Consider the following 72089-nt stretch of genomic DNA (forward strand, 5'->3'; position numbering starts at 1 on the left):
AAAGACACCGAAAAACTACAACCATCATCTCTTGCTGGTAAAAGTAAAAACTGGCCCAGCCACTTTGAAAAAGTATTGGGAAGTTTCCTACAAAGTTATTAAATATAACCTAGCAAATTCAACTCCAGTTAAATATAAGAGAAACTTGTACAAATTTTTGTATAAATATATGCCCATAACATCATTATTCAAAATAACCTGAAGAGTAGAACCAATTTTAGCATCCACATATTCATTACAGGGTACACAAAACATGGTATTGCTAAATAATGGAATCTTATTCTGACATTAAAAGCAATCACACTACTACGTAATTGGATATTGATAATAGTGTGGTAAGTGGAAGAAACTCGGTACAAGGCCATTTCATCTTCTTTTTTTTTCCAGTCCTTGGTCTTGAACTCAGGGCCTGGGTGTTTGTTGTCACTGAGCTTCTGTGTGCTCAAGGCTGGTGCTCAACCACTTGTGCCACAGTGCCACTTCTGAATTTTTTTTAGTAGTTTATTGGAGATACAAACCTGATGGGGACTTCTTTGCCCAAGCTGGCTTCAAATCATGATCCTTGAGTCTTAGTTTCCTGAGTAGCTAGGATTACAGGGTCAGCCATCGGTACCCAGCTGCCACTTACTCTTTTATGATTTCACTTATATGAAATAAATACGATAAACAAATCCATACAGATTGAGGGGAATTGTGCGCAATTCTTAACAATTATAGGATGCTTTTTTAGTGTGGTGAAAGTATTCTGGAGATGGTTATATAAATTTGTGAATACACCAAACCAATCAATTATATACTACAAAAGGGTAAATTTTATTTCAGGTTTTTGGGAAATATATTTTGTGCCAGTCCTGGGGCTTGAACTCAGGCCCTGATCACTGTCTCTCTGCTTTTTTGCACAAAGCTAGCACTCTACCACTTGTGCCACAACTGTACTTCCAGCTTTTTGGTGGTTAATTGTAGATAAGCATCTCAAGGATTTTCTACACACACTGGCTTTAACTGTGACTCAAATATCAGCCTCCTTAGTAGCTAGAGTATCAGGTATGAGACTGGCTCTATTTCAGTTTTAAGAGCAATAATTTTTCTCTGACTATATAAGAAAATAAATATTTGATCTGAATATTAGAATCATTGAAAAGTAAGCTAAATTATGATATGGTAAAACAAGTAAAGAAGGAAGGAAATAAATTTTTATGTGGATCTATACACATTTACAGAGACATTTAATCATAAATTATATAATTCTACAAATTTCTTTTCTGTGATTTTATTATAAAAAGAAATTCTGTACACTTTAGAAATGAACATATTAAAATAATATTATTTTCAGGGTGCTTGTTTTGATTTCAAGGTCTTTAATCCATTTGGAATTTATTTTGGTGCAGGGTGATATATAAGGATCTAGTTTTAGTTTGTTGCATGTGTTGAGCCAGTTTTGCCAGCACCACTTGTTAAAGAGGCTATCTTTCTTCCATACTATTGTTTTAGCTCCTTTATCAAAGATTAAGTAGGCGTAGTTCTGTGGGTTCAATTCTGGGTCTTCAATTCTGTTCCATTGGTCTTCAGGCCTGTTCCGGTGCCAATACCAAGCTGTTTTTATTACTATAGCTTTATAATACAGCTTGAAGTTGGGTATTGTAATTCCTCCAGCACTGTTCTTTCTGCTTAGGAGTGTTTTTGCTATTCTAGGTCTTTTATTGTTCCATATGAATTTCTGGATTGCTTCCTCTATTTCATTAAAGAATGGTGTTGGGATATTAATGGGTATTGCATTGAATTTGTAGATAGCCTTTGGCAATATTGCCATTTTGATTATATTAATCCTCCCAATCCAGGAGCATGGGAGGTTTTTCCATTTTCTTAGTTCTGACTTAATTTCATTTTTCAAGCTTTTAAAGTTCTCTTCAAAAAGGTCTTTCACTTCTTTGGTTAAGGTTATTCCTAGGTATTTTATGTTTTTGGGGGCTATTGCAAAAGGAGTTGCTTTCCTGATTTCAGCCTCGGTCTTCGGGTTGTTAGCATAGAGAAAGGCCATTGATTTTTGAAGGTTTATTTTATATCCTGCAACTTTGCCAAAGTTTTGGATCAGCTCTAGTAGCTTGGGGGTAGAGTCTGTGGGATTCTTTAGGTATAGGATCATGTCATCTGCGAAGAGAGAAAGTTTAACGTCATCTTTTCCTATTTGGATCCCCTTTATATTCTCTTCTTGCCTAATTGCTCTGGCTAGGAATTCTAGTACTATGTTGAAGAGCAAGGGAGAGAGTGGACATCCCTGCCTTGTTCCTGATTTTAAAGGGAATGGCTTTAGTTTTTCACCATTTAGAGTTATGCTTGCTGTTGGTTTGTCATAAACTGCCTTGACTATATTCAGGAATGTTCCCTGGAATCCCAGTTTTTCCAGGGCTTTTAGCATAAATGGGTGCTGGATTTTATCGAACGCTTTTTCCGCATCCAGCGATAAAACCATGTGGTTCTTTACCTTGCTCCGGTTGATGTGGTGTATTACATTAATTGACTTGCGTATATTAAACCAGCTTTGCATCCCTGGGATGAATCCAGTTTGAGTAGGAGAATCACTTGGGCTCCTTGGCACAGGACAGAACTTCCTTAACAAAGACCCTGAAAGGCTACAAATCAAAGAAAGGTTGGACAAATGGGACTGCATCAAACTGCAGAGCTTCTGCACGGCAAAGGACATAGCTCTCAAGATAAACAGAAAGCCCACAGACTGGGAGAAGATCTTTACCGGACATTCAACAGACAAAGGCCTCATCTCTAAAATATATGCAGAACTAAAAAAATTACCTTCTTCCAAAACAAAACCGCAAAGAACCAATAGCCCCCTCATCAAGTGGGCTAAAGACTTACAAAGAAACTTCTCTGATGAGGAAATGAGAATGGCCAATAGACATATGAAAAAATGCTCTACATCACTGGCCATAAAGGAAATGCAAATCAAAACAACATTGAGATTCCATCTCACCCCAGCAAGAATGTCATATATCAAGAAAACTAATAATAACAATTGTTGGAGGGGATGTGGCCAAAAGGGAACCCTATTTCATTGTTGGTGGGAATGTAAACTGGTTCAGCCACTCTGGCAAGCAGTATGGAGATTCCTCAGAAGGCTCACTATAGAACTCCCCTATGACCCAGCAGCCCCACTGTTGGGTATCTATCCAAAAGCCCACAAACAAAATCACAGTAATGCCACCAGCACAACAATGTTCATCGCAGCACAATTTGTCATAGCAAGAATCTGGAACCAACCCAGATGCCCCTCCATAGATGAATGGATCAGGAAAATGTGGTACATATACACAATGGAATTTTATGCCTCTATCAGAAAGAATGACATTGTTCCATTTGTAAGGAAATGGAAGGACTTGGAAAAAGTTATACTAAGTGAAGTGAGCCAGACCCAAAGAAACATGGACACTATGGCCTCCCTTATTGGGAATAATTAGTACAGGTTTAGGCAAGCCATAGCAGAGCATCACAAGGCCCAATAGCTATACCCTTATGAACACATAAGATGATGCTAAGTGAAATGAACTCCATTTTATGGAAATGATTGTTATATCACAGTTGTAACTACTTTCAACGTCCTATGTGTATGTGTAGTTTCTATTATTGATGATGTTCTTGTATCACCTTCCTATGGTTGTACCTACACTATCTCTGTAATCTTATCTGAGTATATTGGAAACCGTGTTTACTGGTATTGGAAGTAGGAAATTCAAAGGGAATACCAAATTTGAGAGACACAGGGTAAAAAAAGAGAAATAACTACAAAAGCAATACTTGCAAAACTGTTTGGTGTAAGTGAACTGAACACCTGGGGGGGGGGAGGGAAAGGGGGGGAGGGAGGGGGGCATGAGGGACAAGGTAACAAACAGTACAAGAAATGTATCCAATGCCCAGCGTATGAAACTGTAACCTCTCTGTACATCAGTTTGATAATAAAAATTTTTAAAAAAAGAAGATAAAAAAATAAAATAAAATAATATTATTATACTAACAATTTATCAAATTTATACTTTTTCAATAATATTTTCTCTTAAGGACAGATGTATTTTGGAGCGATTGAAGACCACTGTAATAAAGTGAGTCATATAAATAAATTTGTAAAAAATTTGTTTATACTTCTATAATTGTCCAATAAGATTAGAACTAGGGAAGGGAAAGCAAATACCAAAATCAAGAGACAACGGATAAAAAGAAAAACAACTCCAAAAGCAATACCTACAAAACCATTTGGTGTAAACCAACTGTACAATTTATGGGTGGGAGAGGGAAAGGGAGAGAGGGGAGGTGGGGGAAAAATGAGGGAGGAGGAAACAAGTTGAACAAGAAATGTACTCACTGCCTTACATATGAAACTGTAACCCCTCTGTAATTCACCTCAACAATAAAGGGGGGAAAAGATTAAATCTCAAAATGTATATATCCTAATTAAAAATATTTGATTATTAGCTGAGTACCAGTGGCTCACACTTGTAATTCTAGCTACTCCGGTGTCTGAGACATAGAAGATCATAATCCCTAGCCAGGCCGGAAGAAAAGGCAGTGAGATTTATCTCAAATTAAATGCTGGAGTAGAATGGTAGCTCAAATGGTAGAGTGCCATCCACAAGAAAGTAAGCTGAGTGAGAGTTCGGGCATGGAGTTTCAACAAGAAAAAAATGTATGTAAACACTTCGGGTGGTATGCAAGAGTACACAAATGTGTTCACTGCAATATGGAAAATTCAGGGGAAAACTTAAATGATGTAATTCCTTAGAACCGCTAACTCACAGTCCAACAAAATAAACACTAGGAAGTGGGTACATGAAAAGAAGGGTGGGGTCCAGGAGAGGGGAGTAGAATCATGAAGAGAGGAAGAGGGAAGAATGTAGTCACAAAATGCAATGCATATCCTACAAAATTAAGGCAATTGAGAGAAGGGGTGACATTTGGAAGATGGGGGAGAGTGATGAAGGGGTGACATTGATCAAGAGGCATTGTATTCGTAACTGTTTTGTTGAACAACTCCTTTGTACAACTAAAGATCATAAAAATATATTTTTAAAAATCTTGATTCCTTTGAAGGAATAAGGACTGCCATTACCGACTCTCTGATGTTTGGCAAGCTTACGACATGTTCCAAAAACGCCAAGCGTGTCTCGAGTGAAGAAATTGAGACTGATATAAACTGACTTGCCCAAGGTTCTCACAATTTAATAAGTAGCAGAACCAGGAGTAAGTCAACACTCTAATGGGAGATAGAACTTTTCTAATGTACTCAAAGTAGGAAGGCTTTAATATACATTATTTCCTCTTTTTATGTTCTTCTTGTTCTTATATACTTCTCCATCATGCATACTTATTAAAATCATTTGGGTTTTTTTATTTCCAACCAAAGACTTCATTTTAACAACTTGTTAATAAGGCTGATGTTATAAGCTACCTCATTGGTTATATTAATCTTTAGGTAATAGTATCTGCATTTTCTAGTGATTGCATTGAATTTCCACTTGCTGGTTGTATGGATTTTCTGTTATGGAGAATAAAGATAACTTGTAAAGAAAGTGAAGTTATTCAGGTTAATAAAAAGTAGCTTTTTTTTGCTAAGAAGTGTAAACCATCTAAGTGTCTAGCAACTGATGAGTAAAGAAAATGCATGTATATACACCATGGAATACTGTTCAACTTTAAGAAGTGAAATTCTATCATATGTGATAACAGAACTTGGAGATCACTAGAAGAGGTGAAATAAACCAGGCACAGAAAGGCTCTCACTTACAGGTAGAATATAAAAAGTTGAACTCAGAATTTGAGAGAAGGATGGTACTTACCAGAACTTGCAGTAGAGAGACTGGGAAGAGTTTGACAAGTGGTTACTAAATTAGAGTTACGTAAGGGCAAGAAGTTCAGGTGTGATTACACAGTGGAATGATTATAGATAATGATCATGTACGGTATATGTCAAAAATGTAGATGAAGCTGGGCGCTGTTGGCTCACGCCTATAATCCTACCTACTCAGGAAGCTGAGATCTGAGGATCTCAGCTCCAAGCCAGCCCAGGCATGAGACTCTTGCCTACAATTAACTACCAGAAAATTGGAAGTGGTGCTGCCACTCAAGTGGTCCCTGAGCTGAAGAGCTCAGGGACAGCACCCAGGCCCAGAGTTCAAGCCCTATGAGATAAATTAATTAATTAATTAAAATTAAAAAGTGGATTTTTAAAGTTTGAAAAAATAATCTTGATTCCTGAAATATGATAACATTCATCAGAACCTTCAATGAATAAATTCTCTGTGCTGGTGAAAGGATTAGTGGTGACAAATTATTGGTTGCTAAAGGCTGGTATGACTATGACAATTTCTTTTTTTTATTTGAAATTTTTGTCATTATTGAAAAGGTGATGAACAGAGGGGTTGCAGTTACATAAATACGGTAAAATTACATTTGTTTTTAGACAATGCTACCCCATCCTTCATTTTCTTCCACTTACCATTTCCCATTCCCCTCCCATCACAAGTTGTAAGGTTGATATAACCTGTTGTTAGGTGAGTATCATTGAACTAGGAAACTGAAAGGGAATACCAAAATTGAGAGACACAGGGTAAAAAAAGACAAACGACTATAAAAGCAATACTTGCAAAACTGTTTGGTGTAAATGAACTGAACAACTCATGGGGGAGGAAAGGGAAAGGGGGAGAGGGAGGGGGGAATGAGGGAGGAGGTAACAAACAGTACAAGAAATGTATCCAATGCCTAACATATGAAACTGTAACCACTCTGTACATCAGTTTGACAATAAAAAATTTTTTTAAAAAGTCAATGAAGCCAGGCTCACGCCTGTAATCCTAGCTACTTATGAGGCTGAGTTCTGAGGATCTTGATTCAAAGCCATCTTTGGCAGGAAAGTCTATGAGATTCTTACCTCCAATTAACCAGCAACAACCCGGAAGTGAAGATGTGGCTAAAGTGATAGAGTGCTTGCTAAGCTTGAACAAAAAAAAGCTCAGGAATGGTGACACCCAGGCCCGGAGTTCAAGCCCCAGGACTCCCTCTTCCCCTACATACACAAGAAAAGGTTGGGCCCCAGGGCTCATGTCGATGATCCAGGAGGCTGAAATTGAGAGAATTGTGTTTTTAGGCCAGATCAGACAAAAAATGTTTGCAAGGACCAATCTCAACCAGTAAAAAGCTGAATATAGTGGTGTATGCCTGTCATTCCAACTACTATAGGAAGAGAAAATAAGAGTTTTCTCATCTAGGCTGGCCTTAGTAAAAAGCAAAACCCTGTCTCAACACTTATCAGAGAAACAAACCATAAATTACATTTTTCTAAAATAGAATTTCACTATGCAACCAACCTGACCCCAGATAGTGACCCCTTATCTCCACTTCCTGAGCATCAGGATTCTAGGCAACAATGTGCTTAATCACATCTAGAATGGGTGAGCTCTTTCCAGAGACTTTGAATTTACTTTTCTTCTCCATCAGATGTTAAAGGCTGAAGCAGTCTCAGTGACAGTGAGCCAAAGACTGCCACCAAGGTCTTCCAGGTTCTTAGCACTATGAGAGAAAGAATTCAGAGACAAACTAAGGAACTAGGAGCAAGTTTTACTTCAGAGACCAAGTATACACTTAAGAGGCAGCAGAGACTTTACAAGAGAGTCTTAAATCCTGGATAAGTTCCCAAGACCCTGTCTCAAAAACAGAATAAAAGCAAAAAGAGCTGGTCTTAGGGTGTCACTCAAGTAGTAGAGCACTTTTCTATCAAGCACAGGGTTTGAGATGCAGTCCCCAGAAATACGCACACACACACACACACACACACACACACACACACACACACACACACACACAGAGTCACATCACCTGTAATTTCTGGATAGCTTATCATGGGTAAATCCTAATGAAAGGGAAGATTATTAGCAAGCTAAGGTGGGACTTGAACTGGTGAGGAGTGCTATTGGATAAGGCTTTCGTCCCCTTTTCTGTGCCTTTTTTTCCTGTGATTTTTGAATATTTGATGGCACCAGATACATGGTGGGAACAGTCAAATCTGTAATACTAATGATACGAGGATGCTATAGAACTATCAAATAGCTCCACAGAATGAAGCCAAGGGTAATTGGATGTTATCTCTGTTGGCCATGTTGGTCCCACCTGGCTTTGCACAGTCCTGGGATTTTACTGTACAAATATACCTTACTGTCATACAGCTGTGCACTGGCATTAGCATCCAGCGATCATGTAGTTGGTCTCTAATTTTTACCCTGTGGTTATCTAGCCAGACTCAGAATTACTATATCAGATATAACTTTGTAAAATGGACTTTTTAAAATATTCAGACTTGAAAGTTGAAAATTAATCCTAGATCCATGGTCAAAAGAATAGTTGTTATGTTAGCTGGTATTACCACACCATTGATCTTGTTGCTGTACACCTACAGCAGAGCTTGTGGGTAGTTAGGTGCATTGCCAGTGACAGTAGTATTTTGAAAAGAGTCTGTTTCAGAGCAGTAGTCCTCAACAAGACTTAAACAACCAGGAACTCACATTGTAAACAGATGTGATGGCATCCAGGCCTTGCTAATCCATTTATAGAACATCAGAAGAGACAGTAGATCTATTACAATTCTTAAGATTTGGGAATGGTAAATAAACACTGGTTTCGACTTGAAGTCACTAGCAGTATTAGCTAGGGCTATCTTTGAAGCTTCCAAGCCAGGCATTGACTTTTCCTCATTAGTTAGAAAGTCCTGGGTTGCATACTCCTCCAATAGAAGGCTGTCTGGTCTGCACTGGAAAGCTGCCATTTGGTTCAGCCTGCTCCATTATTAAGCTAGATATTCTGCAGGGCTTCCTGCAGCCCTACACCAACACATGCTGCCTCGTACCTTACACTTCTCTGTTATAGAATAGTGCCTTTCCTCAAACCCCACCAATCAACCTATGCTAGCTTCAACATTTTTCTCAGCCTTTACACAGCTGGAGAAAGTTAGGCCCCAGTGCTGGGTTAGGCTCTGTTTAATTTAAGAGACCACTATAGCTGGTTTGATCTTTTAGACATGCCCTTCTCATCACCTGTCATCAAGTGTACTCACTATCAATATGGCTGGTGATGGGATGAAACCTTTGATCACCGAGCTGCCCAGTGTTGCTCAGATTTCTTCACTGGAAGGATTCGTTCATCACTCATCATTCTTGGGGAGGAAGCCAGTGAGTGGGGGAAAAACTTCAGCACAGTGGAACTTCAGCACAGGGCTGGAGGCTCAGATATGCTGATGTATACAACTGAGGCATGAGTTCCTCTGCTTGCATAGTTAAGTTATTTGAAATGTTTCTAAGCTGGGGAAGCTGTTTCTCTGTACCTGTTTTCTCATTTGTTTAGTCACTTATTTTGTTTTTTGGCCATAACCTGAAGCATAAGCTCCATACCTCTACTAACCATTGGTATTGTAATTCTATTTCAGAGCAGCTTTAACAAGTATGTTGTGGCTTCTGTTTTCAAAGTATTTAATGTCAAATGGCATAGAGGAGCTATTTTTTTATGAGGTTCCTTAGCATCTATATGCCTTCTCTGGAGGTGTCTTTTTACATGATTCATCTACATTTATTGATTTTTCTGCTTTCTTGTTAAATTTTAAGAGGTCTTTGCATATTCTTGACATATAAATTGTTTACTAGATATGTGTTTTACAAATATTTTTCTTTCAATCTATGTTTTTCTTTAATTCTTAAGCATATTTTGCAGAACAAAGCTTTTATTTCAATAATACTCCTTTATTATAAAATTTTTGGTGAAGTCTACTTATGGGCTTTGAAAGTGTTAGTATGAAAGTGTTAGTATGAAAGAGTCAGTATGGAATAATTGATCATTTCAAGCTGTAAAATAATAGAACTGAACTAAAAGTATCTTTATAGTCCCTTCCAGTTATAACATTCTTTATTTGTGTGTGTGACTGTACTGGGGCTTGAACTCATTGTCTGGGTACTGTCCCTTAGGAGTTTGGATCAAGCCTGGTGCTCTACCACTTGTGTCACAACTCAACTTCTGTTTTTCATTTATTTATTTATTTGGGTGGTTAATTGGAAATAAGAATTTCCCACCAGGACTGGCTTTAGACAGGGATGCTCAGATGTTAGCTCTCTGAGTAGCCAGGATAACAGGTGTGAGCCACTAGCACCCAATTTAGCTCCAAAAGTCTTACCAAAGCTAATATATTCAGCTTTAAACAGTGAATGTTTTTCACAATTCTTTCTACACTATATTTATATGAATGTGTACTTCATTTTCTTTTCTTTAGATCTTTATTCAAATTTATTTTTATTTTTTGAACATTCAAATGTTTTCTCATCTTTTTCAGTTTTTATAATGATGTAACTTTCTTAGGAATATTTAGGTTTAAGTAAACCAAATACATACATACATACATACATACATACATACATACATACGTAAGTAAGTAAATAAATGCAAAGCTTTTACTATAATTTCTGCAGAGCCAGAAGACTTTTCAACATCTCTGCCATGGCCCCAAGAGGCAGTGCCCTGTCCTGTCTTAGAGCCAGTTGTGGCTAAGAATAATCTTTCTCAGCCGTTGTTACTTGTCAAGAAATGCTTGCTACTGTTTGCTACCTCCTCCCTCATTCCCCCTTCCTCCCTCCCCCTTTTCCTCTCCCCCCATGAGTTGTTCAGTTGGTTTACAACAAACAGTTTTACAAGTATTGCTTTTGTAGTTGTTTGTCTTTTTATCCTTTGTCTCTCAATTTTGATATTCCCTTTCATTTCCCTAGTTCTAATACCACTATGTACCCAAGGCCTAACGTATGAAACTGTAACCTCTCTGTACATCACTTTGACAATAAATAAGAAAATAAATAAATAAAAAGAAATGCTTGCTTTTCTAGTATATCCTCCAGGCGCAATTTAAAGTGGTAAAGAATTCAATTCAAGTGTTAATATAGGTCTGAAAATATGTTACATATTTAGATTTGGACAAATATTTTAACATTAAAGAAATTGCAGAAAGGAGTCTTTAGTTTCCATTTCCTGCCATGGTAGCAGGAAATGTTTCTCTTTTACTGTTACCTCCATACATGAACTCTGTATAGTAAAATAATATAGTTCCTAAAACTTTAAAATAAGTTACATACGTATGTTTACATTCAAATAATTTTATGTGAATTGTTTTTTCACAATATGTATTTTTTCTAATATTTTAGTCTTTAGAAAAGCAGTATCTTTTCACTGGAAATGGAACTTTAAAACTCTTGGCCTTTCCAAAGTTAGATTATGTTTGAAGATTCCAAGGAAAATGGCATAAAAGTTTACTCACAAAATATTAGGCTATTTAATCATAACAAAAACATCCTGGTACTGTTATAAAAACAGTCCCGAAGATCAATGGAATAGGATAGAAGACCTGGAAATAAATCTACATACTTACAGTCAGCTGATATTTGACAAAGGAGCCAAAGAGATACCATGGAAAAAACAGAGCCTCTTCAACTACTGGTGCTGGGAAAACTGGGCAGCCACATGCAGAAAACTCAAAGTGGCCCCTAGCCTATCACCATGCACCAAGATCAACTCAGAATGGATTAAGAACCTCAACATCAGACCTGAAACCCTGAAACGACTGAAAGACAGAGTAGGAGGGACACTAGAACTTATAGGTACAGGTAAGAACTTCCTGAACAGAGTCCCAGATAGAGGAGAGACTCGACAAATGGGACTAATACAAAATAAAAAGTTTCTGCACAGCTAAAGACATAGCCACTAAACTAGAAAGGCAGCCAACCATATGGGAAAAGATTTTCACCACCAAAGCAACAGACAAAGGCCTAATATCAGTCATCTATAGAGAACTAAAGACATAAACCCCCTCCAAACCCAAGGAACCAATTATTAAATGGGCAAAGGAGCTAAAGAGAGACTTCACAGGAGAAGAGTGAAAATGGCAAAGAAACATAGAGGAAATGTTCAACACCCATGACAGTAAAGGAAATGCAAATAAAAACAATCCTGAGATACCACCTCACCCAAGTTAGAATGGCTTATGCTCTGAACTCAGGCAACAACAAATGCTGGAGGGGATGCTGAGAAAGAGGAACCCTTCTCCACTGCTGGTGGGAGGGTAAACTAGTATAACCACTCTGGAGAAGAGTATGGGGGTTCCTAAAAAACTCAGCATAGACATACCCTATGACCCAGCCATACCACTCCTAGGCATCTATCATGAACAACAGGATCCAGGATACCACAAAGACACCTGCACATCCATGTTTGTTGCTGCACAATTCCCAATAGCCCAAATATGGAAACAACCCAGATGCCCCACTACAGATGAATGTATCCAAAAAACGTGGTACGTGTACACAATGGAATTTTACACTGCGATTAGAAATGATAAAAATAATGGCATTCACAGGGAAATGGTCAGAACTTGAACAAATAATGTCAAGCGATACAAGCCTAGAACACAGAGAACAAAGGCACATTGTCTCCCTGATATGTGAATGTTAGTGGGGGGAGAATAGTATAGATCGTTTCCATAAAATAACAAGCTTCTTTTTCAAGTGGTATTTCCATATGTTTTGGTCAGCGACTTTACATCATGTCTCTAAAACCAAACAATTACTAAATAAACATAAAAATGTCTAGGATAGACCTATCAGAGGATCATAATAGCTCAACAGCTATGTACACATGTTTATATAAGATGAGGCCAAGCAAAATAAACTCCAAGAGATGGAAATGGGAGGATTTTATTGTTGTCATTATGTTTAATGTACTAGGTGAATTTCCCATGGCATACCCCCTGTGATCACTGTTAATGATTTTGGTATACTGGATATTGTATATATGTTTGTCTGAGCTACAGAAGTGAAAGAAAAAACAGAGAGGGCATAAGAAATATGACAAGAATTGTACTCACTACCTTATTATGTAACTGCAACCCCTCTGTACATCACCTTGACAATAAAATTAAAAAATATTAGGCTATTTAAAAATTATTTACAATGAGTCATTTGTATTTCATTCCCTGGACCATTGCTTTCTAACCATTCACTGCTATTTGCATGGTTTTTGCATGATTTCTAGCTATATGTGTGTGTTTTCTATATATTTCTTTGTTTCATATTTTGTTACCTTTTCTTGTGTATGTATGGAGTGTGTGTGATTTTGCATGCCTAATATACCAGCACTTTGGAGGCAGAGGGAGGAAGACCAGAAGTTCAAGGCTAGCTTGAGCTAGATAACAAGATTCATCTCAGAAGAACCCCCAAAATATATGTATTTAAAATAACTTACCCTGTCATGCATTTAAACATACCTCACTTGTCATAAGTAAAAAGTAATTGTAAATGTAAATATAATTAAAACCAAATTTTTATGTTAACGAATATGTATGTCAAGCTAAATCTAATCAATTTGCAAAATTGGATACCTAAAATTACATTACTCAATGGTAATGTTTTTGATTAGTCAATGATACATACACATTGGCTTTGCAAAATTGTGAAGATATAGTTTCTGAATAAGACAAGTTATGCTTTAGAAAGTTTTTATGTTGACTAAAAAACAAAATAAGACTTTGTGTGTAGAAATGGAAAAGGAAGTAAGCAATTACTGAAATCCCAGATACAAGAAAACAATAAAATTATTTATCCTGAAAATATAGCAACTTTGTCTAACAAGCAATAAGGATTTCTTATTCACTCGCCAATGCCTTTTGGCTGGAAAAATGTCTTTGAATAACTTAGACTCCAACTCTGATCGAGCATAAATGCACATGCCTATGTATGTAGTGTCTACACTACCTTTCACTCTGAAGGTAACTGTGAAATCATCCCTGTACTGGCTCTCAGTGTTCCTCCACCTGGCTGCTTCCACTTCTTTTGAAATTATATCATGTGATTTGCTTTGGTGAATGGAATGATGATGGTCACTTCCTTATGCATCCTTTTAAGAGCAATACCTTGTATGTCTTCTCTCCCTGTGTCAATTGTGATGTCTCAGTTATGGCCATCTGTCATGTAAGGGAGAGATTGTGGAATGAAGATCACTGCTGTGAAGGAGACAGGGCTCATATACTTTGCAAATCGAAGTTAAGACAGATTATTTATTGCCAAAGTGGAAGATGGCCCAACCTTACCATTACATACACATTTAAATTTCTCAGATGAGTAGAAATATATGCAAAAGTCAGTCATTTGCAAATTTTTGCATATAAATGTTACTGATTAAATGAGTTTTTCCGGTGAAATTTGAATTTTGATTACCTGATAAGACATTGAAGACTTCCTGAGTAAGAATCAACATCAGTTTTAAATAGAAGTTATTTGTATATATTCTCCATGTCATTACACAGCTGAGAACAGTCAAGTTATGTAGGGTCTGTCCTTGATACAAATAATGACTTTAACAGATTTTAAAATATCCTTGCCTAAAATAATTATAAATAACCAAACAGTACTAACATTTGTTACATACTCCACCCCATGTTCCCCTTTGTTGTAACATCTTAAAAGTGCCTGGAATAGTTTTCCTTAGAATTAGTGGTATATGTTGTGACAGTGTTGAACACAATACTTACTTTCATTCTATACTGCTATTTGTAATGGCACTGACAGTTCATTAGAAATCTCTTTGATAGGTCAAGTGGCTGAGTTTGAGAATATTGAAGTTTGAGGCCAGTCTAGACAGAAATTCACAAGACTGTTCTCAACAGAATGCTGAACAGTGTCTTGTGCCTGTTATCCTAGCTAGATGGAAATTTTACCATGTGAAGATTGTGCTCAGGCAGAGAGCAAGACTATTTCAAAAATGGCTAGCAGAAAACAAAGTTGAAGGCATGACTCAACAGTAAGAATACCTTCCTAAGCATGAGTTTGGAGTTCAAAGCCCACACTATCCAAAAGAAGGAAGGAAGAAAGGGAGAGAAGACGAGAGGGAAGAAGGAGGGAGAGAGAAAGAAATAGGAAGACAGACAAAAAGAAAGCAAGAAAGCAAGCAAGAAAGCAAGCAAGCAAGCAAGCAAAGCAAGAAAGAAAGAAAGAGAGAGAAAGAAAGAAAGGAAGAAAGAAAGAAAGAAAGAGAAGGAAAGGAAAGAAAGGAAGAAAGAAAGAAAGAAAGAAAGAAAGAAAGAAAGAAAGAAAGAAAGAAAGAAAGAAAGAGAAGGAAAGGAAAGGAAAGAAAGAAGGAAATAAATTAATCTCTAAGTCACAGAATATTTTTATTTTTTATTTTTTATTTACTTTTTATTGTTATTGCAAAGGTGATACACAGAAGAGTTACAGTTACATAAATCAAGGAATGAGTACATTTCTTTGTGAACATGTCACCTCTTTCCTCCTTTCTTCCTAGATCTCCCCCCAAATGGTACAGTTCATTTTCAGCATTGTGTAATGATTATTACTGCTGCATTTGTCCACCTTTTGTCCACCTTCTGTGTCTCCCTTTATCCTCCCAAAGACAGATAAACTTACATACAAGACAAAAGGTACAGAAACCAAAAACAGCAACAAAGGGGAGAAACAAAAACAAAAAGCAAATTAACAAATAATCCTATTGTTTGCATTTCTTGGAGTTCATTTTGATAAACATCATTTTATATGTTCATCTGCACCTAGGTATTGAGCTTTGTGATCCTCTCCTAAGAATATCCTCCTTTAGTTAAAAACTGTCTTCATGTCATTCTTTATTTACCCATATTTGAAAATAATTGTTAATGACTCACATTTAGGATTGCAATCATTTCTTTGGTTTCTACTCATATCTGCAATATTAAAATTGGCATAAATTTTTGATAAATATACTTTATTAATCATATTATTTGTTTTGAGTCCAAATATTATTTTCTCCATTTCAAAGCATGTACATTAAAGCATTTCTAGCTCTTACATTTAGATGTGATGCTATAATCCAGTATTCTAAAGTTTTTGCATTTGTTCCCTGTCACAATACACATTCATTTTGGGGACATTTGTACGTCCTCATACAAAACTTTAAATGTTTGATAAATTCTCTTTAGAATTTCTTGGGTACAGTTCTTCAGAATTATCCTTGAGATTGTATGGGTTTTGTCACTAAATATATAATTCATAATAGAATAGTATAAATGCATTGCAAATTTATAAATATAGGAAATATTAACTATTGCTATATTTTATGGTATGTTAGTCTTTTCTGCAGACTTGCTTTATTTTTTAAGTAGTTATACAAAGGAAGTGCCATTTAACAAGGCAGTTTACGGATATAATGCATCCTGTAGCTATTTTTTTTCCAAATTTTTATTATCAAACTGATGTACAGAGAGGTTACAGTTTCATACCTTAGGCTTTGGATACATTTCCTGTACTGTTTGTTACCTTGTCCCTCATACCCCCCTCCCCCCCTTTCCCTTTTCCTCCATGAGGTATTCAGTTCACTTACACCAAACAGTTTTGCAAGCATTGCTTTTGTAGTTGTTTGTCTTTTTTTACCCTGTGTCTCTCAATTTTGGTATTCCCTTTCAATTTTCTAATTTTAATACCAGTATAGACGGTTTCCAATATACTCAGATAAGATTACAGAGATAGTGTATATACAATCACAGGAAGGTGATACAAGAATATCATCAATAATAGAAGTCCTGTAGCTATTTTTAAAATACTAATTTCTTTTCTCATTCCTATTTGAAGAGCTATGACTGATTTAATCATTATTAAGTTTCATATTTTTATGACTCTCTTTGTCTTCATATTTTAAACTTTCTCTTTTACATCATTCATTCATTATGGGATTAATGGACAACAGAAATACCAATGATAGTTTGGATTCCAATTCAGAATTAAGTATAATTATGTATTTTAAACTAATCAATGACTGCTAATCTCTACTACTGAAAAAATGTGGCCATATGCCTATAAATTCAATCCTAAGTTTAAAAAAAGCAAGCCAACAAGTAAGCAAATATTACTTTTTATTTTTCTCTTTTCTAAGAATCCCAATTATGGGTGGGTCAATTATGAGATATTAGGCTCTGGGAGATTAAAAGTGTCATGGAATGATTGTTTGTTTCTAAAATAGATTTTGTTGTTACTTCATTATCAACTACTCCAAAACCTAAGATGTTAAACAGTGCCCATTCAATTACTTTTAGAGGCTTAGGACTTGACCCAGATGAATGAGTATAGTCTTCCTTCTTTAAGAATTTCATGGGCCAGCAATGGGAGTTGGTTGAGTCTGGAATGTTCAAGATGGCGTCACTGGCCGGGCTGTGAAGTGTCCTTTCGTGGGTGGTTTGGGAAGGCAAAGCTTACGTTTGGTATTGGGTGCTGAGCCTTCCAGCAAGTCCAACGAAGACTTGAGGCCTCTCATTCCCTGTGAGACTTCTCAATATATAGTTAGTTGTACATCGTATCTGATCATTTAAAGTGGTTTCAGGCTCACAATGTGCAAAAAGACAAAACATGCCAGAACTTTTTAAAGCAGAGAACTTAAGTGGCAAAATATGTCAGAAGTAAAGGAAGACAAGAATAAGAACAGTGCCATAGACAGTTTCATTTTTAAAAGGGATTTGGGAAGACATAATAGGCACTGATCCATAATAATTCTGAAATCCAGACAGAGTCCCTCAGACATTCTGGAACCACAATTCATCAGTCGCATACTACAGAGCTGGGGATGATAGGCACACACACCATCATGCCTCCATTAGCTTGAGAAGATGTCTTATGTATGAACTTTTGTCTCTCATCTCAAACCATGAACTCCAAATCTCAGCCTACCAAGTACCTGGATTATAGGCATTATCCATTCTTGCCAAGTTTTTCAAAACTATTCTTACCTTTTTGAAGATTTTTTTTCTAAACTACTGTTTTCTAGATGAATTGAATTGTGGCTCAATGTAGTTAAATGTAACAACCAATGTTGGGAATTTAACCTATCAGTGCCATTTGACCCTTGAGACACATTCTTTATGTGGCCTCTAGAATAAATATATTACATGTTCTTCTTCTTTTCCTGTGACTTTATTGTTGATGTTTAGTCTACTTCATTGCATTCTTTCCTTCCTTGACAATATCTATACTAAGGGTCCCTAGGCTTAGTTCTGGATCTTTCATTCTTTCCATAAACTCATTCTCTTACCTAAATTAGCCCCTTCACTCCAGTGGCTGTAACATCTCTGTGTTCATTATTTCCAAATATTTCCTGAAATCAGACTCACGTCCATTTCTCACTTGATCTCTGTGTCTGAATGTCAATGAAGCATACTGATAACAAAAACACTGAAAATATTCTTCTCCTGTTAGTCTTTCTCGTTTCAGGGTAGCAGACGTTGACCAAAGTGTCTAGTTCTAATGTTCTGGAGTCTTCCTGGATCTCTCTATGTCTATTGTTTGATGCCTACATTCCTTGGCAGAACTTGTTGCCTTTCCTTAAACTATATCTGGAGTATGACTGCATTCCTCTTCCAACCCATGTTTCTGGCTTAAGCTGCGTGCCTGAGGAGGACTCCTGAGGCCTAGAAGAGAGCCTTGATTAGAGCACATGTTCCATAATGCATATGAGTTCTTAATGAAGGCAGTTTTATTTAATACTAGCCTTCTAGTGTAAAAAGAAACCTCAGTAACAACATTAGCACCATTTTGTTTATAAACTACAACCACAGTATCTTAGAGGTTTGAATATTGTCCAAAAACTACTTTCCTATGATACTAACTCTCCTAATTATTAATTTTACAAGAGTGAATTTGGTGTTTAGATATAGAAACCTGTTTTTCTTCAGATATATTACCTTTGCCAATAATACCTTAAAATTTTAAGATTGGGTTATTTATTTTTTATGAACAGCTTATCAACAGTCAGGTGAGAGCATAGCTCAATTGGTAAAGTTCTTGCCCAGCAAGAAGAAGGCGCTGTGGTCAAAACTCAGTGCTGCCCAAAGAATCAACATTTAATATAATGAACTTAATTCATTTCAACACGTTTTCTTTGTCTGTCTTGTATAGCAATAGTGCAATTACTATGATAGATCAAAAATAAACAAATAATATCTATAGCAGTTCACAATCTAGTGATAGTCAAGCATATTACATTTTAAAATTTTATTTTATTAGTGCCTTTAGTAGGTCTTGAATTCCTGGCCTTATGTGCTGGTTTGGCTTTTGGAATCAAGGCTGGCCCTCTACCATTTGATCCACACCTCCACTTTCCACATTTTTTTTCAAAAACAGAGACATGGTACACAAAATGATGAGTGAAGAATCTAGATAGAATTAATATAAAGGCATGACAATCAGAACTATGTCATCTAAGTGAAATGTGGAATGTCTCAACTCTGAACTGCGAATGAAATCTTAATTAGAACTAAGGTCTCAGAACATATAATTAAGTTAAGATAATGACTTGATTAAGAAGCTCCCTTAATCTAATATGACTGGTGTCTTTATCAGAAGGGAGCAGGGAGGCACAGTGTAGGTATGGAAAAGAATATGTAAGCATTTAGGCAAAAACTGGAGGGATGTATCTTCAAACCAGAGAAAACTCAAGTTCCCAAGCCACCAGAGAATGAGAGAGAAACATGGAACAGATCTCTCTCTTCAAACCTTTCAGAAGAAAGAATCCTGGTGATACCTTTATTTAGAACATTGATCCCCAGATTTATAAGAAAATAAAATATTGTTGTGGCTCTTTGTTATGTCAGGCCCAGGGAAATAATGTGAATTTTAGAACCAGGTAGAGTACTGCTATAATAATATTTTTAAATGTGGAAGTAACTTTGAATGGGGTAATGGATAAATGAGACATTGTAAATGATAGAAAAATAGCCTTAAAGAAATTCTTGGTAGAGATATAAACATGACAAGGACTTCTTGTGAAGACATCTCTATGGGAAATAAAGGATGTTTCTGTAAACATTTTATTTTCATAATAAAGTGGTGGCGATTTAACTAAAATTTCTGCTGCTGATCAGTGGGAAATAGACTACTCCTAACACCTTTATTTTAGAGTTACTGCTTCCTGAACTGTAAGAGAATGTTTGGGTTGTTTCAAGTCATTCAGTTTATGGAAATTTCCTATGAAAGCTATAAGAAGTAAGTAAATAGAGGGTGTCTTCTGAATATGAAGAGTGCTAACTTTGATGTATCAGCATTAGAAACAAAATGGTTAAATATATCAAATACAGTTGACAGCCAGACTATATTCTTACAGGACAAAATTAAAAGGCCTAAAGTCTAGAGAAAATTGGATATTATTTCCTTCATGTGGATGGTTTGATAACAATGGTAAGAAATGTATTTTAAGTTTTGTTTTTTAAATTTTCACAAAGTAACTCTTAAAAAACATAATTTACTCTGATTTACCTATTATAGTCTTTCTCTATTCCATTCCATTCCATTTGAAGTCTGACCATAAAGAACCAACTAGATTTTATGAATCAATTGTGGAAAGTGTTGTATATGGAACATATATCCCTGGTAGAGTTTCTCATATTATTGTCAATGCCAAAAGTGGCATTTTATTAAATTGTGCTTTATTCTTCTTTGCTGCTCTTAATATTGTAGTCTTCTAATTAGAAATATTGAGCACTGCTCATCAGAATGGTACATATGGCACACTGACTTCTGTGAATATTTTGGCATATGTTAATCATGTACCATTTTCTTGAACATTATGTAAAGAGAACAGGGAGATTTTTCCCATTTGTCCAAGTTTTTATGCATAAATGTTATCATCTTGATAAAAATTTCCATTGTCACAATACAGACATGGCAGCAAATAATCATGTACTAATGTCATACATTCATGGCAGACGATTCTGAGTCTTGCTTATGGGTGTGTATGAGAGAAAGCACTGAAATGGGGCAGGAGTGGCATTGGCTTCCAGAGAGCAATGGCTGCGACCACAGGACTTGGGGATGAAGAACCTCAAATCATGGTGGGAGATAAAGAAAATGATGAGAACCAAGAACAGTTTCTCTACATAGAGTATGTATTTTGGGAATACTTTCCTTTGTTTCTTTTTGCAATTTTTATACTACAACTTTCCTTTGTTTCAGACTCTGTTGAAATGAAGCTCAAAGATGCACCTAGAAGAAATAGAAAGGTGCGGATTTAAATGTTATCAACAACCAGTTCTTTTCTACCCTCTCTTGGTCATGTCTTTATATCACATTGTGAAAATACTCAATGTTTATTAAAAGAATTAGAAGACACATAGCCTTTCTTCCACAGTAATTAATCACACAAGTGGTTTGTTCTTCAGTATGATAGGTGATATGCATTATGGAAAGAAATTTAAATACTGTGATCTTGCCCTTAATGTAATGATTTAAATTGGCCAAATGGCTGGCTCTCCTGGCTCTTGTTTCAAATGTTTCAATCACTCACATACACTTTCATTTATATCATAGATTGGCACAGGAAATGACGATGAAGTTCTGAAACACATGCACATGACAATACAATATCATTGTAATAACAAATTTGTTGTATTGGATAAATTGTTAGGAGGAAATTTTATATTTATTTTTGTGAGCAAGATATGTGTAAGCAGTAGAAGATATAGGAGTATTTATTAAAGAAAAATGGCAACAATATTAACAACGACCATTTTATTTGCTTGTTTCTTTGTTTTTCCAGTCCTGAGGCTTGGACTCAAGGCCCTAGGCACTGTCCCTGGCTTCTTTTTGCTCAAGGCTAGCACTCTGCCACTGGGGCCACAGCGCCACTTCTGGCTTTTTCTGTTTATGTGGTGCTGAGGAATTGAACGCAGGGTTTTGTGCATGCTAGGCAAGCACTACCACTAAGGCACATTCCCAGCCCCCGCACAGACCATTTTATAGTCAGGAATCTGTCAGGGAAGAAGCAGTGAGTGAATGAGCCAGAGAGAGAGAGAGAGAGAGAGAGAGAGAGAGAGAGAGACAGACAGACAGACAGACAGATAGACAGACAGACAGAGACAGAGATGGAGTGACGGAGAGACAGAGAGACAGAGAGAGGAGAGAGAGACAGAGAGAGGCAGAGAGAGACAGAGAGAGAGGAGAGAGAGAGAACATAGAAGATAATGTTATTAAATTGGAGTCAACTGGGTTTCTGGCAGTAACTTTAAGTAAATAATGTCATGCACTACATAACAGCATTTTGGCTCATGGTGAACTGCAGAGGCGGCCCTATCACATTATATTTCCTAATAATGTAGCAGCTGTCATAGTTTTTGTAAATCCATTCTGTAATTTCTTTTAGCACCTCATGATGCATTTCCTTGACTGCCTCCATCACTAGAGTGATACATAATCACTTAACAGGCTTTTTCATTGCCTGAAATTATACACCGGTTAATATAGCACAACAGTCAACTCCCATGATCATGCTCATGAACTGTCAGCATCACTGTGTTTATCCTGCCGGGCCCACAGCTTACCACAGGACTGGGAGAAGTGGTTGTATGGCGTCAGCCATCACAGAGGTGATGGCAAGGTCATTCCTTCCTGTACATGAAACACAAGACAATAGAAAATACATAGCTTGAGGGGGACAACAGGATGGACAAATGAATGGAAAGTAATTAGAAAATGGATTGAGTAAGACAATATTCAAAATGTTGAGTAAGGAAAGCAAAATAGCAAATCAAAACAATGGGACTCATAGAAAGAGAGAAACTGTTCTAGATATGATTTTACTAACCACCCCCTGAGAGTGCTCTGAGCCAATTCCTGGAACTGATATCATTAGGTTAATTTAAAATTAGAGCACTTATTAGCCAGAGAACATTATTGAAAATAGAAATCATTATAAAAATAGTTCTATAGGAAAGCAGGTTTTTATTACTGATTCTTGACTTCCACCTTGGAATCTCACATTTATGTGAGATTGGAAAGGATGTTTGTGCTTTCTATAAATTGGTCTCTGCTAACTTCTAGGCATATTGCAAGGAATAAAGCAAGGCCAGTAGACAGTGGAAGACAGTTTAATTTGCTTTTACTTTTAGTGACTGAAAGAGAAATTTAAAAAAGTGAATGCTGACTATAGGTACTAGTGTCTCACTTCTGTAATCCTAGTTATTCAAGGAGACTAAGGCCTGAGGATCTCTGCTTGAGACCAGCCCAGGCAGGAAAATCTGTGAGACTCTTACTCCAATTAACTACCAAGAAGCCAAGAGTGAAACTGGCTCAAATAGAGTGCTAGCCTTGAGTGAAACAGCCCAAGGACAGGGCTCAGGCTCTGAGTTCAGAGAACTAGAACCTAGAACCTGTACACGCACGTGTGCACGTGCACGCGTGCGCGCGCACACACACACACACTGCAATTATTTAGGAAGTTTAGCAGTAAGAGGGAGAAGAAATGAAGGAATTTATTGGTTCTGGCAAGGCTATTTTTTATTATTAAAGACACTTAGATATGTTTAATTGCTGGTATAAAGGAGTTCATAGCCAAAAATTCCTGTGGAGCAAATACAAAAGGTCAGGCTTTGATTCATAGTATTTACTGTGCAACAGTAGCAAGGTAATGTTTTCGGCTTCCTACCAAATCAAGTCATTAGGGAGATGTAATATGTACATGCTGATAACTGACATTTTGGGTATACATGTATATTTTGAATCTCCTTTTCTCCTGGGTAGCATTGTTGCTAATGCTAAAAGACTCAGCTATAATCTATGTTAAATATGGAGACTATAAATAGAGCTCCCTGTTGATCTAAGCTCAGGGGTGAACTATGAGGCTTTCACAATGATTATAAAAGGATATGTCTGACCAGGGAAAATTGTCACCCATCCTCACAAGGATATGGTAATAAGTGGGCAAGATTGTGGTAAATATATTGAGCTGGGTATTTTTCTTCCTTTTTCTGCTGATATCCATTGGTACTTCATGGAATCATGAAGTGAGGACTCATTTAAACTCACACACCTCTAATACTGAGTCATCTTCAGGCAGCAAAAACATAACATTCTTCTACCTGTTGGTAGGCTGTCTATAGCAGATTTTTGCTTCCAAGATTTCACAAATACTAAATATTTTGAATTATTTACAATCCTCTTTAATTCTTTCAATAGCTCATAAACTAGAAGTAGACTTTCAATTTACTTTTAGTTAATATTTATTTTTCTCTTTCTAGCTTTAAATGAAGAATATGCTCATGATAGAACGTGTGGGTAATTGAATATTCAAATTGAAAATTAAAATATTGTTAATTGTTCAAGCTACAGATAAATGCTATTTTATTATAATATCATTTTGCTCTATCTTCATTTTATGTTTAAAATTTCTTTTTTTTTTTTAAATTTTTTTATTTTTTTTATTAATTGGACATAAATTTTTTTACAAGGTGTTGTGCAAAGAGGGTGCAGTTACATAGTAGGGCAGTGTGTACATTTCTTATGATATCTTACAACCTGTTTTTCTATCCCTTGTCTAGGTCAGGTTGACATATATGCTATATACAATGTATCAAGAACATATACAGTATTCACAGACTTGGTCTCTACTGTCTCTCCGTCTCCCTTTGTTAACAGTCATATATCAGGGAGATCATGCCCCTTTGTTTTCTGTGTTCTAGGCTTGTCTCACTCAACATTATTTGTTCGAGTTCCGACCATTTCCCTGCAAATAACAATATTTCAGCATTCCTAATCGCTATGTAGTATTCCATTGTGTATAAGTACCATATTTTTTGGATCCATTCGTCTGTGGAGGGGCATCTGGGTTGTTTCCATATTTTAGCTATTGTGAATTGTGCCGCGATAAACATGGTAGTACAAATGCCTTTTTGATATCTTGGATTTTGCTGTTTAGGATAGATGCCTAGGAGTGGTATGGCTGGGTCATAGGGTAGGTCTATATTGAGCTTTTTGGGAAACCTCCATACTGTTCTCCAAAGTGGTTGTACTAATTTGCACTCCCACCAACAATGGAGAAGGGTTCCTCTTTCCCCACAGCCCCTCCAGCATTTGTTGTTTCCTGAGTTCAGAGTATAGGCCATTCTAACTGGGGTGAGGTGGTATCTCAGGGTTGTTTTTATTTGCATTTCCTTTACTAGCAGGGATGTTGAGCATTTCCTCATATGTTTCTTTGCCATTTTTATATCTTCTCTTGTGAAGTCTCTCTTTAGCTCTTTTGCCCATTTCCTAATAGGTTTATTGGGCTTGGAGGGGCTTAGTTTTTTGAGTTCTCTGTAGATGACCGATATCAGGCCTTTGTCTGTTGCTGTGCTGGTAAATATCCTTTCCCATATCGTTGGCTGTCTTTCTATTTTGGTGGCTATGTCCTTAGCTGTGCAGAAACTTTTTAATTTGTAGTAGTCCCATTTGTCGAGTCTTTCTCCTATTTGTTGTGCCCCTGGGACTCTATTCAGGAAGTTCCTTCCTGTGCCTATAAGTTCTAGTGTCTTTCCTACTCTGTCCTTCAGTAGTTTCAAGGATTCAGGTCTGATGTTGAGGTCCTTGATCCATTTTGAGTTGATCTTGGTGCATGGTGATAGGCTTGGGTCTACTTTGAGTTTTCTGCATATGGCTGCCCAGTTCTCCCAGCACCAGTAGTTGAAGAGGCTATGTTTATTCCATTGTATATCTTTAGCTCCTTTGTCGAATATCAGTTGGCTGTAAGAGTGCGGTTTTATTTCTGGGTCTTCAGTTCTAATCCATTGGTCTTCCGATCTGTTTTTATACCAATACCATGCTGTTTTTGTTATGATGGCCTTGTAGTAGATCTTGAAGTCAGGTATTGTGATACCTCCTGCATTGCTTTTTTTGCCTAGAATTGCTTTGGCTATTCTAGGTTTTTTGCTGTTCCATATGAATTTATGGATTGGTTTCTCTATTTCAGTGAAGAATGTGGCTGGGATTTTGATAGGTATTGCATTGAATTTGTATAACAATTTGGGCAATATGGCCATTTTCACTATATTGATTCTGCCTACCCATGAGCATGGGAGGTCTTTCCATCTCCTTGTGTCTTCTTTGATTTCCCTTATTAGATTTTTGTAGTTTTCATTGAATAGGTCTGTCACGTCCTTGGTTAAGTTGATCCCTAGGTACTTTATTCTTTTTTTGGCTACTGTAAATGGAATTGTTTCCATAATTTCCTTTTCTGTTTGTCTATTGCTGGTGTACAGAAAAGCTGCTGACTTTTGTGGGTTGATTTTATATCCTGCTACTTTGCCAAATTGGTTTATTAGGTGTAGGAGTTTGGGTACTGAGGTTTTTGGGTCCTTCAGATACAAGATCATGTCGTCTGCGAATAGGGATAACTTGATTTCTTCCTTGCCGATGTGGATCCCTTTGATGTCCTCCTCTTGCCTTATTGCTATGGCTAGGGATTCCAGCACTATGTTGAACAGAAGTGGGGAGATTGGGCATCCTTGTCTTGTTCCTGATTTTAGGGGGAATGACTTAAGTTTCTCTCCATTTAATATGATATTAGCAGTTGGTCTGTTGTATATGGCTTTTATTGTTTTGAGGAATGTTCCATCTATTCCTGTTCTCTCCAAAGCTTTTAATAGGTATGGATGTTGTATTTTGTCAAAGGCTTTTTGGGCATCGACTGAGATAACAATGTGATTCTTGATTTTAGCTCTGTTTATGTGGTGAATTATGTTGATTGATTTACGGATGTTGAACCATCCTTGTGACTGAGGGATGAAGCCTACTTGGTCATGATGTATGATATTCTTGATCACTTTCTGGATCCTATTAGCTAATATTTTATTGAGGAGCTTTGCATCTGTGTTCATTAGTGATATTGGTCTGTAGTTCTCTTTTTTTGTTGGGTCTTTGCCTGGTTTGGGAATTAGTATGATATTAGCTTCGTAGAATGAGTTTGGAATTTCTCCCTCCATTTCTATTTCGCGGAAGAGTTTGAGGAGTATTGGAATTAGCTCCTCACTAAAGGTTTTGTAGAATTCGTTGGTGAATCCATCTGGGCCTGGGCTTTTCTTAGTAGGGAGGTTCTTGATTACCTCCTGTATCTCACCGTAAGTTATTGGTTTATTTAGCTGATTTATTTCTTCTTGGTTCAGTTTGGGCAGTTTGTACTTCTCTAAGAATTGATCCATTTCTGTAGAATTATTGTTTTTTGCTGAGTAGAGGTTTTGGAAATAGCTCCTTATGATTGTTTGAATATCGTGTGTACTTGTTGTAATTTTTCCTGTGGAGTCCCTGATTTTACGAATATGAGTCTCTTCTCTTCTTTTTTTTGTAAGTCTTGCAAGGGGTCTGTCAATTTTGTTTATTTTCTCAAAGAACCAGCTTTTAGTCTTATTTATTTGTTGAATGGTCTTTCTATTTTCAATCAGATTTATCTCTTCTTTAATCTTTGTGATCTCTCCTCTCCTAGTCGTTTTAGATTCTGTCATTTCTTGTTTCTCCAGTTGTTTTAGTTTCATCGTGAGGGTATTCACCTGCTCTGCTTCCATTCTTTTAATGTGGGTGCTGAGTGCAATGATCTTGCCCCTCAGAACTGCCTTAGCTGTGTCCCATAGGTTTCTTTGTGATGTGTTTTCTTTGTCATTGTGGCTTATGAATTCGTTGATTTCATCTTTAATTTGATCTGTGGCCCAAGTGTTGGATAGCAGCGTGGGGTTTAGCCTCCAAGAGTGTGTATAGGCTCTGTGGTATCCTTTGTTGTTGAGGGTTACCTTTAATCCACTGTGGTCAGATATAATACATGGGATGACGTCAATACTTTTGTATTTGCTGAGGTTCTTTGTGTGGGCTATGACGTGGTCTATTTTGGAATATGATCCATGGGCTGCTGAAAAGAAGGTGTATTGGGTCTCTGTGGGGTGAAAGGTTCTATATAGGTCTGTTAGATCCATTTGGGAAATGGTGTTATTTAGGTCCTCAGCTCCCTTACTAATCCTCTGAGTGTTGGATCTGTCTCTTGGAGAGAGAGGAGTATTAAAGTCACCCACTATGATTGTGTTTGCGTCTATCTTGCTCTGTAATTCTTTGAGAATTTGCTTGACATATGTCGGGCCTCTTTTGTTTGGTGAGTATACATTTATCACCGTGATTTCTTGATTCTGGATTTTTCCTTGTATTAATATGTAGTGTCCTTCTTTGTCTTTTTGAGTGGACTTTAAAGAGAAGTCAAGCTTGTCTGAGATCAGGATGGCTACACCTGCCGTTTTGGTGGATGCATTTGCTTGGTAGATCTTGCTCCATCCTTTCACTCGAAGCCTGTTTTTGTCCCTTGCTGTAAGGTGGGTCTCTTGTAGACAGCAGATGTCAACTTTTTGTTTGCGAATCCATTCTGCCAGTCTGCTCCTCTTTATTGGGGAGTTTAAACCATTTATATTTAAAGAGATCAAGGATAAGGGTGTTTTTTCTCCTTCCATTTTCTTGGTGGGCTGTTTTTTCTTCTTTTTTTTTTCTTCTTGTCTTTAGTGAGCTTGTGTTTCTGCTGGGCTTTGGCTATTGAAGTTTCTTTCTGATTCTGTCTGTGTGTCTTTTACGATCTCTGTTGGGTGGGGTTCCCCTCTTAATATTCGCTGTAGGGCTGGTTTTTTATTCACATACTCCTTTAGCTCCTCTTTGGTGTAGAAAGATCTGGTTCTCCCTTCGAATGTGAACTCCAATTTCGCTGGATATTTGATCCGAGGTTGTAAATTGTTATTCTGGAGTACTTGGATGGTGTTCTTCCACTCGCTTCGAGCTTGGTAAGTTTGTGTGGATAAGTCGGATGTTATTCGAATCCTCTTCCCATTGAAAAAAGTTTCCTTCTTCGCTTTGGCTGAATTCAGAATTTGCTCTTTAATCTTGAGGTCTGAAGTCTTGAATATTATGTGCCTTGGGGTGGCTTTCCTGGGGTCTGGCCTGCCAGGTGTCCTATAGGCTTCGGTTACCTGGATGGGGTCCCCTGTGAGATTGGGGAAGTTTTCTGCAATAACTTTATTGAGAACATGATTAAGCCCTCTGCTCTGGTATTCGGCTCCTTCTTCTATTCCAATTATGCGCAGATTATATCTCTTGTCTTTGTCCATTAGTTCCTGGATTAGTCTTCCCTGAAGCTTCACCTTTTCTTGGAGTGTGGTCATTTTCTGGTTGTTGTCAGCTACTTCATCGTCCAGGCGAGAGATTCTGGATTCTATATGGTCTACTCTTTGTGTCATGGTTTCAATTGCGGAGTTTATGGATGTCAGAGAGCTATTTATGGTTGTCATATCAGCTCTGATCGTGGAGATTTCTTCCTTTAAAGAGTTGTATTTTAAATCTATTTTTTCATGCATTTCAATTCTTAGGGTGTGGAGATTTTCTTTAAAGGCAGCTTGCATTGTATCCATTTTTGCTTCCATTTCTTTAAAGCAGGCTTGCATTGTATCCAGTTTTGCTTCCATTTCTTTCTTGGCTTCCTGGGTGTCCTTCCAGATTTCCGCTCTAAATTCCTGGAATTGTTTTCTGATTTCATTTCTGACGCTTTCGATCATTCCTGTTAACATGGCCTCATTTGCTTTTTTAGTCTCCATCTCCTCTTCAGTCGTGCTGCTTTTTGGAGCTGGCGAGTTGGCTTGCCCTTTGATGAACTGAGTTATGTTTCTTTGTGATTTGCGCATCTGGAGATCTGGATGGCTTCTCAGGTTTGGTTTGTAGCTCCTCCCTCCCTCCTGTGTAGACGTGTCTACGGGCAGCAGGTGCTGTCGCTGTGTCCCCGCCCACCAGTGCAGGGTACGCCTACCAGAGCGGGCGCTGTCGCCGGGGGCCCCGCCCTCCTGTGCGCTGTGCGTTCAGTGCAACAGGCACTTCGGCGGGATATGCCTCCCAGAGCAAGTCCTGGGTTGTTGGGTTGTGCTTGCGCCCTCCCACGAGTCCGTTGGGGGGGGGGTACGTGTGGGGCCCAGTGGGATCGACTGTCCGGGTGTGGCTTGGCACCTTCAGACCTCTCCTCCGCTGTTAGGAGGGGGGACGTGATCAGGCTCAAGTGACCCTGCTGGGCTGGTATTGCCCACCAGCGCCTGTGGTTTTAGTTGTAAGAGTCTGCGAGGTCCAGGCGCCTCAGGTGGGGTTTGCACAACCGGCCGTCTCCCGGCCCCTGTTGGGAAGGGGGCGGGGCCGGTTCTGCCAGTTCAGGAACCTGTGGGGTGTTGGTGCTGCTGAGCCCTTCCCCTGCTAAACTGACTTCCCAGCGCCTGATGGGGGTTTCCCCGCCTGATTTGTGGGTTCTTTGTTCCCTCAGGGGTGGGGGAGGGGGGAGGAGAGGGCACTCACTTTTGCTGCTTTGTGTGTGTGTCCCGCGCCGCCGTTGGCCCTCCACGGGTTGGCTAAGTGTCGTGGTGGCTTCCCTGGTTCCCGATTTCTGCCGCGCTGGGTTCCCTTGTCCAAACCCGGTGTGGACCCGAACTTCTCGTCGCTGCCGGTGTGTCTTGGTCCGCACCCTGCCTTGTGGCCGTGGGGTCTCCCGCTATATGAATTCTGCGCTCCTGGCAGCCTGTCTGCCGATCGCTGGGTTCCCCTTTCCCAGCCTGACCCTGTTTGGGCCAGGGTCGGCTGGAGGGGGGAGGGTGCCCCGGTGAATCTCCGGCTCCGTGTAGGTTTTCGGTTCTTCTTTTTTGCTCCTTTTTGTTTTCCTGCGTTTCTCCACTGCTTCTGGCTGCTGGTTTTGCTGGGTTCTTGATGGGGTGTTGGGTGTTGGGGTTCCCAGCTCACTATGCCGTTGGAGCGAGTCGGGGTGCCTCCCTATTCCATCGGCGCCATCTTTCTTCCTCTAAAATTTCTTCTTTAGGTAAACTTCTATAAAATTGATCCAAACACCCAATTTTATCTTGTTTTTCATGTACCATTATTTTGCCCGTCTTTGTTTATGGAAGCATTATATAATATTGATGTTATATAAATAAATATAATACTGATAGCAGTGCAATTCAGTAACATATCTATATAAAAACAGTACTGAACAATACTAACAGTTCAATGTATTTAAGCTTCTTTCTATTCTTGGACAATCAAGGGTATTATAAATAATACAGTGAGTCAAGATCTCAATACTGTTTCCCCACTTATGGTGGATGAATGAAAAGGAAATCATGAAATAGTAGGTTAAATAGTGTAGAGTCAACCAAGGTAAAGCATTTATATTCTACCACTGCTTCAGGAGCTCATCTCAATGCTTTTACTGTTTTTTTATTAGTTTAATTTTATTGTCAAGGTGATGTACAGAGTGGTTACAGTTACCTATGTAAGGTAATAAGTACATTTCTTGTCAAAATTGTTACCTTCTCCCTCACTTTTCTTCCACTTGTGCTCCCCCACCCCCTAAGTTGTACAGTTAATTTCAAACATATTGTCTTTTGAATTTCTCTGTTGTGTTGCTTCACACCTTGGCCGTTGTATTACCATTTTGATGTTTCCCTTCCTTTTCCTAACTCAAACAAACATATATACAATACCCAGGGTACCAAAATCAAATACAATGACAACAGGGGATAACCCATAGGGAAGATATAAACAAAAGAAAAATAATAATTTCACATAGTATGTTAAAAATAATAACAATGATAAACCACTTATTTCCATAACTTGGGGTTCATTTCGCTTGCCATCATCTTACATGGTAAGATGTACACAGTTATTGAGCTACTGTGATCCTCTAGGTCTATCCTGGATATATACTATCACCAATGAGGGAAACCATGGAGCCTATGTTTCTTTGGGTCTGGCTCACTTCACTTAATGTGATTTTTTTTCTAAGTCTTTCCATTTCCTTACAAATGGGGCAATGCCATTCTTTCTGATGGAATCATAGAATTCCATCATGTGTATATGCCACATTTTCTTGAGTCATTCATATACTGAGAGGCATCTGGGTTAGTTCCATATCTTAGCTATAGTAAATAATGTTGCAATGAACATGGTTGTGCTGGTAGCTTTAGTATGGCTTTGTTTGTGATCATTTCGGTAAAAGCCCAGAAGTGGGGTTGCTGGGTCATAAGGGAGCTCTGTGTTTAGTCTTTTGAGGAGCCTCCATCCTGCTTTCCAGAGTGTTGAACAAGTTTGTACTCCCAGCCAGATAAATACAAAGCCCACCGACTGGGAGAAGATCTTCACTAGCCATACAACAGACGAGGGCATCATATCTAAAATGCATTTAGAACTCAAAAAAGTAAATCCCCCAAAAACAAATCCTCAAAGAAACAACAACCCCATTAGTAAGTGGGCTAAAGTCTTAAGGAGAGACTTCTCTGAAGAAGAAATAAGTATGGCCAAGAGGTACATGAAGAAGTGCTCAACATCCCTGACCATAAAAGCAAATCAAGCCAACATTGAGATTTCTCTTCACCCCAGTTAGTATGGCCATTATCCAGAAATCTAATAATGAGATGCTGGCAGGGATGTGGCCAAAAGGGAACAGTACTTCAATGCTTCTACCTTTATATGGCTACTATGAGTTTCAATTCTACATTTTGCTTTACTATTTGTTAAATGAAAAAAGAACCATCATCATTTAAATTTACATTTCTTTGTCTAAAATAGACTTTTATTTTTGGTGTTGCTGAGGATTGAATGCAAGGCATCATAGTTGCAAATCAGATACTCTACCACTTGAGCTTTTACTCTAGCCCCATTTTTCATTTTCATTTTGGAAGCCTCATCTTACTTCATGCCTGGAGGCAAGCCTGAGCTGCAGTCTTCCCATTGCTTCCTCATGACACCAAGGATAACAGGCATGTAACATTGCACCTAGCCATTATGCTTCACTCATAGCTAGAATAGGAGGCACATACCACTGAGCCCAGACATTGAATGAGATAGAAACTCACAAATCCTTATGCCTGGCTTTGAACTACAACCTTCTGATCTCTGCCACCCAAATAGGTAGTACTGAAGGCTTGAGTCTAGCTGGAATAAACATTAAAATATTGCTCTCATACAATCATGTATAGTGGTTAAGTTCAATAGATATAAGATAGGTTGGGTTTAAACCAAAAAAGATGCATGTTTTAGTGATTTTTCCTTTAGTCAACAACATAAGCACAGTTTCTTCTAGAATAAAAGTCCTAGCTAGCACTTACAGAGCCTTCAGTAAATGTTAGCACTCTTCTAGGAGCACTTTAAGCATTAATTTTGGGAAACTCCACTACTATGTTACAAAGAGGCTTCATAAATAGCCACAGATCTACATTGTTGAGTGCTTTATCAGTCCTATAGGACTATTGGAAATTTTAAATGAGATAGTGTGGGCAAAGTATTTTAGAGTTTTACTGTAAACAAAGAAAATGCACAAAATCTAACAGCCAAAGAATTATAATTCTTTTTTTCCTATTGAGTAACTAAGTACTTTTATCATTATTCATTAATGTTTTTGGGGTTTTCTAATCAAAATGTAGACATTTTCCCCCTTCATCGTGTTATATAACCATTTTTGGCTCACATGTACAAACTTTTTCCTTCTACCCATAAGCTGAAACAATCATGTTTTTTATCTCAAAAACATAAATGATGGAAGACAGGAAGTTTAGAGACAATGAGGAAACATAGCTTGTTTTTGTTTGTTTGTTTGCTTGTCGTTGCTATTGTGGGGCTTGAACTCAGAGCCTAGATGCTTTCCCTAAGCCTCATTGTGCTCAAGGCTACTGCTCTACCACTTGAGCCACAGCATCAAATCTGGTGTTTGAGTGGTTAATTGGAGATAAGAGTTTCACTGGGCCTTTCCTGGTTGGCTGGCTTTGAACTGAGATCCTCAGATCTCAGCCTCCTGCGTACCTAGGATTAAAGGTGTGAGCCACAGGGCACCAGGCTCTCAGCTTGTTTATATTTGGTGTCTTGCATTTGTATATAGCCTGAAGAAGAGAATTGAAGGCAGTTCTAAGCAACAGAGTATGCTAAGAAGGCAACTCCACTACTCTCTGCAGTTACCTTAAATTTTGTCTTTGTCATGTACTTTTAGACTGTCCCGTATACATGTTCAAATTCATGAGAAATGGTAAAAATTTAGGTTCACCTTGAATTAGGAATTAGGTCTACATAAAAGGAAGGAAAGGAAAAAGATACTCTAGGGAGGGCTCTGTGAGGAGTAAAAATAGAGCAGTAGTATTATGTATGATGGGAATTAAAAAGGGATGCTTGGATACCTTTAGTACCACAATAGAAACTGTGGGTATAGAGGTAAATGCAGATTATGACCTCTGTCTTTAAGTTTAGTCAATGGAAAATGACCATTGTGTTAGTCTGCCTTCTGTCACTGTAACGATTTACCTGAGGCTGATAACATATATAAAGAGGAGGTTGGTTGAGCTCACAGTGTTAGAGGCTGAGAGCTCAAGATTAGATGCCTTTATCAATTTGACCTCTGACAAGGTCACATCAAAGCAAATGACACCACAGTAGCAATACCTGTAAAAGAGATTATGTGGTAGTACTGAAAATTAGATAGAAAAGGAGCAGTGTAATCTTTTTTTATTTTCTATAACAATTCTCTCTTCATTTTTTGGTCATGCTGGGGTTGAACTCAGGAACTTGTCCTTACTAGGTAGGTACTCTACTGCTTGAGCCACACCCCCAGTCCATTTTTTTTCTCTATTTATTTTTAAGATAGGCAGAAATCTTCCTATTTATACTTCTAGCCATACTAGAATAACAGGCATTTGCCACCAGGCCTAGGTTTTCACATTGAGATAGATAGAGTCTTGTGAACAATTTTTTCCAGGCTGGTCTTGAACTTCGATTTTCCTGACTGTGCTTCCTGAATTGCTAGGATTACAGGCATGGACTACCAGTAACTGTCTATAAACACTATTTTATAAGAATTAACTCAAGGTCTCACAAAAACTACCTTGATCCTTTCCCTCTGGTGTAAAGACACCCTCTGGTGTAAAGACCCACCCACTGCTTAAACTCCCACCCTGCCAGCATTCAACACTGTAGACTGAGTTTCTCTCACATAAAACTTTGGGCAACACACTCAACCCACCTTTGAGTGACACAAGCCTCAGTACTAATATAAAATACTCCCCTTACAATGTAAAATGTAAAATATCCCCTTTAGAACAGTGTAAATGTTTAAAGATGGTAAAAATTGCAGCATGTGCATTAAAACAATGATCCACTCCAAGGGACTGGCAAGCAAGAATAAATATTTGACTTGAATGGAGAGTGATTGGATAGAGCAAATTTAATTAAGTAGTTATCAAAGCAATACACATTTTAACTCATCTAGTTTTGTGGTGTAAAGGGACACATGATGAATTTGGTTTGAAAGTGAAGTATAGTCAGGCACCAGTGGCTCACATCTGTAATCCTAGCTAATCAAGAGGCTGAGATTTGAGGATCATGTTTCAAAGCCAGCCTATGCAGAAAAGGCCTTGTGAGACTTTTTATCTCCAATTAACCACTCAAAAACCTGAAGTGCTATGGCTCAAGAGGTAGAGAGCTAGGCTGAGAACAAAGAGGCTCAAGGACAGTGCCCTGGGCCTGAGTTCAGTCCCACAGTGGACCACACCTCTCAAACCCCCACAAAGTGAGGTATGTTGCCAGGTGCCTGTGGCTCATGAGGCTAATGTCAAAGGATCAAGGTTCAGAGCTAGCCTGAGACTTTCATGTCCAATTACCTACCAAAAAGCCAGACGTGGAATTGTTGCTCAAATTGTGTGGTGGAACTCCAGCCTTCAGTGAAAAACTCAAATGAAGAGAGAGGCTCTGAGTTCAAGATCCAGTACTGGAGGCAGGGGTGGGGGGAGAGAGAGAGAGGAGAAAGGAGAGGAGAGAGGAAAGAGAGAGAGAGAGAGAGAGACAGACAGACAGACAGAGAGAGAAAGAGAGAAGAGATGAAAAGAAAAGAAAAGGCATGCTGAAGGGAGTATATAAGGAAGAATAGCTTGTGAGAAAAATTACCAGATTAATGAGGAGAAAACCTGCATTGTGCTATGTAAGTTACTCAAAAATTTTATACCTGAGTTGATAAAGGGAAATAAAGACTCCAGAGAGTAAAATTTAAATGCTCTGGAATAAAGAATAACAAAATAGAATGACTCCATAGACAAAGAGGGTTTAATAAAAGAAAAGCTGAAGTTAAGTTCAACTTTTGTTATTTTGAGTCCAGGAATCTATATCATTAGACTAGAGTCTATAAAACAAAGTGCAGGGCTGGGGATATAGCCTAGTGGCAAGAGTGCCTGCCTCGGATACACGAGGCCCTAGGTTCGATTCCCCAGCACCACATATACAGAAATCGGCCAGAAGTGGCGCTGTGGCTCAAGTGGCAGAGTGCTAGCCTTGAGCGGGAAGAAGCCAGGGACAGTGCTCAGGCCCTGAGTCCAAGGCCCAGGACTGGCCAAAAAAAAAAAAAACAAAGTGCAGGAAACATCAAAATGGAGTCAAAACCCAAGCAATAGCGAGATCAAGAGTCTTTTTTTTGCTTTCTTTTTCTTTCTACCTAAGAACCTTCTTCATTAACTTGGCCAAACAATTTGCTCTTTTAAGAAAAAAAGGTGAAAGGAACCTCTTGACTCCTAATTGATATAAAAAATGTCTTCCTGTATTTTCTTAAATTAAGAAGTATGGTCATTAAAATATAATTAGAATGTTTGCATTTCTAATAAAGGAAGACTCAGCTTCCTGCCGGCCAGTCCTCCCACAGAGATCACTAAAAATTCTGTAAATGAAACAAATGTGAACATCAAAAACCCAAACAGGCAGCAAAGGTCTGATGCTAACTAAGATCCTGGATGAAAAGGAAGAACATGTATTTGACACAGCCCTTAACCAAGCCATTTGTCAACGCACTGGGAGAGGCCAAACAGCTGAGCCCCATGTCTCAGCTCTTAATATCTGACATGAAAGGTGGAAATTTGGAGAGGGGTGTTTTGTGCAAACTTCTGAAGAGTAGGCTGAGTAGGCTATATAATTTGCAGAAAAGGGGGCGAATCAAAACTGAATCAGTATTAGTTTAGGTCATAAAAGAAAAATAACACTTTAAGCACACGGGGAGTAATTTTTATGTGGATGGATTTTAGAACCATTCACATATTGATTGTGTTCCTTTGCAAAGTCTCATTTAGCAGCACCATTTCCACAGCATGATGAGTGAAATACAACATGCCTATTTCACAAACAGAGGAACTGTAATACATGATTTGCTAACTCAGTACAGCACTGGCTGTTTGCCTTCAGAAACCGAGTTCTTCTCCACTGTCTATAACTGTGTCTTCCCCAAAGAGCTCAATAAGTATGTATGTATGTATGTATGTATGTATGTATGTATGTATGTGTATATATATACATATATATGTAAAGAAAATTATGTATGTGATTGTCAAGTGATGAAGATTTTCAAGTTTTCCATTCACATCTGAAGCTATGGATATAGAAAGCACGTTTTGAATTTGGAAGTAGTAGAAGATAGAATCTTAAAAAGATATAATGGATATGTTATCATTAATGAAAGCAACATCATACTCCTGTTTCCTTAGGTATCTAACAGCATGGCAGAATACAAGGTAGGAGACTAAACAAAGTACAGGTAAGTGTTTCATTCAGTAAAAGAAACAAATACAAAACCTCTGAGCCATAAGCTCTTCCTTAAGATCCATCTTTTCCAGCACCTGGAGAGTGTACAGCTAAAGAATTCCAATGATAAGTTGATTAGAAAAGATTGGGAACTTCTGTCATCGGATTTCTGTTTCACAGAAATTGCAATGACCTATCGCAGTGGCTAAAGTTTGAAGTTCAAACTCATTGAAATGAGCTGTGGAGCCCTATTCAACTTGCTGTCGACCTGTATCTCTGGCTGCAAGCTCATTGTTCTCAGGGCCAGGGCTCTGACCTGGCCACACCTGTAACACTGCGCTGTGCCACGTTCCCATCCACCCCACGTCTTTCATTCATGCTACATCTTCTCCCTGTTAGGCTGCCCTTGGCTCTCTCTCCTTTCTCATTAGTTATCTCTCAACTTTCTAAATAGTTCTGATCCTCAAGCATGTGACCTCCTCTCCTCTTCATTCCCCATGTTTATCTCATCATTGCTCTTATCACAATTGCAGTAGCTTGTTTATGAGATAATTTAATATGTTTATCCTATTGGCTTATAAACTCCATGAGAATAGAAATCAGAACTCTGTTCTATTGGCCACTTAGTTCCTGATAGGTAGCAAAGGGTAGATGCGGAATAGCCATCTACTTGATACACATTGGATGAGGGAGTGAATGGTCAGTTATGGCCAATGACATGATTATTGAACTGCTTACCTATCTGGAGTGTAGTACACTTTAAAATTTTTCTATTTATCTATTCAGAATAGCAGACTAGCTGGGCGTTGGTGGCTCACGCCTGTAGTCCTAACTACACAAGGAGCTGAGATCTGAGGACTGCAGTTCAAAGCCAGCTTAGGCAGGAAACTGTGAGACTCTTATCTCCAATTAGCTACTAAAAAAATCCATTGGTGGATCTGTGGTTCACGTGATAGAGTGCCAGCCTTGAGCAACTGAGAGCAAGGGGTCTTGAGTTCAAGCCCTAGTATAAGAATAGCAGACTATAAACACTAAGCAGACCAGCAAAATGAGCAACCAGCACTTGAATGTTAAGAAGAAAAGAATCACTTTGCAAAATTTACTGTCTAGACTTCATATGTCAACTAAAAATCTACCTGCTGCTTGCAAGGGAAGTGCAATGCAAGGCACACAGAGTACTCTATGCTAAAAAAAAACAAAAAACTTCAATACTTTAAAAAGAGGCAGGTGACAATCATTAGATATCATTCACAGGGGACCAAGTTTTGGCAAAATAATTAATGAAATAACATAATTTTTATTACTTACATGTAATAAAAGATACGATTTTACAAATAGCATTTTTCTATAATAAAGCATTATAAGAAGAGATAACATCCTTTAGATATTACAATGCATTCCAAAAGTACTTGTTACAGTTTAGGAACTTAATCTTGTTTTCTGAATAATGTTTCATATTATAAAAAGGAATATGAAGACAAGAAAAAATTCAGCACACATTTGTACTCTGGTGCTTACTGTAATGACTCATTAGGACATCTGTTGAAATGAGCTAATTAATTATTTTAGCAACTTTATCTCCATATGTCTTTAAGTTTTCTTACCCTTGCATTCAATATTTATGTGGGCATTAGAAATGACCTGTTTTGGCTATCATAAGGTAAAGAAACACGGGCAATTACATTTATTCTGTAGAATGGTAAATATTTGGTCAAGTTTTATAGCACACTATTTTACAAAGCAAGCACAATACATAGAGTTTATTCTCCAATCATCCTCTCTGCTCAAACATAAAGGAGACACCAATAATGCTTTCCAAGTTCAAGCCAAAGGGACTTGGATATTGACCTCAAGAAGGACTAACATGTGAATAGGATTGAAATGGAAATATCAAAGAATGAATGTGGCTAGCTTTCATCTTGGGTTTTCTAGAAGTGGACACTGGATTTGGGAGTTGGCATAGATTTTAGGTTTGACACAGTGTAAAGGGGGATGGTCAATTAGAAAACAGTCCTGAAAGAGTGACCATGAATGTGCCACACAGAAACCATGGTAAAATGAAAGGAAGAAGGACAGAAAGAGAGGAAGGAAGGGAGGGTAAGGGAAGAGAGAAGGGTAGATGGTGAGGAGAGAGGGAGGTAAGAAGGAAGTGAAGTCAGAAGAGAGGGAAGGGGAAGAAGGAAGGAAGAAGATGAGATGGAAGGCAGGAGTGACGAACCAAGGGAAGAAGGGAATGTGGGAGATAAGAATAAGGAAAGATGGAAGAAAAGAAGGGAAGAAAGGAGGAAGGAAGGAAGGAAGGAAGGAAGGAAGGAAGGAAGGAAGGAAGGAAGGAAGGAAGGAAGGAAGGAAGGACCATTTAAGAAGCCTTTGAATAAAAAGCCAGGCTCCTATGCATCTACAATAATTAAAGTGCAGAATGAACCATGTCAGAACATAGGTTTGGAGAAGTAATGCTAAAATTTTTCCAGATCAAAATTATACTCCAAATACTAAACCGAATGAATTAAAATAAATATGCCTAGACCCAGTCTGGTGAAGTTGTAGAACATTAGGATAAAGAGAAAATTCTTAAATAGTACCCAGGAGAAACCAACCATGGACCAATTAAACTAGTAAGGGACATCAGCAATAATAGATACTAAAAAAAAAAAACAATGGAATAATACATTCAGAATACAGAAGGCAAATAACTATAGCCCTTATATATAAATAAGCTATTACTTATAACTGAAGAAAATAATGTTCATGCTTACAGTTTCCAGAAGAATTTCCCACGCACACATGCTCATTAAAAGAACTATTAAATGTCTACCTTTCAAGAAGAAAATTGAATGAAAAAGGGAGTTGTGTGGTTCAAATAATGTATGTTAGCTCCATAACTGGTTAAATGCCAGGAAATTTCATTAACTATTGACAATAAACCTTAAGTAAAAATTTATATTTAAAAATAAGTATGGGAAGTGAAGGTGTGTTTCATGTGGTAGAGTACTAGTATTGGGTAAAAAAGCCAAGCAAAGAGCATTAGAGTTTGAGTTTAAGCCTCAGTACTGGCACAACAAAAATAAGTAAGTAAAAATATTAACTTCTACAGTTATGGGAAGATTGAAGAGGAACCTTAAGAATTCCAAAAACCTGATTTCCAACTTTGAAACAGAGAAAATACAGTGAATAAATTCGGGACATAAGGGCATAGCTGCCCAGTAGTATTTATTATATTGAAATCAGACGAGGATAACGAGGGGAGAATTGTTTAAAGGAAAATTAAGAATACAATAGTTGCCAGGGAAGTGTGATGAAATTTAGAATAAAATGAGATGACTGAGGTAAGTTTTAAAAACTCAGAAATTACATGTATAAAATATGCAGAGATGTTAAATGACACATTATATTTTTAAAATCCCTGTAAGGCAAGGGGAAAGGGGTGGACAAATGAAGAGAAGGTGGGGGGGGGAGGGGAGAATGAAGTCAAGGATCCAAAGTATGAAAAAGAGTAAGAGAAAGGGTATGGAGGGGAGGGATAGATATTGAAAGCTGTGACATTGATCAAGACGTATTGTATTCGCAAACTGCTTTTTAAAATAGCAACTCCTTTGTACAACCATATAAATATAATTTTTTAAAACTCTGTATGATGGTTAAAAGAGAAATATATAGAACAAAAATGGGAAATGTTTTAAAAATGGGAATCAGAAAAGGCAAGCATGAGAGTTTTTGTAATTATCTCAGAAGAATGTTTTAAAATTTTATTTAATTAATTTATCTCTTAGTATACTAATCCTAGAACTTGAACTCAGGACCTTGAACTCTCACTTGGCTTTTTCACTCAAGGCTGGCACTCTTACCACTTGAGTCACATCTTCACTTCCAGAGTTTTGCTGGTTAATTAGAGATAAGAGTATCATGAACTTTTCTGCCTTACTTGATTTGCACTGCTACCCACAGATCTCAGCCTCCTTTCTATGTAGGATTATAGATGTGAGATCCCAGCATCTGGATATTTTATAATTTTAATTCAAAGCCCATAAATAATAAATTAAATGGACCAAGTCAACTAGATACAAATTAAATATCTCCATATCAAACAGCAACAGAAAGTCCAACACTAATTGAAAATCTGAAGCTGGTTAATTGGAGATGATGTCTCTCAGACTTTTGTTTCTGGACTGCTATTGAACCAAGGTCCTCCAGATCTCAGGCTACTGAATAATGAATATTACTGCACCAATTGCCAGCAGCCATTCCATTTACTTGCTTCCATGTTTTTAAATACTTTAGAATTTAGTAACAATCAATCCTCATTTTCCTAGACTTTGGCCACAATAACATAAAATAAACTACACATTTAGAGTAAGCATTTAGGATTTAAAAAATAATTATGTTTTAAATGAAAATGAATCCATCTTTCATTATCCTTGTGGACCTCCAGAAATTTCCCTAGCAGTATTAATCAGATATATTTCCCAAAATATGAATGGGATTACTCTTAGTAGGCAATTATTTCATTCCTTGGGCAGTGTTCCAATGTGCATTGTGAACTCTGGAATGAAAATTCCTTCAGTTATGATGGCCTTCCTCTCAGCTTCTTCACTCCTGACTCACAAATGTGTTGCACAACCAAGTTACACTACTTCTGTTGCACCACATCAATTCAAAGGCACAGCTAGTTCAGGATACTTTAAGGAGGGACTATCAGAGGTGAGAAGGAAAGCCTTCTGTAACTGCACTTCTTAAACCTTAAGGCAAAGTTACAGTAGATAATTCTTTTTTCTCTTGATCTTTTACTTGTTTTGTATTAATTTTTGTTGATTTCTGTGTATGGTAACTGTAGTCTTCCCCATTTCCTTTCTTTTTTGCTAATTTAATTGTATTGTCAAGGTGACGTACAGAGGGGTTACAGTTACATATGTAAAGCAGTGAGTAAATTTCTTGTCAAACTAACAAGTTGGATAATTCTTTTGAGATCTAATCCTTCAATTTCATATTTTATCCCTAAGTAGTGTTTAATAGCAATCTGTGCCATTTGATGAAGTTTTAATTTGCTAATATTACTGACTTTCCTGTTCCATAAAATGAGCTACTTGACCAAAAATAGTCATCTAGTGTGGGGCACTGGCTTGCAGCTTTAAGAGGCAGTCGCCTCTTCTCCTGCCCTGGGGCCCTGTGGCTGCTAGCCCCGCTTGGGAGAAGTCTGGGTCCAGAACCGGAAAGGCGGCTCTAACCAGCCCGCCTCAGACCGCGAGTATGCGCCAAGATGGCCGCGGGTGAGGAACCCAGAGGCGGTCCTGTGGGCCATGACATGACATCCGCCCTTAGGGGAAGTCCCATGACGGCACCCTTGGTGAACAGCCCAACCAGCCTGTCAGAACGCCTAGCTAGCCACTCTACATCCCTCCTCTTCCTGGCATCATTCAGCCTATAAATGTGATTGAACCTTCTTAATAAACCGGAAGACTGCGTGACATTGTCCCCGGAATCGTCTGCGTGTCCTGCCTTAAACGTAAGCGGGGGCTCGGGGTGGGTGGTTTGGCAGCTCTGCCTCTTCTGGACTCGACCCTGTGGGATATGCTCAGTGCTTCTCCTGCCGGCGGGAGAAGCGCTTGAGGCCAAGAATCCTGACAATCTAGCAATATGACTTCAGAGAAATCTTTTGAAAAGCATATTTTAAAGTAAGACATACGGGGCTGGGGATATGGCCTAGTGGCAAGAGCACTTGCCTTGTATACTTGAAGCCCTGGGTTCGATTCCCCAGCACCACATATACAGAAAATGGCCAGAAGCGGCAGTGTGACACAAGTGGCAGAGTGCTAGCCTTGAGCAAAAAGAAGCCAGGGACAGTGCTCAGGCCCTGAGTCCCCAAGCCCCAGGACTGGCAAAAAATAAAATAAAATTAATAAAAAATAAAGTAAGACATACTTCATGACCTAAAAAGAGATCTGGCATTCTCCTTTATATTGGAATAGAAATTGTCATAGAATTTTAAAGAGAAGATAGATTTTCTTATGGTGAAGGTTATTATATACTGTCTCTTCTTGCTTATTTTCTTGAACTTTTTGTATGCCAGAATAGGATAAACCTAATGAAATCAAAGCAGTATAACTACTAAGCCTTCTCAGGGAAGTTTATTTACACTCATTGTTCCCAGCATACCAAGAAAGAGATTTAAACATAAAGTCAGCAATGTTGGTTCATCTATGCTTAATAAATGGAGCTGGGGACATGACTCATATTTTATAGTGCTTACCCAGAAACCCTGAGTTGAAGCCCCAGTTCCATAAGCAAGCAACAAAACCAACATACCAGATGAACTGACATGAAACTGTCATCCTCGCTAGGTAGGAGGCATAGGTAGAGGGATAATAAATGAACTGAAGCTAACCTGGGCAAAAGCAAAAAACAAGAACAAAAACAAAACACAAGACCCTGAAAAATAACTAAAGCAAGAAGAGCTCTGGCATAACTCAAGTAGTATAGCATCTGCCTAGCAAGCACAAAGCCTGAGCTCAAGTTATTGTCAAGGAAAAAGTGGAAAAGTTATGCATAGGAATATATGCCTGGAATTTCATCATTTGAGGGGTGGGGGCATAAAACTGGAGTTAAAGACAAGTCCTGACTGCAGAGCAAGACCCTGCCCCTGCCCCAATACCAAATATGCTATTTGAAATTCATGATATATTACCTTGTAATGTGACAATAGGTGATTGGGATATTTTAGAATTGGACTTTTGCAGGAAAGATGCACTTGTTTGAATTCATTTCTTCCGTTAAGCTGTGTCATGTAAAACTTACAGCTATTTTGCCAATACACTGCACTCAAAAATATATTTCCTGAATAATTATTAGTATTTTTAGAAAACAATTCTGTTTAAAAAATCTATAATTTTCCATATTTTTAGTTCAAATTGAAATAAATCTGCACTTCTATGTGCAATAAGATCAGTGAAGGAAGGTAATGTAAAATGGGAGTCACCTTATGTCAGTTTACTTAACTGTGCTTACTTTACACAGAAGAAAATTTCACCTGTTCATAATCCTTGTGTGTGACATCCCCTCTATGACCAGTATGAGATTCTATCAATTTTAGAAACTTGGAAATGTAGTAAGTGACATGTGAGCCTAAGATTTTTAAAAATTGCTTTTCTTTGGGACAATGATTATATATGCATTTTGTAGAAATTTTCCCCAAGCCCATATTTTGGCTTTATTCTCTTTTGATGTATAGGGATAAGGTATCCTTACAAATCAGAATATTAATTAACACATTGCTATATTTATTTCATCCATTAGAGGTTTATAATTCTCTATGTATGACATTCATCTTACATTTGATCTTATGTATTTCATTTACTTTTGAAAGTTTACATATGGCATTGTGCTTTTAGTTGGAGTTTCTACATTTTTATTGCTACTATATAAAAATGTATTGTATGTTAATCATCTACCCTGAATATTGCTTTTTAAATTTAATTTTAGATGGCTATTTTCATTTTTAGAGTGCTTGGGTTTTTTTTTAATATTAAATGCATCAATGAATCCATAAATAAGAAAGTATCTTGAAAATCTATATGTCTATCATTATTTCCTCTTATTGACTTATGGATTGAACAAACATTTGTTACAGTGTTGATTTAAATATGTGAGAGGAACTTTTTGCTTTGTTTATAGTATTTTAGGGGAAATTTCAATCCAACAACATTATGTTTAATTCCTTTTGTGGATAGACTTTTAAAAACTTCCTCTGTTTCTAGTTTGGTGAAAGTTACTGCAATAAATATATAGCATGTTTCCAAATACACTTCTTTTATATATTAGTGGACATTATTTCATAATAATTTATTATATATGATAATATAAAAAGTATAGTATCAGGGATTTTTACAACTCAGTTCATGAAGTTACTGATTTCTAGGTTTCTTTTCTACTTTGTGTTGTCTTTTTGAGATTTTAAAAGTTTTAACTTTATTGTCAAGGTTAGGTACAGAGGGGTTACAGTTACATACATAATGTAGTGAGTACTTTTCTTGTCAAACTTGTTACCTCCTCATTCATTTTTCTCCCACCTTTCCTCCTCCCCAATCCTCCCTCCACCCCCAGTTGGACAGTTAATTTCCAACATATTGTCTCGTGAGTGCATTGGTTCACTTTTTATCTTTTGTCTCACCATTTTGATGTTCCCCTTTCCTTCCTTAATTCGGATAAATGTATATACAATACCCAGGGTAACAAAATCAAATGCAGTGACAACAGGGGCTAAACCTCATGGAAGAAAAACAAAAGAAAAAAGAAATAATTTCACATAGTACAATTCTGGTTTCTGTGCTAAGAATTATCTCTTCTTATCATGTACTTTATATAATATAAAATAAGATAAAATTGGCATTAATTCTTTAAACACTTGGTAAAAGTCCTTCAGCACAACTGTGTCCAGCTGGTATTTCCTTGACATCTTTTAATTATACATTCCCTGAATACTTATAGGACACATCAAGGTATCTATTTAATTTTTATGGAATTTTGAGACTTTGTACTTTCAAAAAATAGGACAGTTCTTATAAGTTGTTAAATTTTGAAACAACAATTTTGATGCATTTAGTACATAGCTTTCTATTTGTATGTGTGTATCATTTTATTTATGTAAAAGTTTCTTACATAAATTTGTATGAATTTTATTTCTCTTTCATCATATTAACACTACATGTTAAATATATGCATTTATATTTATGTCCATATGTACTGGTATAAATATACTTTCATATATTCCCATGCATGTAGGAATGTATACATATATACACATACATATTATGTACACACATACATGTACATGCATGTATCCCTGTGTCTCTTCCTTTCTGCATAAATGGAACACTGTCCACCTACCTTGTTTAAACTATTTGTTCTTTATATCTCTTCATATTTCTATGAAAGTGACAGCTTCATGTGATGACTTTTGAAGTTGTTCATTCTATCTTTCTAATGGTCATAGTCATTAATTTAAAGCTCTCCATATTCCCCTGTAATTTTGATAGTGAGTAGTTTAATCTGGGCTTATATATACCACATTTAAAAGAAAACATGTTTACCAAGGATTAACATGAACTGATGGTTAGCAGATATGATCATACCTCATTTTAATATGAGTAAAATAGAACATCTAATAGACATACATATAGTCCTTCAATAGTCCCAGTAAGTTCATAATTCCTATGCAATAAGTTTACATTATAAAGCTAGAAGGAAAGTAAAATTTAATTTTTGGCATCTAGAAAAGAAGTAATTATTCACAATCTTTCCATTCAGGTCTGTTTAAGAGCACTCCACAAAGGGTCTTTACATGGTCACTCAGCCAATTCTCTTATGCCACATTCTGTTCAGTGTTTCCATAGTACTTATCACACTGATTTTTTTCTCTAGTTACTTATTTTTGTGATTGGGTATGAGCACTTGATTGAAAGCACAATTCTCATGAGTCAGCAAGAAGAAAATAATTGGTTTTTAATACATGTTGTTTGAACCTATCTATCTGTCTTTAAGTAGACTTTCTTTGAAATAAATTTATACTCCTATCATAAGAAAACATTTGTTATATGGTTATTTGAGATTATGATAACTGAATTGTCTTAATGAAAACTGTGTCTGAGGGTTTTTTTTTTAATCCTTCACTGTTTCAGACATCAAAAAATATTAACTGTGTGTAGTATTTAAATGGGGCACTACTCTTACTGATTTGGAATACTTTTCTAGGAACGTTTGTTTTCAGAACCAATACAAAGACAGTTTGAGAAGGCAGCCTTCTGGTCCTATCCTGGCCTCTCTAAAAGCTCCAGTTGGGGGACCGCTCTGCATTCAATGACATAGCATTCTTTTTTTCCTCCATTGCAAGCATCATCACTCGATTTGAAAGCAATTGCTTTTACCCAGTCTTCTCCTGAGAAAGAGACAATACCTCAGTAAATAGACATTTCTTGTAATTCTCAGAAAGTAAATGTCAGATGGTAAGAACAAAGTAATTGTGACTTTTGTCCATTTTGAGAAGTAAAACATCCCTTTTCCCTAAGGCTGACCACACAGATAGAACCACGAAATAATTCTGACAAAAATTGATTAAGAAATTTCCATTTTCTCTTAGTAGTCTGGAGATTGTTATAGGTGACAATATTCAGCAAGTTGGGAAAGTAAGATTTCTTCAATGTAGTGGATGAGCATTTTATATCAACTTTTCTGGAAATTTAGCAATAAGATCACATATTTTTGAAAAACATATGCGTCATATGCTTATATACATAGTTATGAAGAACCTGAGCAGCCAGTTGCACCTCTATATTGTAGCTCGGGCCTGACCAGGCCCTGAAGCTTCTTAGAATAACTGCAGAACATGTCAATATGAAGAGGCTGAACAAAATGCAATCTAAAATAATCAAGGTAGCCAGAGAGACTACATTTGCCCAGAGGTCAGTTAAAGTTAGAATGCTTTAGCCGTTGGGACACAAAGGAAAAGTATTGAAGTGTGGCCAGTGTGTTTTGTGTTCCTGAAACATGGTTAATGTGTCCCTCATAAGTGAGAGTAGCCACTTCTGAGGAAATAAGGTCCACTCCCAACAGGTGTGCGACTTAAGGCTGTAAACCTGCCCCTGTGACAGAATACCGAAGTGCAGAGATTCCAGAAGAGTCAATAACTCCTTTGGGCAGTGAAAGTCTCATAATGACCAAGTAACCAAGAAAGTGTCAATGACTTCTTTGGGCAGTGAAACTCTCATAATAACCAGTAATAAAGAAATAACAAGAAATACCTGAAGTTCCAGATGTCCCCTCAAGTTAAGGATAATTCAGGTGACACCCTTGCGACCCAGATCATTTGTCTAAGCCAATCATTTTGAACCCCATAAGCTAGCCAATCACCTTCACCAAGCCCATTCCCACCATTGATTAGGTCAATCATTCTTAAGAATTATTTTATAACTTTCCCGCGATACGAAATGATTTGCTGTGAGTTGCTATGCTGTTTTATGATATTCCCGCAGTGTGACATGATTTGCTGTGTGATGATGTGGCTCATGGAATGTTCACCCAAACTCTATAATAACCCTGATGAATGGAGGGTGGGGGCTCTCGACTCATACCCGCTGTGTTGGTGATGATCGTGAGCCCAGGCTCAAGCTTGCAATAAAGACTCTCTGATTACATCGGCTTTTGGCTCCTTGGTGGTCTTTGGGGACCCTGAAATCTGGGCATAATAGTTACATATTTAGAAAAATATCTTGGAATATTTTACTAAATGTTAATAGTCATTTCCATGTAGGAAGATTATGAATTAGTTTGATTGTTTTTGCTATAGTGAATGTATGTTATATTATAATGAAAATGGTAGTTAAAATTTAATTTTGAATCACAAATATTTTTAACTTTGTAAAGATGCTTCTTATCTTGAATCTAATGCTGTATTGTTGATATTCTGTTGCATTTCAAAAAGTGAAATGCAGTAAAAGGAAATGAAATCTCAGTGCTACATACACTAAATTGCTGCAGAGAGAGTGAACAATGGCTACTAATTGTTGCTTGTCTGCTATGTGTACTTAAAGAGCAGATGCAAAAGAGCAAGCCCTAAGATTCCCACAGCCTGCAGGACTTTCATACAATAGTAGACAGTGGTGTATTGATTGAATTAATAGCTCCCATAAGAGCTGCCCCTTGGGCATGCCCTTAGTTCTCTAATTTGTAGTTCTTTCTGTTTCACACTCAACTCAGCAAGTGACTTATTTTCATCAGTGGAAGGAACCTTAGTCATGGAGGCTACGCTAACAATCTATTCCAAACTATAGTCAGCTCAGAGAAACTCCCAATTTACCACAGATAGGGCACTTAAATGCAAGCAGTTGTGTCTTACAAGTTTGGAGACTGGGATAGGTAGTAGCAAGGTATTGTCAGATGTGGATTTTGTTGTTTGTTTGGGGGGTTTTGTATTTCTTTTTTTCATTTCTTTATTGTTAAAGTGATGTACAGAGGTTCTTGGTGGAAATTTTTCTCCTGGCTTGCAGGTAGCTGCCTCATCCCATGATAACCAGCAAAAATGCTGGCATCTTTTTCTTTTCTTTACTTTTTGTATTCTTGTTTTTGTTGTCCTATCATGATATTGAGATCACCACTTTTATCATCACCTCTAAAACCCAATAGCTCCCCCCCATAACTTGCCACCTATTACTGTCACATTGGACATTAAGATTTCAATATATGGAGATAGACAGGAGACAGAATTACTCAGTTTAGGGCTATGACCTAATGGCAAGAGTGCCTGCCTCATATACATGAGGCCCTGGGTTCGATTCCCCAGCACCACATATACAGAAAAGGGCCAGAAGTGGCGCTGTGGCTTAAGTGGCAGAGTGCTAGCTTTGAGCAAAAGGAAGCCAGGGACAGTGCTCAGGCCCTGAGTCCAAGCCCCAGGACTGCCCCCCCCCCAAAAAAAAAAGAATTACTCAGTTTACAACAGAAGGCTATATAGAGTAAATGTCATTGAAAATGAGGTTTGGAAAACAGACACACATGTCTGATGTCTGCCTTGTACAATCTTACTTTTTACATCTCTGTTGCAGTATCAGAACATTCTGGACTACTCTGCTGGAGCTTTGTGAGAGTTATAAAAGGAAATGATTCATCACAATTGCAAGTATTTCAGCCTTGGCCAGCTCAGGTCAGTTATTGCCTAGTGAAATGCTGCCTAACTACAGAGCACTCAAGATTTGCCATTAAATCAAGAGAAGTCCCAACAGGAAAGTCCTCAGTCATGCCGAAGGCTCATGAAAATGGATATAAACTTAATAATAATGTGGGGTGGGTGTTACACAATAGCTAGCTGAAAACACAATAGGCAGATGAGGATCTTCTATGTCTCAGAGGATGCTAAAAATGTACATTGGTCACAATCTGGATGGTGACCTCAACAAGTTAGGTGGGGGTGCTAAGATAGAATCCACGTTTAAAGATCAAAGTTCTATCCTTGATCCAAAACAAGGAAGTGCTGATACTATTTGAGGATTAGAAATTATATCTGAACTATGCACTCAAGTGTCACCCAAGCATCCTGATTGGTAAACATGGAAAGTAAACATCAGAGAGAAAGATGTCCTTTCCAACATAATGAAGGAAGTAAATTGGAGCACCAATCATTCCATGACTCTTGTCAATTTTGAAATAGCCTCTAGTTGGTATATGATGCAAAACCACTAGTGACAATTATTATAAGATGAAGCTGGGGGAGGAGAGAAAGTGTGTGGCTTTCTAGAACTGTCACTAAGTAGGAAAAGGACATAATTTTGCTGGTAATTGTCATAAATATCCCTTATTTACTGGGTTTTTTTTTGTTTATTTTTGCTACCAGAAGGGTGAACCTAAACTCTTCCCATAAACATCTGTTCAGCAGGTCCTCCCGTCAAGTTCTGCTATGTTCACCCTCACCTCCTAGAGGTTTTCTGTGTCATAAATCCCAGTTCTGTCACCAAAGGTCTTCAATTCAAAGTTTTGTAATTACTTTGGTTAGATGTTATTTGCTCATTGGTCTATGACAATAGCAATTTGATAAGACAGTACAAGTATATATTGAGCTCTTGGGACTTTCTTCCTTGAAGCTGCATCTAGGGAGAAAAATGCCAGAACACTTAAGTAAATGCAATAGACAAGGCACATAGGTGGACAAGTAGCACTCACAATCAGAGTAGGAGCAGGTAACTAGTAAAGAAGATGTTGGAGCTGATATTGTGCTCAGTTCACAGGTGTTTTAAGATGGCAGAAATGCCTATTTCCCCTCCATAACATAAGGTCTCTAAAATGAAGATGAAGCGACAGTGGCTCAGTTGTGCATCCTTTTATTGGAGTCATTTCATGATAGTCCACCTCAACCTTCAGTCTCATTCATCAGGCTCATCATGGATCTAGTGGACAGAGTCCTTGGACTCAATGTATACTGCTTTGAGTCATTTGCAATGAGCAGTCCTGGTATACAATATGCTGTTTGTAGCATGTAACAGATGAAAATTTTCATTAACAACTTTCACTTACCTAAATAGGCTAAAAGGACACATACTTTCATCATTGGTTCCAAATAGTCTGATGAAAATGTGAAGAAGAAAAAAAGAATCTGGTTAGGTCAAATTCCTAGCTTAAAATAGATGGATCTAGGCAGACAACATCTCTCAACAACATGAATCAAATCCAGATTGCATCTTGGCTACTGCCTATTGGCTGAGAGTGCAATTCTAATCTTCTAGCTCTTCGGTTGAAGACAAAGACATCCCTTCATTTGGCAAGACTACTTCTTGCTTTCTGTTTTTAGATAGGAGCAATTACAATTGTAACAGTTAAGTAATATAACAAGTTAGGTTTGGGCCAAGTGGTTACACTTGCATTCCTAGCTACTCAGGAGGCTGAGACCTGAATATTACAGTTTGAAACCAGACTAGAGAAGGAATATCTGTGAGATTCTTATCTCCAATTTATACCAAACGCCAGAAGTGGAATTGTAGCTCCAAGTGGTAGAGTGTCATCCTTGAGTGAAAAGGTTAAAGGACAATGCCCAGGCACTCAGTCCCAGTACTAACATATACACAAAGAAAGTTAGGTCAGAAACTATAGTGATAACTTAGGCATGGTAGGCATTCATTGAATTTCTCTTTTGTTTTTCTTTAGCCAAATCTAGGAGACCATTAGCAGTCTTGGTTGCTCTATACGTTTCTGGATTGCAAGTTCATTGTATTTGATTTCAGTACCCTGGTTATTGTATATACATTTATATGAATTAGAGAAGGAAAGGGGAACATCAAAATGGTGAGACAAAGGATAAAGGGTGAACCAACCCAACAGCAATATTTATGACATGTTGGAAATTAACTGTACAACTAGAGGAGGGAAGGGAGAAGGTAGGAGGAAGATGAGGGAGGGGGTAACAAGTTTGAGAAGAAATGTACTCACTACCTGACATATGCAACTGTAACCCCTCTCTGCTTCACGTTGACAGCAAAAACCAAATTTAAAAAAATTTTGTCTCCAAATTTTTGCTTGCTTTTGCTTGAGCCTGCTAACATGCATGTAATAAAGCAATGAGTGGAAATACATGGGTAAAATGTGTTATGTGCTTGTACTTGAAGGAGAAGAAAGGTTAACTTAAAATTTCATAAAGTATGCTACTATAATAAATTAAACCTGTTTGTTTTGTTTTTATGCTTAAAGTAAGGTCCATAGGAGGGAAATATTCATGTGCTGATTAAATGTCTCTAAGGTAGTGGTTATCATCAATTTAATTTTTACTTAAGCAAATTGGGGTTATATTTAAAAAAAACTATTGTTAATTCAAATTCTAAAATATTTTATTTGTAAATATAGATGATCTTAAGATCTTACTAGTGATTATAAAGCTAGGCTATGTAATACACATACTTTTATTACCCTGATGATAATTATCATTAGGTACTGATGATACTCACAAAATATTTACAATATAAGATAACTTAAATGACACAATTTTAGTATAGAATGTCAGAATTATAAAATTGTTGATTAATCAGAATTCCAACTTGAGAGGAACTCAGCAAGGCAAAGCTTACTTCTGCACCATGAGCTAAAAATCTGGCAAGCAAGTACACAAAGCAGCTATGATTGTCTCTTTTTATGCCTAACCTAGCAGCCCTGCCCTACCTGCAAAGATTGGTTGAGCCCTGGTTCACAATGGGCAAAAGGATGTGGCCTACTAAATAGGATGTAATTAAAATTCAAGGAGCTTCTAATATAATATGTTAATTAAAGTGCAACAGGAAGGAAGGATGTAACTATAATTAACAAGGGTCAAGCCTTTTGAACAAAACAGGAACCCTTCAGAAAAATTGTTCTCTCAAGATTAACATCAAGAAAGCAACCTATTTTGACAGAAACGATACTTTTCTCACAAAAGGGAAAGACTGAAGCCTGGAACTCACAGAGTAGCAATTAGACAGAAGCAAAAATAGAGGCTCGACCTTAAAAAAATTAGCACTTTTAACTTGTTAGAGATAATATCAAACTAGACATTACTGAGATAGAAATGTTTTGAGATTAAGTATAGATGCTCATTGCCCATCTTTGTGGACATAATAAACCTCTCTGGATTGCACTCTTTTTTAGAAGTAATGAAATTTAAATGCAGAATCGCATGTTTGCTAGGCAGATAATCTACCTCTTGAGCCACACACCGTCTCTGTCCTGGTGCTGTAGTTGAATTTTATATGTGAATTCACATGTGAATTATATCCCAATTTTAAAAAAATGAGAGAAGAAATTTTGGTTAAAAAAGCATGGGTTAGTGTAATAGTAATCAGCTATGGGAGTTTTCTAACTTCTTACTATAATGATAAGATAAACAAAATGATCTAATATTTCGTAAGAAAAAAATAAAGAATGTTTGAAACCATGTGTGTTGTGTTATATCCCAAGCAGTAAGAAAACAATGGATGCCACAATTAATAAGCCAAATTTTAGTTGTTCTTATTGTCACCCCCCACAGGTTGGCTGCTGCCTGGGGGTACAGGGGTCCCAAATCATGCAGCCCCAAGACAGCCCAGAGTTATTTTTAAAGAGAAAAAACACATCTTTTTTGGTAAGCAATGTATAGGCTTTTTTGTTTTGCGAAGCATATACAGAAGCAAAGCTGAGCATTATCAGTAAATTTAGACTTACTTCCCAAAATACTGGGCAGCTGGAACATTTTGGGGATTTGGGTTTTTTTGTTTTGGGTTTTTTTTGGGGGGAAGCTGCTGAGCAAACAGCTTTTTGCAAAACCTGCTTAAGCAAACAACCATTCTGGAGTCGGGGCCTCTTATCTTGGAGGACAAAATGGTGTCACTTGTGTCAGGCTTCAGGTCTAAGGGCATAACGTACTTCAGTGGGTAACCTCTGAATGCAGCGTTGAAGTCCTTATGACCACAGCTAGTGTTTGGAAGTGGGGTCTTTGGGAAGTCACTAGGTTTAAGATTATGACATTAGTGGACCTTATTGGCTAAGTTGTTTTATAGGAAGAGAAATAGACTCAGGTACATTCTCACTCCCTTCTCATTCCTCTTCCCTCTTCCTCCTTTTACTTTCTCTCTCTCCCTTTTTTTCTTTTCTTTCCTTTTTTCTTTTTGTTTGTCATGAGGCTTGAACTCAGGGCCTGGGAGCTGTCCCTGAGAGTTTCTGTTCAAGAATAGTGCTCTACCACGTAGAGCCACTGCCCCACTTCAGGTTTTCAAGTGATTTAATTAGTGGTAGGAGTCTCAAGGATTTTCCTGTCTGAGCTTTGAACTACAATCCTCAGATCTCAGCTTCCTGAGTAGCTAGGATTACAGGTGTGAGACACCAGCACCTAGCTCCCTTTCTTCCATAAGGAGAACACAGCCACCTAAGAACCAGAAAGATAGCCCTCACCATTCCTTGGATGTGCTACTATCTTGTACTTCAGTTTTCTAATTTTTGTTGTTAAAGCCCCAATGTGAGTTGGTTTGAAAAATTATCATAGGTTGGGGGACATATAAAACTGAAAATTTATTTCTCCTAGCCCTGGAGGGTGAATGTTCAAATCAGGGTGCCAGCATGGTTGACTTCTGATAAGGACCATTTTGCAGGTTGCACTCCTTTACTGTGGTGTTGGAAGAGCCACTCCTTTCAGATGCCTTACAGGTGGGCTGACTCCATTCAGGAGGCATCTACGCAGTCCTAATTCCCTCCCAAGTGTCCCACTTCCAATACCATCACAAAAAAAGTGGGGCTTCACAATAAAACTTGTCAGAGGACTATATTTGTACTTTCCAAGCAGCCATCCAGGATGTTTATTATTTCAGCCTTAGCTAAGAGAAACACTGAGCTGGGAGGGGATAATAAGACTTCACATGTGCCAAAATGATATATTTCTTGAGATAACTGTAAAGCTGTTCATCAGTTTAAAAATCTGTTAAATTAGTATGCATGTGAAAATGTCTGCAATATATATATTTAAAAACAGGAAAGATTAATCCACATGACTTCAAAATAAAGAAAGAAACATGAAATATTTGAAAGAAGACAAAACAACTTAAGTTGATTTTAAAATGCAGTGAAGTAAGAAACTCATGAGAAAAAAAGGATAAATAGAAAAGACACATGCTCTTAGCCAACACTTCTTTTCAGCTGTCATCAAATCATGCCAGTGTGATAGAAAGTAGTGTTCTGATTTTTATTTATACTTCCCTAAATATTTGTGATACTAAATATCCCTTCATGTGCTTACTGGTTATTTGTATAACCCCTTTGGAGAATTTGAATAGACATTCAAGTAATTTGTCTGTATTTTAACTGAGCTATTTTCAATTAATTGTCAAGTCACAATACTTCTTTACATGCTGTAGATAAGTCTCTTATCAGCTGACTTGAAACTATTTTTTTCTCATTCTCCCATCATTTTCTTGATGATTTTCTTGGCAACCAAATATTTTAATTTTGGTAAACTTCTATTTGCTTTTTCCCTTTCAGACTTGTGCATTTGGTGTTACATTTATGAAATAATTGCATAACCTGAGACCATAAATACCCATGGCTTAAATTTTTTTCCATGCAGGTATATACTTGCAGTTTTCCCATTTAGATCTCGTGCATTTTGAATAAATTTTTGTCAATCATGTAAAGTAGGGATCTGTTTGTTTTGTAAGTTGTCATGAAATCTATTTGATGAAGCCTTTCTTTCCCTACCCAATTATCTTTGCATCCTAGTCAAAATTGAACTGACCATATAGATGAGATTTAGTTTAGGGATCCTTAAATCTGTTCTTATGTGTACTCATTTTTATAATTTCTACAGTAGGTATTTAGGCATGGCCTCTATACATACATCATATATAAATAGCTTCAATGAGTGGAAATAAGCCCACAGGGTTATCTTTTTCTGACTTCTGTCTTTATAAGATTGTGATATATTTTACAAGATTTGTGGTAAATGATTAGAAAGAAGTATCCCACTCCTATAATTCTTGTATGTCTTAATTGCAGTGAGGATGTCTAGTCTTTGTGGTATAATGAGCCTGGCTCAGTGTCAGACAGAAAATTGTTCAGCGTTTGGTACTTGTTTTTCTGATATATTGCTATTTCTTGACTGTGATACTCCACACAATACTTGTTAGCTTCATTCTTTCATGTAGGTGATAAAGTTAAATTTACAGGAATTGCAATTCTTATATTTTTGAAACCTAGAAAAATTCACTTTACCACTTTAGTTTTTCATGTATTTTCTTAAAAAACTATGTCGAATGATAATGTTATCAAAGCATTTAGAATATATAAGATAAGAAACTATTTATCTTTACTATGTGCTGCACATTTGTTTTACTGTGTCCATGTATTCTCATTTTACCTGTATTCCAGTAATGGATGCTATGCACCTTTACTGGCATACCAAGCTCAGACAAGTTAACCAGTGTCACAGAGATAAGATTTTAACATCAAAATTTAAATTCAGACATGACAAGTTCCAGAACCCATTGCCTCAGCAAAAATTGCAAAAGATAGAATCACTGTAACTATAATTGTCATAAATGAGGGAAATAAAGTATCAAGATACTTAATAGTTATGTCCAATAACACAGATCTACTGCACAGGCTTTCAGCTTGTGCATCTAGATTTGGGGTTTGCAGAAATTTAGGAATTTGCTTATGACACACTATTGTATTGGAAATTATCCAACCAATTTCCTCTTTCTCTTTCTTTCCTTCCTTCCTTCCTTCCTTCCTTCCTTCCTTCCTTCCTTCCTTCCTTCCTTCCTCTCCTCTCTTCTTTCTTTTCTCTTTCTTTCTTTCTCTCTTTCTTTCTTTCTTTCTCTCTCTTTCTTTCTCTCTTTCTCTCTTTTTTCTTTCTTTCTTCTTTCTTTCTTTCTTTCTTTCTTTCTTTCTTTCTTTCTTTCTTTCTTTCTTTCTTTCTTTCTTTCTTTCTTTCTCTCTCTCTCTCTCTCTTTTGTCTTTTCTTTCTTTTTTTCATGTGTGCCTGTCCTGGAGCTTTAACTAAGGGCCTGGGTGCTCTCCCTGAACTTTTGTGTTCAAGGTAGTTCTCTACCACTTGAGTCACAACTACACTTCCAGCTTTCTTCTGATTAATTGAAGATAAGCTTCTCATAGTCTTTCCTGTGCAGGCTAGCTTTGAATTGCAATCCTCAGATATCACCCTCCTGAGTAGAATTACACGCTTGAACTACTGGTGTCTAACTGATACAACCTATTTTCATCATTGTAGCCCTGCATATATTTGCAGATTGCTATTGTGAACTCCTCAAAATTCAGCATATGTGTTCCTATGATCAGATTCCAAATTTCTTCTAACGCCAGATTTGTACTAGATGATGACATTCTCATTGCGTATTAAATAGTTTTCACATATAAAACAAAAGCCTGCAGTATGTCTTGTGGTTTGTAACATATGAGTTGGTTTAAAAAGCTGTCCAAAGAAATCCACCTTTAGCCAGGTGCTGGTGGCTCACGCCTGTAATCCTATATACTCAAGAGGCTGAAATCTGAAAACCTTGGTTCAAAGACAGTTAGGGCAGGAAAGTCCATGAGACCCATCTCCCATCTCCTATTAATCAGAAAAGGCCAGAAGTGGTGCTCTGGCTCAAATGGTAGAGCACTAACCTTGAGCAAAAGAAGCTCAAAGACAGTGCCCAAGCTGAGTTCAAGCCCTGGCAACAAAAAGTCCAACTTTCCTAGTGTCCAGTGCAGTCAGTGGATTGTGACAGTTTTCACAATCATGTGTCAACCAACTTAGTATCATAAGGGGTATTTCTACCCAGGTCTCTAATGGTTCATTTGTCTAGAAAGAGGGTATTCTAGGATATATAACATTTTAGTTGCTCTGTCTCTGCCGCTGTCTTTCTGTCTCTCTCTCTGTCTCTCCCTCTCTAATTCCCCTCTGTAGCCTCCTTTGTAGTCCATATCCTCCCCCAAATTCAGCCCCTAGGAATCACCCAACTGTTCTCTCTCCCTATTGTTGATTTTGTAAATGGAACTATGTAACATGTAGCCTTCTGTGCCTGGCTCTCTTACCTCAGTTCTCTTGTGGATTTAAGAAAAGTCAGTAATTCATAGTCTGTTCAGATTTTCTTATTGTAGCAAGAGGACTGTCAATTTTCCCAGCTCTCTACATTTCTGAACTAGAATTTGCCATCTACTTTTTGAAAGAAGAAAGAATTCTGAACAACAACATTATATCAAAACATTAGGCTAAGTGACATATTGCTTAATATTATATATGAAATGAAACACATAATAGATGAAGAAATTTTCCCAAAGACAACACCGGACAAAGGCTAGGCCCTAACAAAAAAGAAGAAATAAATGTTCAAAATCTTGAAGAGTACATGGGCTGGGGATATGGCCTAGTGGTAAGAGAGCTTGCCTCGTATACATGAGGCCCTGGGTTCGATTCCCCAGCACCACATATACAGAAAACGGCCGGAAGTGGCGCTGTGGCTCAAGTGGCAGAGTGCTAGCCTTGAGCAAAAGGAAGCCAGGGACAGTGCTCAGGCCCTGAGTCCAAGGCCCAGGACTGGCAAAAAAAAAAAAAAAAAAAAAATCTTGAAGAGTACAGAATGCAGCCCTAATGTGCTATTTAGACTATAGGAAGACAATAGCCCCTTTATGGCCACTTTGGGAAAAAATATAGCTTTAAGCAGTTCTCTCCTGGCTGTTATCAGACCCAGGTATCACCAATTAAAGACCAATGTCTCATGGAAAACAGTGATTGGTATCATAACTCTTTTTACATGATGCTGTTAGGAATAAAGATTTAGCAATCACTGTTTCCTAATGGACTCATCTTTTAACAGCAATAATAAAATTATTACTCTGCAATCTTGTAAAGACTACAAATTACTTCAATAAGGAAAAGGTGTTCAACCTAAGTATTGCACAGTAAAGGCACTTTAACACTAATCAAAGAAATCAGTAATGAGCAAATGAGGCATTTCTTCAGACAAACAGAAGTGACTATTAGACTCTATACACCACCTCCTCTCCCTTCAGGTTTGATATCTTACAGGTAAATTGTGCTTCTCTCTAAAACATTGCTACTCACTACACAGTACATTTCTTTATTCTCATAGACTTCCTTTATTGAACACATGGGTAATAATTCTACATCTGTATTTAAAGAGAAAGATCTTATCCTGGATAACGATAAAAAAGGAAGATGGCACATGTATAATGAAAATCTTCAAGTATTTTTATTTTGCAAACTGAAATTGTCCCCCAAAAAGGTTTTACTTCAGCAACAATGTCAGAAACATTCCAAACTCCAAGGTTATCTTGGTAAAGAAAGGAAGGATAACCCCTCTCTTCCATCTTTTTTTTTTTTTTTTTGGCCAGTCCTGGGCCTTGGACTCAGGGCCTGAGCACAGACTGTCCCTGGCTTCTTCCCGCTCAAGGCTAGCACTCTGCCACTTGAGCCACAGCGCCGCTTCTGGCCGTTTTCTGTATATGTGGTGCTGGGGAATCGAACCTAGGGCCTCGGGTATACCGAGGCAGGCACTCTTGCCACTAGGCTATATCCCCAGCCCTCTCTTCCATCTTTGATAGCTTTAAGCAATAGTTTAGGTTATTACAAGTAAGAGAGAGACATAAAAATGGAGAAAAACACACACACATTCATTCATCCCAATCATACATAAAGTAGGGAGTTTATTTGGAAATAAGTCAGATCCTTACTTGCCAGAATCAACACCAAGTCAGAGCCAAAGTAACTTGATGTTGGCAACACCAAAAATTTTGGCTCAGAATTCTGAAATCTCTTCTAACAAAAGATCTGAAAAATGAAATGTGAAGCTTTGGGTACAATCACATCCTAGGTTAGAAAAAGAGGCTGCAGAGATTGTTAACTTGGCAAAATACAAAAAAAGCTACCCAGGGAAACATACAAGTATACTTGAACGCATGCTTATGGTGCCTCCTCCTTCCACTTAGAAAAATCAGTCATAGAGTTGCAGCTATGATAGGCTCTGTGTTAGATACCATTCCTTTGTTACCACAAAAGTCCCCAATAATCAATCTACACAAAAGAAAAGCTTTATTTTTGTCTGCTTTAGAGATTCCAATCCAATGATTAATTGATCATTTCTTTGGACTTGCAGTAGAACATCCTAGTTGGATGCCTTTACTGGAACAAAGTGGCCTCCCCTCACCATGCAAAAGCAGAAGAGCGGAAGACTGAGCTTCTGTTGAACCTTTTAAGTGTGTGCTCTCCAATAACTTAAATTCCTCCCACTGGGTCATACCTCCTGAAGTGCTGCCACCTCAAGGACAAAGACATTAATACAAGGACATTTCAAGGATATTCAAAGGGACAGGCACAGTGTTTCATACTTTTGTAATCCCAGCTACTCAGAAAAAGGAAGTTTGGAGAGATGACAGTTTGGGACCAGTCTAGAGAGTCAACTAGAGTTTATCTCAACAAACGGAAGTAGGCATCTGGCATAAGTACTCAAGAGGTGCAAGTACAAAGGCCTCAGTTCGGACTAACTGAAAAAAAACAAAACCCCAAAAACTTGAGCCTGGAATTGTATTGGAATTTGAATATTATGAGGTAGGTGTGTGTTTGTGTGTGTGTGTGTGTGTGTGTGTGTGTGTGTTTAGTTGGTTAGCAGACACCTACTTAGAATCCATATACTTTCAATCACAGATTAGTTTTAACATTTGAGTATTTTGTAGTTATTAATTCACAATTCCCTGCCATGATCATTCTTCATACACCATCTTGGCTGGGCTGTAATCCCTAGTTATCCAATTAAACACTAAGGAAGATGTTGTAAAATATTTCAAATATGTAGGGACTAGCCTATGGGATGATCTTAGAAAAAAAAAAGTGCTAATTCCTCCGTTTTCCAACATAACCTATGTTATATGGTTCTAACAATGTGAAGGCCTTAGAAGAATACTCAGCCTTTGCAAGAATGCCTCTGAATTAGCTTCTGACAGTGAGTGCCCACTGGTACTTCCCCATGGCCTGCCTTATGGACTTCCCTCTTGCCCAGCCTCCTTGCATTAAATCTCTTAATGTGGGTTTTCTACTGATTCTATTTCCTTGGTTCAACCTTGACTGACACAGTCCCAAAATCTAAAAGAATACAAATAAATCCAAACAGCAACTGGAAAAAAGGAAACAAATCCTATAAAGAAATTTAGCAATGACTTTTTTCCTTCACAATCACACTTAAGTTCCAAATATAGAAATGTTGTTGCTTATTTTCTTTCTCATTTAAGCCTTAGGAAATCTGCCATCTTCCAAAATATTACTGTATTATTTTTTATACCTGAACACTCCTTGTCAGACGATTTCATCCTGAATTAAAATGTTTCCCTACTATAGCCAAAGACAATAAGCTTTTTTATTTTGACTTAAGAAGTGGTATTTATGACTGATGATAGCTGCTCTGTTTGGAATTTTGCCACTTCATGAATTTGATCCAGTTTTCTGTGTATCTTTGATTTTTACTTTTATTTATTTTATTTTTTCTGAATATTTATTGTCAAAGTGATGTACAGAAGGGTTACAGTTCCATATGTAAGGCAGTGGGTACATTTCTTGTACAACTTGTTGCCTCCTTCCTGATTTACCCCCTCCCCTCTCCCCGTTTCCCCTTCCCCTCATGAGTTGTTCAGTTGGTTTACACCAAATGGTTTTGTAAGTATTGCTTTTGGAGTCATTTGTCTTTTTATCTTTGTCTCTCGATTTTGATATTCTCTTTCCCTTCCCTAGTTCTAATACAAGTATATACAGTATCCAGGTTACTCACATGAGATAAAGTTTTGTTTTTAATATCTGTGTGTGTGTGTGCCTGTCATGCGGTTTGAACTCAGGGCTGCCCACTGTCCATGAACTTTTTGCTCAATGCTATCTCTGTGCCACTTGAGGGACACCTCCACTTTTGGCTTTCTCTGGTGGTTAATTGGAGATAAGATCTCATCTGTGCAGGCTGGATTTGAACATGGAACCTCAAATCACAGGCATGAGCCATCTGCACCCAGATCTGTTTATCTTGTAAGACAGTCTGTTTGCTGATTCCAGTTGGTTTCTAGCATTCACAACTTGGCTCTGGAACTTATCATTTTCGTGATTCTGTGACATCTTTCCAGGAATAATGTTAGTCTCTGCCTATGTCCTTTGTTCTAGCAGATAAAGAGAGCGAAATGTGAATTTTTGTGCCTTGATTTGAAGAAGCTGCCTTTTTGTGTGCACCAATTATCTGCAGGTCAGCTGCTGGGGACCATGGTCCTTAGTCATCTATTGGAGCCTGGAGCATTGTGGCATTGCTCAGTGTTTTGAGGCTGGTTGGTAGTCAGTGTCAAAGATGATTTCACACAGTAATGAGGGCATCTGCCTTGATCTGCTTTCCTGAAGAATGTTTCTGGAATATGTATGAATGGAAATAATATCTTATGTAAAAAAAATGATAGTAATTTGGAGAAACAGTAGACTTACCCAAACCTGAAAGGTGTGTCTACTGCAGAACAGCTCAGTATTTTACATGCTAATCATGAATGGCCATTAGAGAAGTGAACATGAGCATGTCCCATTCTACTGGATCCAGACTAAAACAGCCAGCCCCTAGATAGCATATTTGACAGCAGTCCATGGCATAGTCTTCTTTTAAGAAGCTCTCATTGATATCTGAAACATGAGACTACTGATCATCTCATAGACTTACTTTAAGTAATGCAAAAGAAAATAGTATACACTCATTATGTAGCCCTAAGTCTTACATGCCATTTATAACATGACATTGAAAATACCTAAGCCATTTTAGATAAAAAGATGTGTGCCTTTCTTCCTACTTCCAAGACCCACTGAACATTTTTATTTCAGTGCTTACCAACACCCAGTATATATCAGAAATGTTATTAAGCATTCACTATTTTCTTCTTGTGTGAAGCATTTGTAAATCTCATAGATGGGCAGAAATCTTGTAGGCTTGTAAATGTTACTTCTGTTGGACTAGTCCATATGAGGTGAACTTCATGGTAAATTTGCCTCTGTTTTTGAAATAATTTTCTATTTTTCCAGTGAGCTCTATTAAGGCATAGAGGGTTTTTTTAACCAGAAAAGAGGGAAAATGCTATTTATCATAGATTAGATATGTCAACCATATGTTGACCTAAGTTAGCAGGACTTACAACATCTGTGTATCTAGTAGTCATTCAAGTTCTTTCCTGTGTTTCGTTTTGATTTCTTAGGTGGCATCTTTATCATACAGCCTGGATTTGCTGTAAGTACTAAGTAATTTAAAGACAAATATGTCGAAGAGAATGGTGGATTTAGCGCACTGGGAGTCAGCATTGTTTAGGAACACGTGCAGCTGTCATTTTTAAATTGTTGGACTCTACCAACATTCTGCTAAAATGGAATCTAGGCATAAGGAACGATTTTTAAAAAATTAACAGAAAGCACAAAATACAAGCTGAAACTTGGCAATAAAAAGCCGACTCTTCTTCCCGCCATTCTTCTCCACGTTTGAATAATTTTTGCCACATTTATTATTTTATATCGATTATAATTTTCCTTTTCAATATTCTAAAATTAAATTATGGTACCTTAATCATGTATATTAACTACAGACATTTAACACTGTAAAATATAAAATTTAGTTTTGAAAAATTCCAGGAGACATTCTCAGGCAACATTTCTGATATTATAATAACAGATTTTAGAACTACACAAAGTCAAAATCCTCCTCTTGAAAGCAATATGACAAAAAGTTTAAACTATCATTCTTAGCTTTCTGTATTTTCTGAGGGAGAACAACAAAAATAAGTACATGATATTTAAAGTAAAAGGATTTTTTCAAAATTATTGAATATTGTTATCATCAACCCAGAGACAACATCATGGCATTTCTTCCTTCTCTCTCTCCCTTCTTTTCTCCTTATATCCCATGCAAATATAACTTTCTGTATCTCTAAAGGTTATGAGTAAAACACACAAAGCTATGACCCACACGTGTACTCTACAAGCAATGCAGAGGTGAAAGGAACTCAGTGCCTACAACTGGTGGAAGATACAAAGTAAAACTGTCCTGTCTCTATTTTCCATCAAGTTCTCATTGAAATTTTATCCTCTCTCCATTCTTTCTTTCACACATTACAGATTTCTCTTTTTCAAAACTAAGAAAGAAATCATACTAAAACTCCCTAAGATCATTGTCTCTGTTTTCTTGCTTTGTTTTCATATCCTCACATTAATGAAAGGTCTTGAGAGACAGAAAGATAGGAAACACATCAGAACTTGAAAGTACAGATACAGAAATATGTAGAAATATGTATTATTAATAGTTATTTTCATTATGCTATTTCTGAATGCACATTTTCTGGTATAGTTAGGAATCACTGTTGGGTGCCAGTGGCTCATGTCTGTAATCCTAGCTACTCAAGTGGCTGAGATCTGAGGATCATGGTTCAAAGAAAGCCTGGGTAGGAAAGTCAGTGAGACTCTTATCTCCAGTTAATCACCAGATAAGCAGAAGTGGTGCTGTAGCCCAAGTAGTAGAACACCAGCCTTGAGCTGAAGAGCTCTGGGCCAGCGCCCAAGTCCAGAGTTCAAGCCCCATGACCAATTAAAAAAAAAAAAAAGCATCTTCGTGACTTGTTTCCCTACATAAGCTTCATTGGTTCATCAACTTGACTGCTCACTCTCTTTTCTTATTTTTTAATATTCAGAATTGAATATTGATTTAATAATGTTCATTTTAATCCATTACATCAATAAAACAAATATTTTGTCTAAATTTATAAATCATATTGTGAATGAATTGCCTAGACATTTTTCCTATTTCTTTGGATCCAAATATTTACTTAAATTTTATCAGGTACATAATTGCATGCAGTTTGTCAAGCTTCTATTTTCAGGTTATGTATAATGACTTTTCTATAGAGAAGGATGAACTCCATTTTCTACATACTTTAAAAAGTCCTTCTTATTATCTTTAAATAGTTGCACAAAAGATTTTCAATTTACCATGTGAATTTATGTGTATAATCCAGTTTGATTTTAGTCAGCCCTTCCAACGTTCTCCCCACCCCTGTCTATCCCAACCCTACCCATTCTCTGATTTTCTAGCTCCATTTTCAAATATGTACACAGGATAATATGACTGTATTTATCCACATTCTTCCCTACATTCATCTATCTCTCTTCCTTTCCCATTCCACCTGGCTGAAACAATCTGTGTTTCAGCTTCTTGATACATATTTATTTTTATTAAACTGCCTGTTGTTCAAAGGGATACATGATAAAAATAAACCTCTGCATATACCATTTTAGGCACTTTTCTTTATATATATATATGCATGAGAGAAAATGCATTCTTTGTCTTTAGAAACCTGACTTACTTCAGTCACTATGATTTTTCTGGATGCCTTCATTTCCCTGCAATTTGCAGGGAAACATATATTATATGAATATATATTAATATATAAGTATAAAGTATGTATTATATACAATAGATCTATATATTATATTATTAATATTATATAGTTATACATTATTCTCCCATTCTGTAAGCTTTCTTTTAGGTTAGTAACTGTATTCTTGGCTATGCAGAATCTAGTTAGCTTGATGCAATTCCATTTGTCAGTTCTCTTTAATATGTGCTGAACCCCTGAAAATTATATTCAGAAGGTTCCTGACTCTGCCATTAAGTTCTAATATTTCTCCTTCTCCTTGTTGTAGTAGTTTCAAGATTTCAGGTCTTATGTTGAGATCTTTGATCCATTTTGAATTAATGTGAGTACAAGGTGAGAAACAGAAACCCAGTTTCAGCCTTCTACAAATAAATGTTTATTTTCCCAATATCATTTGCTGAAGAGGCTTTGTTCCAGCATATATCTTTAGCTTCTTTGTCAACAATCTATAGCTTTGGCACGTGGCTCATCATTTGGTTTTTTGATCTGTTCCACTGGTCTTCAGGTCATTTTTCTGCCAGTACCAAGCTATTTTTGTTACCCTCTCTAATGAAATCTATTAGTCAAGTTTGAAGTCTGGAATTGTGATACCTCCAGCATTGCTTTTCTTTGCCCAGATTTGCTCTGGCTATTTCAGGCCTTTTGTGGTTCCATATAAAATTTGGAATTGTTTTCTCTATTTTTGTGAAGAATAAAATTGAGATTTTAGCATATACTTCATTTAATTTGTACATTGTCTTGGACATTCAGGCCATTTTTCACAATAATAATTCTGCTAACCCATGAACATGGTAGATCTTTCCCTACTAGTGTCTTCTTCAATTTTTTCCTCCAAAATTTTATATTTTTTGTTATAAAAATCTTCTCTTTGGTTAGGCTTATTACTAGGCATTTCATTTATTATTTACTTTAAATGTTGCTATAAATGGAGTTGTTCTAATTTTCCTCTCTACCTGCTCTTTGTTGATATACAGAAAGGCTACTATTTTTTTTATACGTGTTGATTTTATATCCTGCTACTTTGCTGAAGATATTTATCATCATTTGGGTACTTTACATGTAGAATCATATCATCTGCAAATAGGGATAGTTTACTTCTTTGAGAAGGACAAATGTTAATGTAGTCAAGTCCATTTATTTCATTTCTGGCCTATCTGGCTACATCTTGCTTATAACATCTACTTATGATTCTTTCAGTACTTCCTGTTTTGAAGGGCAGGCAGTAATAAGGATCAGATTTACAGCCTCACATGGGCTATGCCCTTTTGATTGCTTCTAGTTTGTTTTTCAGGTTATATTGCAATTAATTGTTTCGAGGGGCTACATCACAAAAATCTACTCCTGCCTACAGGCTGTTCCTGAATAGCAATCCTACCTCCATTTCCCATGTAGCTGGAGCTATAGGCAAGCACCACTACACCCAAGCTTTAAAAGCACTTAAAAATTGTAAATTCTCGGGGCTGGGGATATAGCCTAGTGGCAAGAGTGCCTGCCTCGGATACACGAGGCCCTAGGTTCGATTCCCCAGCACCACATATACAGAAAACGGCCAGAAGCGGCGCTGTGGCTCAAGTGGCAGAGTGCTAGCCTTGAGCAAAAAGAAGCCAGGGACAGTGCTCAGGCCCTGAGTCCAAGCCCCAGGACTGGCCAAAAAAAAAAAAAAAAAATTGTAAATTCTTTGTTTACTTAGTGTTACTGTACAGTATAAAATGGAAGATCTGATTTAATATATCTATTTTATTTGCTTTCACCATTTATAAATAAGATGAATTAACAAGATTTACTACAGTTACAGTGGACTTTTAAAAATTATTTTATTGTAAAGGTTATGTACACAGGGGTTACAGTTACATATGTGAGGTAAGGAGCACAAGTCTTTTTGAATAGTGTTATGGACTTTTAAAAACCTAAACCACCTGAGAAGTATTTTCCTTAAACTTTGAACATGTTTTTAAATTTTAGTTTGTTCTTTTTATGTGTTACTTGGGTAAAACAACCTTTATGGCTTCCTTGTTCCCCACTAACTGTTTGTTGCTTGGCATTTCAAAAGCCTATTTCTATAAATTATTTAAGTTTGTAAAGGGAAACAGTCTTAGAAAAAAAAAAGTGATATTGACCATAAGAGGAGATTTACAAGAATTTCCTTCAGCACAATCAATAATCTGCTCTCACTTCTCCTAAGGAGAAGAGCACATCAGGAACTATTTTTACTTTTAAAAATTTTATTGTAAAGGTGAATTTTATTGATGTACAGAGAAGTTACAGTTATGTAAGTCAGGTAATGGATACATTTCTTTTTAAAGTGTCAACTCTTGCCTTGTTTTCTCCCCATTTTTTCCCTCCCTGCCCCCCTCCCCCTCCACACGTTGTATACACATTGTGTTCAACATAATGTTTACTAAGTATCATTGCTGAATTTAAATCCAGGACAAGGACAAAGACTGCTTGTTGGCAGGTTCTATCACTTTACTTTCAGTATTTATGACTGGTTACCTTCTCTTTTATACATTTTTGTCTCAATGTTCCACAGATCAAGAATAACTATTAGGGGCTGGGGATATAGCCTAGTGGCAAGAGTGCCTGCCTTGGATACATGAGGCCCTAGGTTCGGTTCCCCAGCACCACATATACAGAAAACGGCCAGAAGCGGCGCTGTGGCTCAAGTGGCAGAGTGCTAGCCTTGAGCAGGAAGAAGCCAGGGACAGTGCTCAGGCCCTGAGTCCAAGGCCCAGGACTGGCCAAAAAAAAAAAAAAAAAAAAAAAAAGAATAACTATTAGCAAACCCTCACTGATTTTTCTCTTGCTCCTTGCTTTCTGTCTTCCATAATTCTTGCAGTACATGTATTTTAGTTCAGTTAGAGTTCAAGTTAGACCAAGGACAAACCTGTGTAAGATTGCTATGACTCTTTCTTGTTTCTGTGTTATTAGTCCTTATTAGTATTGTGTAAAGACATCCACTATTCTTAGCATGAAATCTCGTTCATGAGTCTCTGTAGAAGTTCCTTATCAGTAGGTTTCTTGAGCCTAATTCCCTTTAATATACATAGAAATTCACCATTAGTTCTGATAAGCAACGTTTATAAAGGCTACTGGTAGGAAATAGTTTCATGCAGTTGAATAAAAACCCTTAGGAAGAGTGATATGCCATTTTTAGAGAAATGGATGGAGTAGGAAAGATGATGTTAAGTGAAGTAAGTCAGACTCAGAGAGAGAAATGATACATATTTTCCTTCATATGTGTAAGTTAGACCTAAATTATAAATAAATATGTAATCACATACAGAACCATATATACCTATAGGCAAACATATTAACTCCTTTGAACAACTAACTTACGGTTTAACAAAATGAATACCTAGAACTTGGAACATGTGTTACCAGGGGAGGAGGGAGGTCAAGGAGAAGGTACGGAGAAATAGAGAGATGAAGGCTGGTGGGATGCAGTCATAATATTCAATGTACATATGTGAAATTTAAACAACCTGACAGGATGAGTGGGATTGAGAGAGATGAGAATGATGAAATACATGACACTGACCAAGTTGTATTGTGCTCATAAACTGACATGTTGAACTGAAACCCTTTAGTACAAATATTTAAAGATAGACTAACATAGATGGGCCATGTCTAATGTCTGTAATCCTAGATATCTACTAGGATAAAAATCCAAAAGATCACAGTTCAAAACCAGTCCAAGCAGGAAAGTCTACAAGATTCCATCTCCAAAATAACCAACCAAAAGCCAGGCTGGGAGTGTAGCTCAAGTGGTAAAGTGCCAGTTGAGCAAGCCAGGTGAGTATGAGGTTCTGAATTCAAGCCTCAGAACTGGAAAAGCAAAACCAAACAAAAAGATTAACTGGATGAAATTTGAAGAGTCAGGAAATAAAGAAGCAGAAAAGGAATGGACAAAATCATGTGGGCCCAGATACAGGCTTTCCTCTTTTATCTGGAGACATCTTAGTGGTTCCTAGAACAGTGAAAAGCTTGTTAAGGACAAGTAAAAGTATTGCCAAAAGCCTTTTGAAGGAGGCTAGATGATTAAAATGGGCTATAAAGATATTTCTGATGAGCAAAACGATTCTTAACTATTTTATTGGCGGTTTAAAAGCTAGTTGTGGATTAATTATTAATTCTATCATATTACTATGATTATTCCATTCATATTCTCCTGTTCTGGTTTATTTTTGTGTTTTTTTTGTCATTCACTTTTCCACATTTATTTGTTACAAACATACAATTTTTTAAATATAGACTGTAAAACTCCATTTGCAAAAGTCTGCTATTGTAAGGAGTGCACACTAGCTGGAAGGATTCTTAACTTTTTCTGTGAGTTTTCTGTCAGTTTTGCTAGTTAGTGGTAAATACGGGACCAGCCATTTTACAGACCTGTCTGAAGCTTCTGGCTGTGTTCACATTGCTCTTTTGAAGCAGCCCTGCTTGTCTCAAAATTGTTCAGAATCTGAGCTTCAATCTATAGGCAGTGAGATCAACAGCCTGTCTGCACTCTGCTTTTGAGCGATTTTCAGGAAGTATGATTTCTGGATGGGTACTGCACTTTACGGATTTGTTTGAATTGCCCATGCAGCTCTATGTAAAAGTGCATTCTTCTTTTCAAAAATAAGCAAGAGAAATTTAATTAACCAAGGTACTTAAAAAATGAACTTTTTGGTCTCTCAGCAGATATTCTCTGTTCTGTTTTTATGGTTGACTTTTACTTATTATTAAAAGACTTAAAATGACATGTTGGATTCTCTTGCTACTTTTGTTTTTTGTCCATTTCTCATAGTTTTTGATTGACATAAACTGAATCAAATTATTAGACATATAAAATCTCATGTGAAATAGATCTTTGGTTGAAGGATAATTTTTATGAACATGTCAAACACACTCAAAACACAGAAAAACTAAGAATCCAAACTCATCATTTAATTAACTTTGTAAGATTTGAAAAAATAAATTGCTCTCTGTCTGAATTCAGAATATCCAAGGAAAGTAATTTTAAGACATTGTGAAAAATACATTGGCATTGAAAGAATGTGAAAGAAGTACTAAAATTTTGTAATCTCTTTAGGAGTTCACCTACCTCCAGCTCATTGCCATTCTCTGTTAGCTAGCTCCACAGGGATCCATAAAAACTTTTCTGGTTGGAAAACTCTAACTACTAGTGCAGAAGAGAATTGTGTTGGGTTGATTTAGTCATGACGTGGAGCCTTGAGAATGGCAATAAAACCTCCGATGTTCTATGGCGAGGCAGAAACTTACCATGTGGAAACAGTTCTAAAAAGGCTTCAGTTTTACTTCAACTACCTTCTAGAGAAAGGAAAGAAAAGTTGCATAATCATATGATATGGAATCCTGGATAGACTTATAAGTGAGCAAGAAACAGAAATCAACCCATTAAAATGGGCAGGGGATCTGAAGAGACACTTTTTCCAAGGAATCTATACAAATGGCCTTGCATATGGAAACCATGCTTTCAATTGTTCATCACCAAGGACATGCAAATCCAACCACCATGAGATACTGCTCACATTTGCAAAGATAACTAGAATTAAAAAGCCAGATTTTTGTTAACACAGTTATTGAGAAGGCTGTAGAAAAGTTGAAACCTTAATCTATTGAAAATGAGAAAATAAAATGGTTTAACTGCTTTCACAAACAGTATAGCAGCCTTTAAAATGTACATCTATACAATTATCTTAAGTTCTAGTCATTTATCATTCACTAAAAAGGAGTGAAAACCTGTGTTCATAGAAAGACTAGTCTGTGAATGTTCAGGAAAGACAGGGCAAATTTAAAAATCAACTGTCTTAATGAGGAAACTAAATGTGATGTGTCCATACAATGGAAAGTTATTTGGCCATAAAAAGGAGTGACGTTCTAATACATGCTAACAGAAAGGAATATTCAAAACCAACCACAGAATGCTACATATTATAGGATTTCATTCATATGAGATGTCTTAATTGAAAAATCTATCCATGGGAATATGGATCAACGATTGTATAGGAGTAGGTGTAGGAGAGAAGTTAGCTACAAAAGGAGGCAGGGTTTCTTCTGAGGTGATTAAAAGGGTCCAAAATTGTGATGATCATATCTAAGAACATGAAAGCCACTGAACTTAACACTTTAAGTAGATGATTTGTGCGAGAATGGAAATTGTTTCCAGTTTTATTTTTTTATTTTTTTTTTTTTGGC

General features: G+C 37.2%; 1 long non-coding RNA gene across 1 annotated transcript; it reads left to right on the top strand.

The window, feature by feature from the left end:
- The first annotated feature begins 23484 nt into the window (after window positions 1-23484).
- LOC125364162 lies at window positions 23485-48485 on the top strand. Its single transcript, XR_007213429.1, has 5 exons — window positions 23485-23494; window positions 34013-34016; window positions 42887-42891; window positions 47438-47442; window positions 48215-48485. It is a non-coding gene; the product is annotated as an uncharacterized LOC125364162 (long non-coding RNA).
- Window positions 48486-72089: the final 23604 nt, after the last annotated feature.

The sequence above is a fragment of the Perognathus longimembris genome, chromosome 15, assembly GCF_023159225.1.
Source record: "Perognathus longimembris pacificus isolate PPM17 chromosome 15, ASM2315922v1, whole genome shotgun sequence".
NCBI classification, from domain to species: Eukaryota; Metazoa; Chordata; class Mammalia; order Rodentia; family Heteromyidae; genus Perognathus; species Perognathus longimembris.